The following is a 63,016-nucleotide window of genomic DNA, read 5'->3' on the forward strand; positions in this document are numbered from 1 at the left end:
GAGCCTGCAGAAGAGCAGCCCCAGAGGGCAGCTGAGCAATGCTCAGCAAGAGCTAAAGGAGCTGTGGGGGGCAAGAGGCTGGGGCCAGACTCTGCTCAGTGGTGCCCAGGGCCAGGCCAAGGGGCAGCAAGGGGCACAGAGTGGAGCCCAGGAGGTTGGATGTGAAGAGGAGGAGAAAGTTGTTTGTTGTGAGGGTGCTGGAGGCCTGGAGCAGGCTGCCCAGAGAGGTTGTGGAGTGTCCTTGTGTGGAGAGCTTCCAACCCCCCCTGGGCATTGTGGTGCTGGGCAAGCTGCTGTGGGTGCCCTGCTGGAGCAGGGGCTCGGCCTGGCTGATCCCCAGAGGTCTCTTCCAACCCCAACCACTCTGTGGTTCTGTGTACAAGAGAGGCTGGAGGCAGCCTCAGTCCCCTGGGAGTCAGTCACGCTGCAAACTCCTCCTGTACCCGAGGAGTTCATTTCTCCTTTCAGGGGAAAACATCAACAAATCATCAATAATTAAAGGGTGAAAGAAGATGAAAGGCAAATCAGAACAATATTTCCACCCTGATCTTCTCGAAGTAGAGCTGACTTGGTGTTATTTTTGGGGGAGGAAAGCAGCAAAGAAGTTAAATGTCATTAAACTTTAAAGCTGTAACCTAGATTAAAACAGGGGGGGGGGAAAGGGAATAAACAGGTACAATTCAGAACTGCCACAGGGCTGGAAGGTTCCTGCTTCATCTAGGCACAGAAGGGGCTGAAATCCAGCCCTCAGCACCAGCTGTGTCTGATGGGGACTGCACAGACCCCAGCTCCTCTCTGCCTGTGATGGGAGCGAAGCCTCCCAGGAGGCAGCTCAGCCCTCACCCTTGCCCCCCCTGCCCTCTGCCTGCTGTGGTTTCACTCATCCCTGGTTTGATTTGGAATCTAAGGATAGAATCCCAGAATCGTTGGGGCTGGAACAGACCTTCCAGACTGTTGAGTCCAGCCCTGAGCCCAGCACTGCCAGGGCACCACTGAACCATGGCACTCAGCACCAGGGCTTTGTAAACCCCTCCCAGGGCTGGGGACTCCACCACTGCCCTGGGCAGCCTGGGCCAGGCCTGGACAAGCCCTTCAAGAAAGAAATCGTTCCTCATGTCCAACCTCAACCTCCCCTGGTGCAACTTGAGGCCATTTCCTCTGGTCCTGTCACTTGTTGCATGTCAGAAGAGCCCAACCCCCACCTGGCTCCAGCCTCCTCTCAGGGAGCTGTAGAATAGAATAGAGTAGAACAGAATTAACCAGGTTGGAAGAGACCCTTTGAGATCATCAAGTCCAACCTCTCACCCAACACCATCTGATCAACTAAACCATGGCACCAAGGGCCTCATCCAGGCTCCTCCTAAACACTTCCAGGGATGGGGACTCCACCACCTCCCTGGGCAGCACATCCCAAGGGCCAATCTCTCTCTCTGGGAAGAACTTTCTCCTCACCTCCAGCCTAAACCTCCCCTGGCACAACTTGAGACTGTGTCCTCTTGTTCTGGGGCTGGCTGCCTGACAGAAGAGACCAACCCCCACCTGGCTCCAACCTCCCTTCAGGGAGTTGCAGAGAGCAAGAAGGTCTCCCCTGAGCCTCCTCTTCTGCAGGCTAAGCAACCCCAGCTCCCTCAGCCTCTCCTCCCAGGGCTGTGCTCCAGACCCCTCCCCAGCTTTGTTGCCCTTCTCTGGACACCTTCAAGTCTCTCAATGTCCTTCTTAAAGTGAGGGGCCCAGAACTGGACACAGGACTCAAGGTGTGGCCTGAGCAGTGCTGAGCACAGGGCACAAGGACTTCCCTGCTCCTGCTGGCCACACTCTTCCTGGTGCAGGCCAGGATGCCCTTGGCCTTCTTGGGCACCTGGGCACACTGCTGGCTCCTGTTCAGCTGCTGTCCACCACTACCCCCAGGTCCCTCTCTGCCTGGCTGCTCTCAGCCACTCTGCCCCCAGCCTGTGGCACTGCATGGGGTTGCTGTGGCCAAAGTGCAGCACCTGGCACTTCGATGTGTTCAATCTCCTGCCCTTGGCCTCTGCCCACCTGTCCAGCCTGGCAAGGTCCCTCTGCAGAGCTCTCCTGCCCTCTAACAGATCAACTCCTGCCCCCAGCTTGCTGTCATCTGCCAATTTACTGCTGATGGACTCCATCCCCTCCTCCAGATCACCAGTGAAGATGTTAAAGAGCAGAGAGCAATGAGGTCTCCCTCAGCCTCCTCTGCTCCAGGCTGCACAACCCCAGGTCCCTCAGCTGCTCCTCACCAGCCCTGTGCTCTAGACCCCTGAATGCAGCAGCCTGGCTCAGGGGCCTGATCCCTCCCTCCATAACCTCCCTGCCTCCTCAGACCACAGCTTTGCAATAAAGCCCCAGTGGCACAAAAGCCAAAAGGAGCCAAGGCCAGCAATGGCCTTCCTCAGGCCTGTGCCCAACCCTCAGCTCCATTCATCTGCAACCTCAAGCCCTGCACCAACCCAGCACAGCTGGGGTGGCACTGCCCCAGCCAAAAACCCACCCTGCCCCTGCTGAGGGCCACCCCTGGCACAGCTGCTGGGGTTCTCCACTTTGGCAACACCAGGCTGCAAAGCTGGTTTCATCCAGAGCATCACCTGAGGGCTCTGCTTGATGAGCAGAAGCCACAGGCAACTGCAAAACCCCTTGGCAGGGGTTGCATGGGTGGCCACAGGGGTGGGGTGGGAGGAATGGGATTGGGATGGGATGGGATGGGATGGAAGATATGTGGTGGCAGGGATAGGATAGGGTGGGATGAAATGAGCTGGGCTGGCAGGGATGTGATAGGCTGGCAGGGGTGGGGTGGCAGGGATGGGATGGGGTGGGATGAGGTGGAATGTGGTGATAGGAATGGGATGGGATGGGATAGGATGGGGTGGAATGGGATGAGATGAGATGGGCTGGCAGGGATGTGGTGGGAGGGATGGGGTGGCAGGGATGGGGTGGCAGGGATGGGGTGGCTGGGATGGGGTGGCAGGGATGGGGTGGGCTGGGGTTGGGTGGGCTGGGCTGGCATGTCATGGTGGGGTGATAGGAATGGGATGGGATGGCATAGAGTGGCACAGGATGGCATGTCATGGCATTGCATAGCAGGGACAGGGTGGCACAAGGGTGAGAGGCTGCTGTGGGGCTGGGCAGGGCTGGGCAGGGCTGGGCTGATCACTCCTCCTCTGCAGGTGCTGTACAGGACAGCCTGGAGCGAGAGCGTGGGGCGAGACTGTGCCACGTACTGCGCCAAGAAGTGAGTGTGAGGGCAGCCTGGCCCCGGGCCTGGGGGCAGCCTCTGCCTGGGGGTGGTGGGCAGAGCCTGGTGCTTTGCAGCAGACCTTTCTGAGGCACTGCTGGGTGCTCCTCTGTTCTGCAAACAGGGGCTTTGAACCCTTCATCCAGTGAGGATGAGGGGGAGGAAACGTTCCCAGAGCAAGGCAAGCACCTGCCTCCAGCCAGGCATTCTCCAGGCCCCTTCCCAGGGCTGCTTCACGTCCCACGGGAAGGTCTGGAGCCTGGAGAGCAGGATGGGGCCCAGGCCTTGGCTCCATCACCCCCAGCAGCTCCCAGCCTGGGGCTGGCTCAGGAGCTGTGGCTCAGCTGCAGAGGGCTCTGGGCCTTGCTGGGAGCTGATGTGGCTCTGCCCTGTCCCCAGGTACGCCGACCACCTCCACAGGTTCCACCCAGGGGACCCGGAGGACAAGTGGCAGTGACAGATGGATGTGGCCCTGCTGGCACCAGCTGCCCTTTCCCCCCCAGCAGGGTCTGTGCCTTCCCTTCCCACCCTGCCGCCGCTTCGCTTTAGCTTTGCTTCCTGCTGGGTAGGATGGAGGCAATGCTGCCTCCTGCCCCCTGCCCCCTGCCCCCTGCCCCCACCCCTGCAAGCCACCAGCCTCAGCCCACAGGGACACCTGCTGCAGGCCGTGGGGTCTGCAGCCCTCCCCAGTGAGGAGGCCCCTGGTGTCCTCCTGCTGCCCCAGGGAGCTCAGTCCTGGCCCAGCCCCACCAGCACTGCAAGGTCAGAGGAGCTCCCCTCAGAGCCAGCCTCTCCTTCCATCCTGCCTCAGGTGCAGCACAACGCTGGGTGGGCTAAATTCAGCCCAGAAATGGGGCAGGGGGGGAGAGCAACCTCCCAAAGCTGCCTCTGCAAGTGCTGTGATGTTAGAGCCTCCGTTCTGCCAGGCTGGGGAGAGCCCTCAGCAAGCCAGCAGGGCTGTGGGGCTCTGCCAGAGCAGCTGGGGCAGCAGCAGGCGAAGCCCAGCCAGCTCCAGAGACGGGCTCTGCTCAGCTCCTTGCTGCCTCTCCTGCCAAACAAAGCTGCTGCTCAGCCCTGCTCTCCATCTGAAGGCTCCTCAGGAGCTCCTGCAGCAGCTCACAGCACGCTGCTGAGCGCCAGCAGATCTTGTCCTTGGGGCAGGGCTCCTCAGCTCCAAAGCAGCCTGGCTAGGAGGGAGCCAAGGAGGGTGAGGAGAGGGTCTGGAGACAGACACTCTGTGAACAGACATCCTGTGGTGCTGCTCAGGGCTGAGCTCCCTGGGGGGCTCCGGAGGTGTTTCTGCTGAGTGCTGGTCACCCTCATGAGGCTTTACCTAACCCCAGCAGGACCTTCCCCCTTGGAGCTTGAGTTGCTCTGGAGTTGATCTGCTCAACATTTGACCACAAATCAAACCAATCAATTGCTGGTGGCAGGTGGTGACTGCTGGGCTGCTAATTGGGGTTGATTTAGGGAGACAGAGATGATAGGAGAGGCTCTGGTTAAGATGGGCAGGTCCCAGCACCCCCAGCCCTGCCTTGGCTTGCTGTGACTGCAGCTTGCTAGCATGGCCCCAGCTACCATCCCCCACTGAGGAGAGGGGCGAGGGGAGAGGAGATGAAAGGAGGGGAGAGGGGAAGGGAGAGGGGAGAGGAGAGGGGAGAGGGGAAGGGAGAGGATAGAGGAGAGGAGAGGGGAAGGGGAGAGGAGAGGGGAAGGGGAGAGGAGAGGGGAAGGGGAGGGGAGAGAGGAGAGGGGACGGGGAGGGGAGAGAGGAGAGGGGAAGGGGCGGGCAGAGAGGAGAGGGGAAGGGGAGGGGAGAGAGGAGAGGGGAAGAGAGGGGAGGGCAGGGGAGAGAGGGGAGGGGAGGGGAGGAGTACTGCTCCCAGGGAATATTTCCTTGCAGATTCAGCTCCATTCATGCTCCCACTCCTTGGCAAGCTCAGGCTCTCCTGCAGGCAGTGCTGGGCTCCAGGGTTATTTCTAGGAGCTGCAGCCCAGGGCAAAATGTAAAAGCCTCCTGAATTGGAGGGACAGGAGAAACCCTGAGGGACCTCCCCCCAGCTGCACCTGTCCTGCCTGGCTCAGAGTGCCCACCCAGAAAGGAGGCACCCACCAGATGCCAGTGAGTGGCAAGGAGTGGTGCTGGTGCCTGTCAGGGAGCTCCTCATAAACTGATGGACTTGGGAGGTGGAGGAGATGAGGCTTTTGCTGCCTGAACTGTGAGAGCTGGGGCTGTGGAGCCTGCAGAAGAGAAGGCTCTCCAGGGAGACCTCAGAGCAGCCTTCCAGTGCCTGAAGGGGCTCCAGGAGAGCTGGGGAGGGGCTTTGGAGAAGGGCTGGGAGTGCCAGGGTGAGAGACAATGGCTTGGAGCTGGGAGATTGAGACTGGAGATGAGGAAGAAATTCTTTGCAGTGAGGCTGGGGAGACTCTGGCACAGGCTGCCCAGGGAGGCTGTGGCTGTGCCCTGCCTGGAGGTGTTCAGGGTGAGGCCTTCTGGGGCTGAACATCTCCAGGGAGGAGGACATCCACAACCTCCCCTGGGCAACCTGTTGCCCAGGGGAGGTTGTGGATGTCCTCCTCCCTGGAGGTGTTCAAGGCCAGGCTGGATGAGGCCCTGAGCAAGCTGTGCTGGTGGGAGGTGTCCCTGCCCATGGCAGGGGGGGTTAGATCTTGCTGAGCTTTAAGCTCCCTTCCAACCCCAACCCATTCTGTGTTGTGATTGTATGAATTGAAGAGCTCAGAAAGCTGATCTGGGGAAGGGGGCTGGGGGAGTTGGGAAGGTTAGATTTGCCTCTTGTTTTGTTGCTAGCAGCTGGATGTAGTGGCTTGGAATTGCAAAACCCTCCTGCAGCTGTTCTGCCCTTTCCTGCTCCCCAGAAATGACTTTCAACTGGCTGCTGAGGTCTGCAGGACCAGTGATCAAATAAACTCAGACACTCAGTGGCTGCCTGGCTCTTGTGCTTTGCTTCCTCTCTGGGTTGGTTTGGGAGGGGGGGGGGGGGGGGTCTGGGGTTGGGTTGGGGTTGGGGTTAAGTTTGGTTTGGGGTGGGGTTGGGTTGGGGTTGGGTTTGGGTTAGGGTTGGGTTGGGTTGGGATTGGGGTTGAGTTTGGGTTGGTGTTGGGTTGGGGTTGGGGTTGGGGTTGAGTTTGGGTTGGTGTTGGTTTGGGGTTGGGGTTGAGTTGGGGTTGGGGTTGAGATTGGGTTGGGTTTGGTGTTGGGTTTGGTTTGGGTTGGGATTGGGGTTGGGTTTGGTTTGGGTTTGGGTTTGGTTTGGAGTTGGGGTGGGGTTGGGGTTGGGTTTGGTTTGGGGTTGTTTGGGTTTGGGTTGGCTTGGTTTGGGGTTGGGTTTGGTTGGGTTGGGTTTGGCTTGGTTTGGGGTTGGGTTTGGCTTGGTTTGGGGTTGGGTTTGTTTTGGGGTTGGTTGGGTTGGGTTTGGCTTGGTTTGGGGTTGGGTTTGTTTTGGAGTTGGGTTTGTTTTGGGGTTGGTTGGGTTGGGTTTGGTTTGGTTGGGTTTGGCTTGGTTTGGGGTTGGGTTTGGTTTGGTTGGGTTGGGTTTGGTTGGGTTTGGCTTGGTTTGGGGTTGGGTTTGGTTGGGTTGGGTTTGGCTTGGTTTGGGGTTGGGTTTGTTTTGGGGTTGGTTGGGTTGGGTTTGGCTTGGTTTGGGGTTGGGTTTGGTTGGGTTGGGTTTGGTTTGGGGTTGTTTAGGTTTGGGTTGGCTTGGTTTGGGGTTGGGTTTGGTTTGGGCTTGGCTTGGTTTGGGGTTGGGTTTGGTTGGGCTTGGCTTGGTTTGGGGTTGGGTTTGGTTGGGTTGGGTTGGGTTGGGTTGGGTTTGGCTTGGTTTGGGTTTTTTTTTCTGGGGGGAAAGCTTTTGCTGTTAAACAGCTGAGCCAAGCCCTGCTCCAGCCCAAGGGCAGAGCATGCAGCTAATATTAGAAACCCATTACAGCAGCTACAGGCAGGGCAGGGCAGGGCAGGACCTCTGTCCCCACGTGCCACAGACCTGGTCCCAGGCTGCCACTGAGCACCAGCAGCTCATGGGACAGGCAAGAGGCTCCCAGCCAACAGGGGGACTGTGGGAATAGGGGGGCTTGAGCCCAAACCAACCTCCAAACCAAGAGACACCCAGCATCTCATCACCCAGCATCTCATCACTCATCACACAGCATAGGGCCATGAGGATGAGCAGAGGGCTGGAGCACCTCTGCTGTGAGGACAAAGTGAAGGAGTTGGGGCTGTTCAGTCTGGAGAAGAGAAGGCTCTGAGGTGACCTCATTGTGGCCTTCCAGGATCTGCAGGGGGCTACAAGAAGGCTGGGGAGGGACTGCTCAGGATCTCAGGTAGTGCTAGGACTAGGGGGAATGGAATGAAGGTGGAGGTGGGGAGATTCAGGCTGGAGGTGAGGAGGAAGTTCTTCCCCATGAGAGTGGTGAAGCCCTGGAATGGGTTGTGCAGGGAGGTGGTTGGGGCACCAGCCCTGGAGGTGTTTAAGCCCAGGCTGGATGAGGCTCTGGCCAGGCTGATCTAGTGTGGGGTGTCCCTGCACATGGCAGGGGGGTTGGAACTAGCTGATCCTTGTGGTCCCTTCCCACCCTGACTGATTCTATGATACTATGATCTCCCCATGTGGCTGGTGCCAAAGGCACTCAGGCTGAAGGGGTAGATTTGCCTGGCTACTTTGGGGGGAGTGGGTCAAGGTTCCCCCCTTCCTCATCCACCTTTTTTCTTGCTGTTCCAGCCCCAGACTCATTGGGGCAGGGCTGCTGTGCAGGATCTGAGCTTGGGTTTTAGCCACAGCTCCCTTCAGCTGAGCCCAGCAGGTGCCAGGGGGTTGGGGAGAGGCCAGAGCTGTGCCCAGCCCTGCAGGAGCTGTGCCCAGCCCTGCAGGAGCTGTGCTGGAGGGTTTGCAGCCTCCCAGGACTCCTGGTTTTCATAAGGTCACAGAATCGTTTTGGCTGGCAAAGACCTTCAAGATCATCCAGTCCAGCATCAGCCCAGCACCACCATGGCCACCAAACCCTGGCCCCAAGTGCCATGGCCGCAGGTTCCTTGAACCCCTCCAGGGATGGGGACTCCACCACCTCCCTGGGCAGCCTGTGCCAATCCCTGACCACTCTGGCACCAAAGAAAGTTTTCCTCATCTCCAACCTAACCCTCCCCTGGCACAGCTTGAGGCCATTTCCTCTCCTTCTAGCTTCTGAGATTGAACACAGCCAAGTGCCAGGTGCTGCACTTTGGCCACAGCAACCCCATGCAGTGCTACAGGCTGGGGCAGAGTGGCTGAGAGCTGCCAGGCAGAAAGGGACCTGGGGGTAGTGGTGGACAGCAGCTGAACAGGAGCCAGCAGTGTGCCCAGGTGGCCAAGAAGGCCAAGGGCATCCTGGCCTGCAGCAGGAACAGTGTGGCCAGCAGGAGCAGGGAAGTCGTTGTGCCCTGTGCTCAGCACTGCTTAGGCCACACCTTGAGTCCTGTGTCCAGTTCTGGGCTCCTCAGGTTAGGAAAGAAGTTGAGATGCTGGAAGGTGTCCAGAGAAGGGCAACAAAGCTGGGGAGGGGTCTGGAGCACAGCCCTGGGAGGAGAGGCTGAGGGAGCTGGGGTTGCTTAGCCTGCAGAAGAGGAGGCTCAGGGGAGACCTCCTTGCTCTCTGCAACTCCCTGAAGGGAGGTTGTAGCCAGGTGGGGGTTGGTCTCTTCTCCCAGGCAAGCAGCACCAGAACAAGAGGACACAGTCTCAAGCTGTGCCAGGGGAGGTTTAGGCTGGAGGTGAGGAGAAAGTTCTTCACAGAGAGAGAGATTGGCCCTTGGGATGTGCTGCCCAGGGAGGTGGTGGAGTCCCCATCCCTGGAGGTGTTTAGCAGGAGCCTGGATGAGGCTCTTGGTGCCATGGTTGATCAGATGGTGCTGGGTGAGAGGTTGGATTGAATGATCTTGAAGGTCTCTTCCAACCTGGTTTATTCCATTTCTATTTCTATCCCAGAGGGCACAGCCTGCCTGATATCAGGACACCCAGGACACCTGATCCTAGGGAGCAGAGCCCAGCCCCCACCTGGCTCCAGCCTCCTCTCAGGGAGCTGCAGAGAGCAATGAGGTCTCCCTCAGCCTCCTCTCCTCCAGAACACACTCCCCCATCTCCCTCAGCTGCTCCTCCCCAGCCCTGTCCTCCAGACCCTTCATCAGCTTCATTTTTCCCCTCCTGGTTCCCTGCCCCTGGAGCTGCCAGAGCCAGCCCTCAGGCAGAGCCAGCCTCTCCTTGCACACAAAGTAGTCTGACCCAAGAATCCCTCCTGGGGTGGCAGGGCTCAGGTGCAGGCTGTTGTTTCCTCTTCCAATCACACTGGTTTGCAGCTTCCAGCAATTCCACTGCATGGCACAAGCACCCACACCTCCTGCCCTCCCCAGGGCCACTGGAGAGGGGCTGGCAGCACCCAGGGCACCACAGTGAGCACCAGCAGCACTCAGGGCATCCCATCATGGCTTTCCTCAGCCCTGGTGACCCTATCACAGAATCAGAGAATCAACCAGGTTGGAAAAGACCTCAGAGATCAGCAAGTCCAAGCTGTCACCCAACACCTCCTGGCAACTAAACCATGGCTCCAAGTGCCACATCCAATCCCCTCTTGAACACCTCCAGGGATGGGGACTCCACCACCTCCCTGGGCAGCACATCCCAATGGCCAATCTCTCTTGCTGGGAAGAACTTTCTCCTCCCCTCCAGACTAAACCTCCCCTGGCACAGCCTCTCAATGTCCTTGAACTGAGGGGCCCAGAACTGGACACCGTTGGGCAGCCAAGGGGCATCTGGGTGTCCTGAGAGCCCAGCTCTGGCTGCCAACCCCTCCAAGGGCAGCGCAGAGTGGGGAGGGCTCCCAGTTTGCTGCCTGCCAGCTCCTCTGCCAAGTTCTCAGGCTGATTCCTAGAGTCATGCCAGAGGAGAAGGGCTCAGGCAGAGCCAGGGGTGTGGGGCTCTGGGGGAAGCTTTGTCCCTCTGGGCAGGGCAGGGTGAACTGGATCAGCTGGTCAGGTGCCATGGTGGTGCCCAGGAAGATGCCCTGCATGTGGCAGGGTGTGCTTGGCTGGCCGGGCACCAGGACAAGTCTCCTCCAGCCCCTCAACACCTCCTGGCACCCCACAGCCAAGCATGGCAGGGCCACAGCCTGGCACTGTTGTGCCCAGCTCCCTTCCCCTGCTAACAGCAGAGTCAGAGCCCCAGGCTGGGGTGAGAGCTGCCACACAGCTCTGCAGAGGCACAGCCCTGGAGTGCAGCTGAGTGCCTGGAGTGCAGCTGAGTGCCTCACAAAGCAGGACCCCACAGTCCCAAGCCCCTGCAGATGCACACCCCAGAGCCCCACACCTCCCCAGACCTCACACCCCTGTAGATGATGCACACCCTACAGGCCCCTGCCCTGCACCTCCCCAGGCTCCAGCCCCCACCAAGCCCCATGCAGGCTGGGCACAGGGGACAGCCCCTGCAGGCCCTGAAGACCCACAGCTCCTGCAGCTTCTTCAGCCCTCACAGCCCCCATAGCCCCTGCAGCCCCAACAGCTCCTCCATGACCTGCAGCCCCTGTAGACCCCACAGCCCCTGCAGCCCCTTCATCCCCCACAGCCCCCACAGATCCTGCAGACCCCACAGCCCCTGCAGCCCCTGCAGCCCCAACAGCTCCTCCATGACCTCCAGCCCCTGTAGACCCCACAGTCTCTTCATCCCCCACAGCCCCTGCAGCTCCTGCAGCCCCCACAGCCCCTGCAGCCCCCACAGCTCCTCCATGCCCTGCAGCCCCTTCATCTCTCACAGCCCCTGCATGCCCTGTAGACCCCACAGCCTGGCCCTCACCGGGGGCGGGGGGGGAGGGGGGGGGCAGGTTTCCCTGATGTGATTTGAAAGCCTCTTCCAGCCCTGAGCAGCTGGGAGGGGCAGGGTCTCGGTGCCCCCTGCTCTCCCTGGCTGCTTGCAATGTGATTATGGGCAGCAGTTTTAATTAGCATCGACACACTCCGGGAAATGATCAGGGGGAAGCTGAGCTTGTTCAAGCCACTTAACCCGCTGCCTTCCCCCCCCGGCACACCCCCAGCCTGCCTGCCGGGGGGGCAGGGAGGGTTGGGCTGCTAACAGAAGGCTGCCGGGGGGGTGGCTGGGGAAGGGGCAGACAGCTGCTCGCAGCTGGGGCAGCGAGCGCAGGCTGCGCTGCGGCAGGGACGGGGCACAAGCCGCAGCCAGGAGCAGAGAGCAGGGCACAGCAGCCTGTGCCAGGGGCTCAGCCAGCCCCCAGCCCCCAGCCCTGCCTCCAGGGGGGACACCCAGGTTGGAACAGAGACACTTGGGGATCCCCTTGGCCCCCATTACACCTGCACCCCAAAGGGGACTGTGGGCACCCCAGGGTGTCACTGCTCCCAGTGGGGACCTTAGCCTGTGCCAGGGGCTCAGCCAGCCCCCAGCCCTTCATTTCCCAGCCCTGCCTTCAGTGGAGACACTGAGGTTGGCACAAGAGCGTTTGGGGGTCCTGTTGTCCCCCATCACACCTGCACCCCAAAGGGGACCATGGGCACCCCAGGCTGTCACTGCTCCCTGTGGGGACATCAGCCTGTGCCAGAGGCTCAGCCAGCCCCCAGCCCTGCTGTCACCCCCACTGTCCCTGCAGGGAGACACAGAGCAGGTGGTCACAGATTCATAGATCCATAGCTTCATACAATGGGCTGGGATGGGAAGGGACCTCAAAGCTCAGCCAGTTCCAACCCCATGCCATGGGCAGGGACACCTCCCACCAGCACAGCTTGCTCAAGGCCTCATCCAGCCTGGCCTGGAACACCTCCAGGGAGAGGGCAGCCACAGCCTCCCTGGGCAGCCTGTGCCAGTGTCTGCCCAGCCTCACTGCAAAGAACCTCTCAGACTCATGGAATCATTAAGGTTTGAAAATACCTGTGAGATCTTCAAGCTCAGCCTTCTCCCAACACCTCCATGACCACCTCCACAGCCCCAAGGGCCATGGCCACAGGTTCCTTGAACACCTCCAGGGATGGGGACTCCACCACCTCCCTGGGCAGCCTGTGCCAACCCCTGCCCATTCTTGAAGCAAGAAGGTCTGCAGTCTCCAATCTAATTGCAGCCAATCTGGTTGGACTTGTGTGGTCTCAGCAGAGTGGAGCAGAGGGGCAGAATCCCCTCCCTGGCCCTGCTGGCCACACTTCTCTTGCTGCAGCCCAGGCTCTGCTTGGCTCTCTGGGCTGCAAGTGCTCCCTGCTGGCTCCTGCTGAGCTTCTCCTCCCCCAGCACCCCCAAGGCCTTTGCTTCAGGGATGCTCTCCAGCCTCTGTCAGTGCCTGGGATTGCCCTGCCCCAGCTGCAGGACCTTGCCCTTGCTCTTTTTGCACCTCCTGAGGTTGTCCTGGGCCCAGCTCTGCAGCCTGCCCAGGTCCCTCTGCTGCAGTGTGAGGTGTCCCTGGCCATGGCAGGGGGGTTGGAACTGGCTGAGCCTTGAGGTCCCTTCCAACCCTATGATTCTATGACTGTCAGTTGCAGCTCGCAGCCCACCTGCTCTCACCTGGCAGGGGAAGGGGGGAGGGTCCCAGCCCGGCCCTGGCCGTGCTGCGGGGGCGCTGCGGCAGGAGCAGCCGCGGCAGCAGCGGCTGCGGTGCTATCAAACCTCATCATCTGATTTCAATACAGGTCTCCGGCCGGGCAGCTCTGCCCTGCGCTCAGTTCCTGCCTGGAGCTGGTCTGCCGAGCGGGCAGGCAGCCTGTTTGTGCTCGCTCTGCAAATGGCAAGGGGAGATCGATGGGAGCGGAGCGGAGCGGAGCCAGCGCCGGGCGGCAGGATGCGAGGGAGACGAAGCCGCCGGCGGGAGAGAGCCTCCCGGACCCAAACAGCCAGAGCAGAGCTGCTGCGGCGGCCACACAGCCCCCCCGGGCACCAGACACCCTGCCAGGACAAGTCCAGAGGGCACCCAGGGAGCAGGGCAGAGAAAGACATCAGGGGGCTCACAGGGTCCCCTGTGACGGCTCAGTGCATGGGCACAGCCTGCATGGGAAAGTCAGGGAGGAGATGGAGCTGCTGGAGAGCTGCTGAGGGGCCTGGAGCAGCTCTGGGAGCAGCAAAGGCTGAGAGCCCTGGGGCTGAGAGCCTGCAGAAGAGCAGCCCCAGAGGGGAGCTGAGCAATGCTCAGCAAGAGCTCAAGGAGCTGTGGGGGGCAAGAGGCTGGGGCCAGACTCTGCTGAGTGGTGCCCAGGGACAGCACAAGGGGCAGCAAGGGGCACAGAGTGGAGCCCAGGAGGTTGGATGTGAAGAGGAGGAGAAAGTTGTTTGTTGTGAGGGTGCTGGAGGCCTGGAGCAGGCTGCCCAGAGAGGTTGTGGAGTGTCCTTGTGTGGAGAGCTTCCAACCCCCCCTGGGCATTGTGGTGCTGGGCATTGTGCTGTGGGTGCCCTGCTGGAGCAGGGCTTGGCCTGGGTGATCTCCAGAGGTCCTTTCCATCCCCTCCATGCTGGGATTCTGGGATGCTGTGCCACTGGGGTTTGGCTGTGCGGAGGCAGGAGCCCAGCCCAGCCCTGGGGATCGATCTGTGTCTATCTCTGGAACAGCACTAATGATCCTCTGGAGCAGGCAGTGCAGTGCTGGGGGATCTGCACTGCTTGATGCCTGTGCAGAATCACAGCATGGTTTGGGTTGGAAGGGACATCCAAAGCTCATCCTGCCCAAACCCCTGCACTCAGCAGGGACATCCCCAACTAGATCAGGTTACCCAGGGCTTTGTCAAGCCTCACCTTGAGTATCTCCAGGGAAGGGACCCAAACCTCCTCCCTGGGCAACCTGTTCCAGTGCCCCACTACCATCACTGTGCAATGCTGAACACCTGTCTGGAGGCTGTGCTGTGGTCCAGGCAGGAGTCTGAGCCATGCAACACTGCCTGCTGCTCTCCCAGGCTCCTGTTTTCCAAGCCAAAGAAGCACTGGGCAAGCAAATCTCCTGACAGCAGAGACCTCTGCCTGAAGGAGCAGGGATCTAACCCATGGACATCCCAGAGTGGTTCTGGGAATCCACCTGGAGTCCTGTGTCCAGTTCTGGGCCCTTCAATTTAAGAAGGACACTGAGATGCTGGAAGGTGTCCAGGGAAGGGCAACAAAGCTGGGGAGGGGTCTGGAGCACAGCCCTGGGAGGAGAGGCTGAGGGAGCTGGGGTTGCTTAGCCTGCAGAAGAGGAGGCTCAGGGGAGACCTTCTTGCTCTCTGCAACTCCCTGAAGGGAGGTTGTAGCCAGGTGGGGGTTGGTCTCTTCTCCCAGGCACCCAGCACCAGAACAAGAGGACACAGTCTCAAGCTGTGCCAGGGGAAGTTTAGGCTGGAGGTGAGGAAGAAGTTCTTCCCAGCAAGAGAGACTGGCCACTGGGATGTGCTGCCCAGGGAGGTGGTGGAGTCCCCATCCCTGGAGGTGTTTAGGAAGAGCCTGGATGAGGCCCTTGGTGCCATGGTTAATTGATCAGATGGTGCTGGGTGAGAGGCTGGACTGGATGATCTGTGAGGTCTGTTCCAACCTGCTTAGCTGTGTATGCAGCAGGGGAAGGCAGGACTCACCTTCGGGGGGACGTAGAACTCGAGCAGGAACCTCTCCCCCTCCACCTTGCCGGCCTTGCGCAGCAGCAGGCGGCACTTCTGCCACTGCGAGCTGCCCACACAGTTCGTGTCGTCGGCCACCATGTAGCGCAGGGTCCCCTCCCTCTGGATGTCCACCAGCTCCACCTTGGCCGAGGGCACCTTGGCCAGGCGCAGCTTGTGGGTCCATTTCTCCCGGGGGTCGGCGGGCTCCTTGCCCCCGGCCGGCCAGGGCTCCCTCTCGGCTCTGCGGCCGCCGGGGGCAGCCTCGGCGCCGGGCTCCGCGGACCCCGAAGGGGACCGTGGGCACCCCAGGCACTGCTCCCCATCACACCTGCACCCCAAAGGGACCATGGGCACCCCAGGCACTGCTCCCCATCACACCTGCACCCCAAAGGGACCATGGGCACCCCAGGCACTGCTCTCCATTACACCTGCACCCCAAAGGGACCATGGGCACCCCAGGCACTGCTCCCCATTACACCTGCACCCCAAAGGGACCATGGGCACCCCAGGCACTGCTCCCCATCACACCTGCACCCCAAAGGGACCATGGGCACCCCAGGCACTGCTCCCCATTACACCTGCACCCCAAAGGGACCATGGGCACCCCAGGCACTGCTCCCCATTACACCTGCACCCCAAAGGGACCATGGGCACCCCAGGGTGTCACTGCTCCCTGTGGGGACATCAGCCTGTGCCAGAGGCTCAGCCAGCCCCCAGCCCTGCCTCCAGTGGGGGACACTGAGGTTGGCACAAAGACCTTTAGGGCTGCCCTTGTCCTGCACCCCACAGGAGCTTGCAAAGCCCTTCCCTGCTGGGCTGGGCACAGGAAGGTGGCACCTCCTGCACTGCTGCTCTGTCCCCTGCATGCTGCTCTGTCCCCTGCACTGCTGCTCTGTCCCCTGCATGCTGCTCTGTCCCCACTGCATGGTGCAGATGCTGTCCCTGTGAGCTCAGCACCATAACAGAACCTGAGGGGAGCTCCCTGTTGCACCCCACAGCAGCAAAGCCCAGAGTCCCCCTCCCCCCCGCCCCCCAGAGGAGGCAGCTGAGGCCAGAGGCAGCAGTGCAGCCCTGGCATGACCTCCTCTGACGTCTCCTCTTGCCCAAAATAACTGTCCCCCCCCTGGCAGCAGGAGGGGGGCAGCACATGGCCTGCCAAAAATAGCTGGGGAGGGAGCAGGGGTGGAGGGGAACCCACCCCCCACCACCCCCACTGGGCCTTGGCTGTGCTCTCCCCAGCTCCCCAAGGGAGGCAGGGCTGGGCTGGCAGCATCAGGGTTCTTCTGGGGGCTGAGCACCCCACTGTGACACCCCCCCCCCCCCCCCCCATCCCGCCCATCCCCAGGAGGCCAGGTCCTGCCCAGGCATCCAACAAAAGACACCCAGGGAGCTGATGTGAGGCCTGATGCCATCAGATGTGGAGTTGGCCCAGGGATGGCAGGACCCTGAGCCAGCCAGGGGATGCTCCCCAGCAGCAGACTGGCTGCAGCAGAGGGTTCTGAGGTACACACACTACCCCCCCACCCCCACCCCCCATCACACCTCCCCCAAATCTCTGCCCTGCACATCCAGGCTGTGAGGCCTTCCAGGTGCCTGTCGCTATGGAAACCTCAGCTGAGAGTGCTGGTCCAGGCTGAGCCTCTGCTGCTGCCTCCACAGAGGGCTGCTGCTGCTGCTGCTGCTGCTGCTGCTGCTGCTGCAAGGGGATGCTTGGGGTCCCACATCCCCCAGGCTCAGTGCAGTCCTCACTCTCCTGGGGGGCAAGAAAAGGCTCTCTAGGGAATAGTGGAGGGGTTCATGGCCCCTTGGTGGGTTTGGAGACTTTGGGGAAGAGGTTTAGCACAGAGAAAGGCTCTGGGCTGGACCCTTATCAGTGGTGCCACTGATGCCCACAGAAGCTTCACCCCTCTGCAGGTGTGGGAGCAGGGGAGGCACTGCTGACCCCTCACAGAAAAGGAGCAGCCAATTGCTGTGCAGGCTCCCCGGGGTCCCCCCTGATGGAGGGGACCCTAAACCCCCCCCCCCCCCCCCCCCGTGCAAATGACACAGGATTCAGTCTGCAGGCAGGATGGGACCCAGCTTGCCTCAGCATGGTGTCAGCACCCCCTAGGGGGACAGAGCTTGCCCCGGGGTGGGGAGGGGGCTGCCCTTCCTGAGCACCTTCCAGTGCCCTGCCTCAGAACTGGGATTTTCCAGGGCTTCCTCCCAGCTTCCCAGCACACATCGGTCTGGGCAGGCTCAGGGTGGGGGTTAGGAATTTCCCAGCAGCTGCTGTGACCATGTGGCTTCACTTTGGGCACCCCTTCAGAGGCACTTTGCACACCAGCAGTGCTGCCTGCACACACAATCCCAGCACGGAGGGGCTGGAAGGGACCTCCGGAGATCATCCACGGCTGGGCTGGGCTCCTGCCTCCACACAGCCAAACCCCTGTGGCACAGCATCCCAGATCCCAGCATGGTGGGGATGGAAGGGACCCCTGCAGATCATCTCCCTGCTCCAGCAGGGCACCCACAGCAGCTTGCCCAGCACCACAATGCCCAGGGGGGGTTGGAAGCTCTCCACACCAGGACACTCCACAACCTCTCTGGGCAGCCTGCTCCAGGCCTCCAGCACCCTCACACCAAAAAACTTTCTCCTCCTCTTCACATCCAACCTCCTGGGCTCCACTCTGTGCCCCTTGCTGCCCCTTGGCCTGGCCCTGGGCACCACTCAGCAGAGTCTGGCCCCAGCCTCTTGCCCCCCACAGCTCCTTTAGCTCTTGCTGAGCATTGCTCAGCTCCCCTCTGGGGCTGCTCTTCTGCAGGCTCTCAGCCTTTGCTCCTGCCAGAGCTGCTTCAGGCCCCTCAGCAGCTCTGCAGCCTCCCCTGGACTCTCTCCAGCAGTTCCCTGTCCCTCCTGAACCGGGGAGCCCAGACCTGGCCACACCTCGCTCCGGCTCCCCCCCGGGCTGGCAAAAAGGTGGAAGAAGGTCACAGAGCTAAAGCAGGGTTGGGATTTTTGGAGCTGCTACCTTCTGAAGAGCTGCTCTGCATCCAGCAGGGATGGGTTTGGCTTTAATATTTCATGCTTTGTTCTGCAGCAGAGCAGAGCAGAGCAGAGGTGCAGGCTGCTGCTCAGAGCTGCTGCAGGGAGCTGCGCGCTGCGGAAGCGCCGGGGCCGGCCTGACCCCGCAGCGTGGGACTGCTCCAAAGCCAAGGTTGCCAGAAGGACACTCTGCAGCCTGGAGGAAAGGCAAAGCCCTGGGAAACTGCTACAAAAGAGCCACATGGACCAGCACGCTGGGAAATGTGAGGAGAGGATCCCACACAGCCCTTTGGCTGGCAGCAGAGCCTTCCCCTCTGCAGCCGAGCACAGGGAGCTGCTGCTGCAGGCTCATTCCGAGTGGGAAAGGTGAAAGCCCCTTCCATGTGCCAGAGATCTCCAGGGGTCTGCCTCCCAGCAGCGTGGAAGCTGCAGTGATGGGGCAAAAGGACCACTGGGATGAATGGGAGCCCGGAGCAGCGGTGCTGAGGGAGCCCACGGCTGGGTGGTGCCCAGGGAGAGCAAGGGCAGAAGGATCCAACCTGGGACAGACTTTGAGGAGAGCTGCACCATGGTCCCACGGCTGGGTTGAACATCTCCATCCCCCTGGCTGTGGTTCAGGACCAGCAGAGTGAGGGGATCCCAAGCCCAGCCCAGAGCAGAGGGCACCAAGGAGATGCAGCTGCAGGAGGTGACTGAAGGCTGCTGCAGCAAAGCTTCACTTCTGGAAAGCCCCCTGGCCATGGGGCACAGCCATGGAGGACATGTGGGAGGCTTTTTGAAGCCCTTTCTTCCCCTGGCTGGCTTCTACACAGTGCTCTGCTTGGGCACACAAAGCCTCTGACAACATCCTTCAAGCATGGCCCCAGCAGAGCAGAACTGCATGAAGAGATATTGCAGCTGTAAGAGCAGCTAATGGCCTCAGAGCCTGCTCCAGCAGAAGCAGGGCACAGACAGGGGAAGAAGGTGCAGAAAGTGCCCTCAGGAGCTACCTGGACATCCAGCTGAGGCTGGCAAGGCTGTGGGGAGCGTGGAAGGAGCTGAGCCCCTGGGCAAGAGGATGCAGGAGCAACCCCACAGGGGTTTAGGAGGGCTTTCTGCTGGAGCTTCAGCTGTGCAGCCCCAGGTGTGGGCAGAGTCCTGGCGGCTGCTGCTCCTAGGGCAGGGCTCGGCGTCTGCCGTGCAAAGCCTTGCACGCTTGGTGAGCTCCCCACCTGCCAGCCTGCCAGGGGGCACAGAGGGGAACTTTCAGCACAGAAAAACTTCCCTTAGCATTTGCATTGGTGGAGGAAGAAGAGCAGCAGCAGAACTGGGGCTGGGCTCCTTTGGCTTCCCCCACCCAGGCCTGGCTCCATCCCCAGAGGCATGGCCTGAGAGGAGATGGTTACACTGCAGAACCATAGAATCACAGAGCTGGCAGGGTTGGCAGGGAGCTCAAGGCTCAGCCAGTCCCAACCCCCTGCCATGGCCAGGGACACCTCACACCGCAGCAGGTTGCTCACAGCCACCTCCAGCCTGGCTGCAAACACCTCCAGGCAGGAGGCTTCCACCACCTCCCTGGGCAGCCTGTGCCAGGCTCTCACCACCCTCCTGGGGAACAACTTCTTCCTCACATCCAATCTCAATCATAGAATCAATAAGGCTGGAAAAGACCTCAGAGATCATCAAGTCCAAGCTGTCACCCAACACCTCCTGACAACTAAACCATGGCTCCAAGTGCCACATCCAAGCCCCTCTTGAACACCTCCAGGGACGAGGACTCCCTTGGCAGCACATTCCAGTGGCCAGTCTCTCTGGGAAGAACTTTCTCCTCCCGTCCAGCCTAAACTTCCCCTGGCACAGCTTGAGACTGTGTCCTCTTGTTCTGGTGCTGGCTGCCTGGGAGAAGAGACCAACCCCCACCTGGCTACAACCTCCCTTCAGGGAGCTGTAGAGAGCAAGAAGGTCTCCTCTGAGCCTCCTCTTCTCCAGGCTACCCATTTCTAGTGTTGCTCCATCCCCCCATATCTATCCCCCCCTGACACCCTCAAAAGTCCCTTCCCAGCTTTCTTGGAGCCCCCTGCAGATCCTGGAAGGCCACAATGAGGTCTCCTGGGAGCCTTCTCCTCTCCAGCCTGCACAACCCCAACTCCCTCAGTCTGTCCTCACAGCAGAGCAGCTCCAGCCCTCTGCTCATCCTCCTGGCCCAGAATGCAACCAGCCCTCCTCAAAATGTGCTCCCTGGAGATGCTGTGGGAGCACCAAGCCCATCCTGCTGGTGCAGGGGGCCTGCTGAGCTCCCTTCCAGCAGGTTGCAGTGGAGGCATCAAGGTCAGGCTGAATCAAGCACCTCAGGATGGTAATTCCTGAAGCCATGGATGGTGTCAAGCTGCATCAGGGGAGGCCTCATGGCTCTGCAGCTCCCTGAAAGGAGGCTGGAGCCAGGGGGGGTTGGGCTCTTGTGCCAGGTTACAATTGACAGGACAAGAGGATGTGGCCTCAAGTTGCCCCAGGGGAGGTTCAGGCTGGATATTAGGAAAAAATTCTGCACCTAAAGGGTCCTTGGGCACTGGCCCAGGCTGCCCAGGGAGGTGGTGGAGTCCCCATCCCTGGAGGGGTTTAAAAGCTGTTTGGCTGAGGAGCTCAGGGCCATGGTGTCAGAGTTGTGTACAGGGAGAGGTTAGGTTATGGTTGGACTCAGTGATCTTAAGGTCCTCTGCAGCCAGGAGATTCTGTGCTTCTCTGTCTCCTGACACCAGGTTGGACTCCCTCCTTTTACTCCTGACACCTCTCCCAGCACTGCCAGGGATGCAGAAGGGTCAAGCATCAAACCCAGCTCCACCTGACACTGGTTTGGGGAGCTTGCACTCCTTCCCAGCTGGGTCCAACACTGAGAGGCTGCTGGATGAGATCCTGAAGAGCTGTTTGAAGAGCAGAAGGGCCAGGACAGGCTGTGCACACAGGATGAGATGTTGGTGCTGCCAGCAGCTCTCCACCAATGGCTTCTCCACTTGACCCAATGCTCTCTACCTCCACCCAAACTCCATTGGCCACTGTGGGGGGAGATCAGGATGGAGTTTGGTCCTGTTTGTGTATCCTCCCCAGACTAGTTTGGGTGGGAAGGGACCTCTAGAGCTCATCCAGCTCACCCCCTGCAGCCAGCAGGGACATCCCCAACCCCAGCAGGCTGCTCCCAGCCCCAACAACCTGCCCTGCACTGCTGCCAGCCATGGGGCAGCTCTCTGGGCAGCCTGGGCCAGGCTCTCCCCAGCCTCAGCACCAAACATTTCTTCCTTAAATCCAGGCTGTCAGGTGGTCTGGCTTTGTGCTGCTCTGTGGCTGGGCTTGCACATCTTTGAGGCTCCTCTGAGGGGAGAACATTGCTCAGCCAGGGCTCTGCAGGTAGAAGGAGAAGCTCAGGCTGCAGAGGACATTTTAATCACAGCCTTAAAGCCCAAAGGGCTTTTCTCCCTCTTGCCAGTAATGCTGAGGTGGGGGGTGAGGAGCAGGAGGCAGTCAGCCTGTCAAGGTGTTCACATCAGCAGAGCCCTGGGAGGAGGCTGCTGCAGCCCCAGGGCCAGGCTGTCACTGGCTGTTAGCCTTCTCTAACACTCCAGAGGACACCACAGAGCAATTTCTCCTGCACAGATAAATGCAAACCCAAAGCACTCTTTCTCCTGTCCCTCTTCCATCCCTGTGACATCTTCCTGCAGTCACTCCTGCCCCTTACATCTCATTAGAGGCTGGTCCTGGACAATGTGCAGCTGTGGCATGGCAGGAGGTGCCCAGGGCCTGGCTGCTCTGCCTGCACCACCCAATGGCTTCACAGCTGGGCTGCTCCATGCCGCAGCCACTGAGCTCTCCTCTTGCTTTCCTCCCCAGGGTTTTCCTGGGATGCAGGGCAAAAGGCTTCATTTCCCAGCCCTGCTTTCCTCCCCTTAACATGCTCCTTCCTCCCTACAGAATCATGCTGGACCAATCTGGCAGCCTTGTGTGGCAGTGGACTGCCTGGGCAGATGTGGGGAGAGCAGTGGATGGAGGCTACCTTGACCTCAGCAGGGCTTTGGAGTCCATCTCCCAAAACATCTTCCTAGGGAAGCTCAGGAAGCATGGGTCAGAGAAGTGGACAGTGAGGAGGGTTGAGAGCTGGCTGAAGGACAGAGCTCAGAGGGTTGTGATAAATAGTGCAGGGTCCAGATGGAGGCCTGGAGCTCAAGGAGTTCCCTAGGGGCCAGCACTGGGGATAGTCTTGGTCAACATCTTCATCCCTGGATGAAGGCACTGAGTGGAGCCTCAGGCAGTCTGCTGCTGGCACCAAGCTGGGAGCAGTGGCTGACAGCCCTCAGGCTGTGCTGCCATCCAGCCAGACCTGGCCAGGCTGCAGAGCTGGGCACAGGGAACCTCCTGGAGCTCACCAAGGGCAAGGGCAGGGTCCTGGCCCTGGGGAGGAACAACCTCCTGCAGCAGCACAGCTGAGGGGGGACCTGCTGGGAAGCAGCTCCAAGGAGAAGGAGCTGGGAGTGCTGGGGGACAACAAGGTCCCCATGAGGCAGCAACGTGCCCTGGTGGCCAAGAAGGCCAATGGGGTCCTGGGGGGCAGGGAGAAGAGTGTGGCCAGCAGGGCAAGGGAGGTTCCCAGAGGTTACTAAACCTTATCTGAGAGGGAAACTCACCTGGAGCCCAGGCAAGGGCTGGGATTTATTTTGCTGTGAACACTTTGTGGTTGCAAAGGCTTTGGTACATCCCAGGCTCCCTTCTGCCTGCCCCATGGGGGGGGGTGGCTGTTTCAGGACATGTGAAAGGAGGTTGGAAGGCTTGGCCTTGCTGGGGGTGGAACACCAGGAAATGTGTGGGGCTGAGATGAAAACCCAAAAGCTGGTCCCCAGGCAGGCAGGGGCAGGGTTTGCTGGGCAGCCAAGTGAAAAACCCAAGCTGCAGAAGGAGCTGAGGGCTAATTTTAGGCCTGTGCCTCAACCAAGGAGATTGAGAATAATTCCTGGGGTGAAAGTTTAACTTCTCCCACGACTTTTCTCAGCAGTCCCTGAGGAGCTGCCTTCCTCTCTGCGAGGAGCATCCCGGGGCCAGCTCCCCAGTTTCTCATTTGAAGGCTTTGTTTTTTAAACTGAAGCCACAGGCCACCTTCCCTGGGCTGCAAATTCTGCCTGGAGCCCAACCCACAGCTGGTGGGAGCTCCTCTGGAGCTTCAGGTCAAATGCTTGGCACCAGTCTCTGCCCCTGCTCATCCCTGTACCATCAGCAGGGATGCACAGGCATGCTGGAGCAGGTCCGGGGAAGGGTCTGGAGAGCAGGGCTGGCGAGGAGCAGCTGAGGGAGCTGGGGATGTTGAGCCTGGAGCAGAGGAGGCTGAGGGAGACCTCATTGCTCTCTGCAGCTCCCTGAGAGGAGGCTGCAGCCAGGTGGGGGTTGGGCTCTGCTCCCTAGGATCAGGTGATGGAAGGAGAGGCAATGGCCTGAAATTGTGCCAGGGGAGGCTTAGGTTGGAGATAAGGAATGATTTCTTTAGTGCAAGAGTGGTCAGGGGTTGGCACAGGCTGCCCAGGGAGGTGGTAAAGTCCCCATGCCCAGAGGTGAGCTCCTGGGGCCATGGTGGGGCTGGGCTGAGGTTGGACTGGATGATCTCAGAAGCCTTTTCCAGCCCAAACAATTCTGTGATCCTCTGATACCCTGATCCCCACCCATCACTACCCCGTGGTCCCAGGAGCCGAGCAGAACTCGCTGCTTGCAGAACCGGGGCCCCTCTGCGAGGAGCAACGATTTGCAGCTGGCACCGAGCAGACCCAACGCCTGCTGCCCTCTGCCAGTTCCCGTGACGCTGGGACTCCCCCGGAGCTGTTCGCTGCCTGCAAATCAGCGCTGGAAGGAGCCGAGCGAGCGGCAGGGCCAGCGAGGGGAGGGCTGCTGGCAGGCGCCGGGCTGCAGCGTGCCGTGCCCTTGGAATCGTGTGCCCGGGGGCATCCGGCACGGCAGCTCTGCCAGCTCCGGCAGCCTGCCCTGCGCCACCCGCCGCTGCCGCCGCAGCCCCAAATGGTTAATGTCATCACCTCCAGCCTCACCCCGACCCGCGGCAGGCCGGGGGGGGTCTGGGGAGCAGGGACTGCGATGCTCTTAGAGATTTTTCTTGCAGATCCTCAGTGCTGTGGCTTAGCAAAGCCACAAACCAGAATCCCAGCAGGGTGGCACTGGGAGGGACCTCTGGAGATCAGCCAGGCCAGCCCCATCCTAAAGCAGGGCACCCACAGCAGCTTGCCCACCACCACAATGCCCAGGGGGGGTTGGAAGCTCTCCACACAAGGACACTCCACAACCTCTCTGGGCAGCCTGCTCCAGGCCTCCAGCACCCTCACAACAAACAACTTTCTCCTCCTCTTCACATCCAACCTCCTGGGCTCCACTCTGTGCCCCTTGCTGCCCCTTGGCCTGGCCTTGGGCACCACTCAGCAGAGTCTGGCCCCAGCCTCTTGCCCCCCACAGCTCCTTGAGCTCTTGCTGAGCATTGCTCAGCTGCCCTCTGGGGCTGCTCTTCTGCAGGCTCTCAGCCCCAGGGCTCTCAGCCTTTGCTCCTCCCAGAGCTGCTCCAGGCCCCTTAGCACCTTCAGAGCCACCAGGGCACATTGCTGCCTCATGGGGACCTTGTTGTCCCCCAGCACTCCCAGCTCTTTCTCCTTGGAGCTGCTTTCCAGCAGGTTCCCCCTCAGCTGTGCTGCTGCAGGAGGTTGTTCCTCCCCAGGGCCAGGACCCTGCCCTTGCCCTTGCTGAGCTCCATGAGGTTCCCTCTGCTCAGCTCTGCAGCCTTTGCAGGGTGATGCTTGGGATGGTCTTGCTGGTGCCATGGCACAGGCAGGGCATCAGCCTTGTCTGCCAACCCCATGGCATGCAGCTCCCAGCCCTGCTGGCGATCGATAGCGAAAGCAATGAAACCCTTAATGAAATCCAGCCCAGAGCACATTGATTGCTGTGTCTGCTTTAGAGCTGGCTATGAATGGGAGAGAGCTGCTGCAGGAGAGGCTGGGGAAGGGGCTGGGCTGCCTGGGAACACCACCAGTCCCTGCAGGGGGATGGCTGAACCTGATCTGTCTGGGCTCACCTGCACGGAGCAATGGGCTCCAGGCTCCTGCTGACCATTGATTCATCCCCAAAAGACCTTGGGAAGGGAAAACATCAGCAGGCAGAGGCAAGAAGGTGGGCACTGACCCAAATCAGTGATGGTGATACCAAGGAGAGAAGTCAGGGGCTTGTACCCTGAGCTCCCTTGCCCCTTGTTCCATGCTGCTGCCTAGAATGAAAAAAACCCAACTCAGCCCATCCCAAACCCAGCAAGGTTTAGGAAGCTGCTGTGGTCTTCTGCTGCAGGGGAAGGAAAGGAAAGGGAGCATCAGCATGTGGCAGCCCTACAGCCTGCCTCCACTCTCCTTCCTGCACCCTCTGAGTGCCCCACAGCAGCCTCTCACAGCCTCTCACACCTCACAGAATCCCAGAATGAAGGTTGGAAGAGACCTCTGGGGCTCACCCAGCCCAGCCCCTGCTCCACAGCACAATGCCCAGCACCACAATGCCCAGGGGGGGTTGGAAGCTCTCCACACCAGGACACTCCACAACCTCTCTGGCCAGCCTGCTCCAGGCCTCCAGCACCCTCACACCAAACAACTTTCTCCTCCTTTTCACATCCAACCTCCTGGGCTCCACTCTGTGCCCCTTGCTGCCCCTTGGCCTGGCCCTGGGCACCACTGAGCAGGGTCTGGCCCCAGCCTCTTGCCCCCCACAGCTCCTTTAGCCCTTGCTGAGCATTGCTCAGCTCCCCTCTGGGGCTGCTCTTCTGCAGGCTCTCAGCCCCAGGGCTCTCAGCCTTTGCTGCTCCCAGAGCTGCTCCAGGCCCCTCAGCAGCTCTGCAGCCTCCCCTGGACTCTCTCCAGCAGCTCTCTGTCCCTCTTGACCTGGGGAGCCCAGCACTGGACTCCAGTTGTGGCCTGTTCCCTGATCACACCTCCCAGGGTGGGATCATGGCCAGGAAACAGGAGAAATAAATAACCCCAGCAGCAAGTGCCCCCAACCCCACCCCCAGCCCTGCTGCTCTGCCCAGGCCAGGGCTCCTTCCTCCTGCCAACCTTTCTGCTTTTCTCTTTCGGTGGCTCACCCTTGCCCACTCCATGGGCACCCCACGTGGGGTCCCAGGTGGGGGTCCCTATGGATGTCCAGGTCTCAGCCCACCATAATGTGACCCCCATTAAATCAGTACTCTCCAGGCTTTGGCTCCCTGCTGTGGGGTGAGGCTTGGAAACCCCTCCTGACCCCCTTGGCAGAGGAAGGTGGGCACCATAAATGTGTCAGCAGGACACAAATGGTGACCCCCAACCCCCTGCCCACAGCCTGGGGCTGTGGAACATAAGGGGGGCACCCTGCCTGCCCCATCCTGTGCAGCAGCAATTGGGCTTTGGGGCTGGGAAATGGGGTGAGAAAAAGCTGCTCCCCCTTTTAGGGGGCATCTGGGGGAGGCTTGGGGTGCCCTCTGTGGGTTCAGGGTGCTCCTCGAGGGTTTGGGGTTCATCTGGGGCTCCCTCTGCAGATTTGGGGTGCCCCTGAGAATATGGGATGCCTTCTGCCGACTTAAGAGTGCCCTAGAGAGTTTTGGGGTGACCTTCAAGGATTTGGGGTGCTATCTAGGGATTTAGGGGTGCCCCCTGGGGGCTTCAAGGTGCTCCTTGCGGGGTTAGGTAACCCTCTGAGGATTTAGGGTGCCCTTAAAGCATTTAGGGAGCTCTCCAAGGATTTGGGGTGCTCCTCCACCGTTTGCAGGGTGCTCTGAGGACTTGGGGTGCCCACAGGGGTTCATAGTGCTCATTGAAGATCTGGGGTGCCCTCCGGGGCTTTGAAGTGCTCCCCGGGAATTTAGGACACCCTCCAAAGATTCGAGGTGCCCCCAGGGATTTGGGGTGCCCTCGGGTGCTGACGGTGCCTATTGAGGATGCAGGGCGCCCTCCGAGGAGGGGCGGGGAGGGGGCTGTGTCTCCCTCCAAGAATCCGGGGCGGCCTCGGGGTGCTTTCCGTGGCCATCGAGGCTTTGGGGTGCGCTCGGGGTGCCGCAGACGCCCCCAGCCGCGCCGGCGGTGGGGTGGGTGGGGAGGGATGAGCCTCCACCCTCGGCCCGCCGCTCCCCGCGGGGGGAGCCCGGCCCGGTGCGTGTCGCCCCGGCTGGGTCGGGCTGCAGGCAGGGGCGGGTGGGGGCGAGGGGGGCGCAGGGCTCCCCCGGCGGCCCCGGGCGGGGCCCTTTAAAGCGGCGGGCGGAGGGAGGGGCGGGAGGCGGTGTCGCCGGGCGGCGGGGGGCGGCCGGGCACTGCCGGCCCGGGGAGCCGCGCCGCGCCGAGCCGAACGGAGCTGAGCCGAGCCAAGCCGGGATCCGCGCCGAGCCGAGCCGAGCCGGGGTCCGAGCCCAGCTGAGTCGGGGTCCGAGCCGGGTTGCTCCGAACGGAGCCGAGCCGGGCTCCGCGCTGAGCCCAGCGGAGCCGAGCGGCGGGCCGGGTGAGCGCATCCCCCCGGTACCGGGTGGCGGCTGCCTTAGGCAACGGGGGAGGGGGGAGGTCCCTTGTTTTCCCGGTTATTCCCCCCCCTAACATCCCCCCCCTCTCCCCCCCCCACTTTAGGAGCGGACCCCCCCAGCCCGGGGGAGGGTCGCCGCTTGCAGCGGGATCGCAGAGCTCCCCTCACCACCCCCCGCCGCCGCCCCGGGGACGCTGGCCCCTGCAGCGGGGCGGAGCCGGGGGGGCTGCACCGGGCCGCCCCCTCCCTCCCCGAGATACCGGCCTGGAGCTTCGCACGGGCGGTCCGGGGGCTGCCGCCGCCCTCCAAGCCCCCCCACCGCACACACACACACACACACACACACACGCACGCCCCTCCATCCACCCCCGGCTGGCTCCTTCCCCCTCCCGGTGAGCATCGCCCCTCCGCCGGCCGGCCCCCAGCCGGGGTTGGGGGGTGCTGGGGCCGTCCCCGGGGGGTGCTGGGGTCGCTCCGGGCAGGCAGCGCTCCGGGGGCTGATGTCGCGCTGGGTCCCGGCTGGGTCCGGAGCGCCCCGGGCCGGCACGGCGGGGGGATGCTCCGGTTATTTAACCATCATTGTCTGCTCGGGCTTCGCGGGGGCTGCCCGCGGGGTTCTGAGGGCTCTCACCGCCCACCCTGCCAGCCGGCTCCTGCCAAAGGCAGGGCAGCACTGGTGCCGCCTGGGCACCCAGTGCCTGCGGTCCCCAAGGGGCTCTGGGGACAGCAGTGGGGCAGCTGCAGCTCCTGAGCTTCCTCCAGCCCTGCTGAGGCTGGGTTGCATCACACGAAGGCCTGTGGCAAGCAGAGGGACTTTCTCTGGGGTCCTTCTGCTTACTTCTGGTTTCTGCCGAGGTGGCTGCTTGGGCTCAAGCACAGCAGCCCCACCATGGCTGTGCTTGCCCCAGGGCTTGACCACGTCCAACTTTGCCTTCCAGGCCCCTCCAAGTCAGGCTGGTCCCTCAGCCCGGTGTGGAAATCCATCAGCTGAAGTCATGCACTTGACCTGGGAGAACCACCCTGCTGGCATCTCAGGGACCCTGTGAGCTGGAACGGGAGAGGAGGTAAACCACTCTGTCCACCCAGCCCCCTGCCTAGACCCCGTGGCCAGCCCTGCCACTGCTTCCTCGAGTGCTTCCCTCAGACCTCTCCTCCCTGGGGACGTTTGGTTGGCTGGCTGAGGGGTGGAGGAGGACCATGGGCTGCGTTTCTAAACAGGGATTGTGCTCTTACAGCACCCAGGCTCCTGGGGAACCCTTGGTCCTCCCAGCCTGGGGCTTCAGCCATTGTGGCTGCAGGGACAGGTGGCTGTGCCCTGCCAGGAGATGTGCTTAGATGGGATCAGGAGTGCTCTTGGACCTCCCCTCTTGCATATGGTGTTGCTTTTCCTGTCCATCACTGGAGCACTGCAGTGCAGCCCAGACTGGCCTCTGAATAGCTCACTTGTGAAAGAGCTGCATAGGCACAGAAGCACTGAATGGTTTGGGTTGGAAATGCCCTCCAGGATCAGCCCCACTGCCAGCCCAGCACCACCATGGCCCCAGGTGCCATGGCTACACCTTTCTGGAACACCTGCAGGCTCCACCACCTCCCTGGGCAGCCTGTGCCAACCCCTCACCACTCTTGCAGCAGGGAAAGTTTTCCTCATGTCCAACCTAAGCCTCCCCTGGCACAGTTTCAGGCCATTTCCTCTCCTTCTATCACCTGATCCTAGGGAGCAGAGCCCAGCCCCCACCTGGCTCCAGCCTCCTCTCAGGGAGCTGCAGAGAGCAATGAGGTCTCCCTCAGCCTCCTCTGCTCCAGACCAAACACCCCCAGCTCCCTCAGCTGCTCCTCCCCACCCCTGTTCTCCAGACCCTTCCCCAGCTTCCTTGCCCTTCTCTGGGCCAGCTCCTCAATGTCTGTCTTGGAATGAGAGGCCCAAAACTGAACCCAGAACTCAAGCTGTGGCATGCCCAGTGCCCATTCCAGGGGCACAATCCCTGCCCTGTCCTGCTGGCCACACCACTGCTGCTCCAGGCCAGGCTGCTGGTGACCTTCTTGGCCACCTGGGCACCCCTTGGCTCATCTTCAGCTGCTGTCAACCAACACCATCAGATCCTTTCCAGTCACTCTGCCCCCATCCTGGGGCATTCCTGGGGTTGCTGTGACCCAGATGCAGAGAGATTTGTGCTGAGCTAGTGCAGCCTGTTGCTGTTCCTGAGGAGGGTTTGCCTGCCCACGTCTCCTGTCTCACTCCAAAGGGACCATTTCCCCCTGTGCCACTGAGTGACACAAGTCAGTCCCACAGGGGGCTGCAGAGTGGAGCTTCCCCTGTCCTGGCCTGGGCAAGGCTCTGGGGTGACAGCTGCCTCCTTCCTTCAGTGTGAGCCCCTGGGGTGGCTCAGGCTCGCTGTGGTTGCTTGGCTGCAGGGTTACCTCTTAGAGCTGCTCCTCCTGACCATCAGGTTGCCTCCTTTCCTGGGCTGCTCTGAGCATCTCTCACACACCCTCATGGCAGGGGGGGCATTGTCCAACCTCCTCTTGTCCTTCCTCCTTGGAGGTAAATCACCCATCTCTTCAAGATGAGGATGTTGCTGGTTAATGCTCTTCCTCTTCCTCCTCCTCCTCCTCCTCCTCTTGCTTTCCCCCTGGCAGGCAGAGAAACCTGATGATGGTTGCACATCTGCTGCTGCTGAATCAGGCTGCCTGGGATGCCCTGGGGCAATGCTGCCTTCCCTGCTCTGCAGCCCAAGGCCCAGCAGGGCTGCTCCTGGCAGCCTCCTCTCGGTGCCCTCGCTTGCCCTTGGCCCACTTCCCTGACCCTGGATGCCAGTGAGGTGGTGGGATAAGGGTTGGAGACTTGTGCCTGGCTCAGTGCTCTGCTTCCTTGTGTGGAGGGAAACTGGGAACGCTGTGGGGAGTGCCTGGTGTGCTTCCAGGCTTCAATCCCAGCTGGCTCCATGGCAGCAGAGGGGAGGAAAGGTTGTCCCTAAATGGAAACCTGCTTCCCAGACCTGATTTCCTGTTCAAGGGAAAGCCAGAAGGGCTTGGAGAATCTGCCTGCTGCTGGATGCAGCATCCAGGCTTGGGGTGAGACTCAGTGCTGCAGCCATCAGTGCCTGCAGGCCAAGCTGTGGAGGGGGGGTCAGGAGAGGGACCTGGTGTGCATCTGTACCAGGGTCCCTTCAGGAAGATGAGAGCAGGTTTGTGCCCTGCTGCACTGGGTCCTGGCAGCATTTGGCATGCAAGCAGCATCCTGGCCTGGATCAGCAATGGTGTGGCCAGCAGGAGCAGGGCAGGGATTGTCCCCCTGAACTGGGCACTGGTGAGACCACATCTCAAATCCTAGGTTCAGTTTTGGGCCTCTCATTCCAAGCAAGACATTGAGGAGCTGGTCCAGAGAAGGGCAAGGAAGCTGGAGAAGGGTCTGGAGAACAGGGCTGGGGAGGAGCAGCTGAGGGAGCTGGGGGTGTTTGGTCTGGAGAAGAGGAGGCTGAGGGAGACCTCATTGCTCTCTGCAGCTCCCTGAGAGGAGGCTGGAGCCAGGTGGGGGTTGGGCTCTTCTTCCAAAGAACACCTGATGGGATGAGAGGAAATGGCTCCCAAGTTGCCCCAGGGGAGGTTTAGGTTGGCCTGAGGAACAATTTCTTCCCCTTGAGGGTTGTCAGGGCCTGGCCCAGGCTGCCCAGGGCAGTGGTGGTGCCCCTGTGCTTGCAGGGGTTTCAAGGCCTTGTAGATGTGGTTCTGAAGGACATGGGCTGGTGGTGACCTGGCAGTGCAGGGCTGGACTCAGGGATCTCAGAGGTCTTTTCCAACCAAAACAGTTCTGTGGCTCTAATGAGAGAGGCAGAAGCAGGGCAGAGCCCTGGCCAGGAGCCCTGGGGAAGGAGAGCTGGCTGAGAAGTTGGGCACAGCCTGTCCATCCCTCCTCTGTGCCTGTGGCCAGCACAAAGCTCTGCCTGCCTGGGAGCTCCGCTGCACCGGAGAGGGCAAAGAGCTGTTGGAGGTTGGCTCCTGCAGCCAGGAGCGGCTGCCGGGGCTGGCTGGGGCTGGAGGGGGGGCTTTCAAAGCCCACTGGAATTTTTATGAGTTGTTTTGCTTAATGCACCACTTAAGCAATTAGCAGTGATTGTAGCAGCCCTGGTAGCAGTTGGTAGAGTTGGGTTTCCCGGGCTGGGCTAGCGTGAGGCAGCAGTGGAACAGCAGCGCCGGAGCTGCAGAGGAAACAGAAACACCGTCGGGGAATCTCACCCGGACCTGGGTAACCTTATCCCCTCCTCAGGATCTGCTGTAATTGAAAAACCACCCTGGGGGCTTCTCTGCCCTAACAAAAGGGATCCCCAGGCTGGAGGCAGAGCCGTGGCTGCGCTGTGCCCCCAGCAGGATGCACCGCCCCGGGCATCCTGTGCCGCCGACCCTCGCACCTTGCCCTCCAGAACCACCCCAGGAGCCCCTGGGGGTGTGCAGGGCAGGAGTGATCTCTCTGCACTTGCTTTGGGAGCTGCAGTTGGGTTTATGTCAAGGAGGCTTTTCCCTTGAGTCCCCTGAGGGCTGAGGTGGGAGCCCTCTGGAGCGTGTCCAGAACAGGACAGTAATGCTGGTGAGGGGTCCTGGGCACAGGTCCTGTGAGGAGCAGCTGAGGATCTGGGGTTGTTCAGCCTGGAGCAAAGGAGGCTGAGACCTCATTGTTCTCTACAACTCCCTGAGAGGAGGCTGGAGCCAGATGGGGACTGGGCTCTTCTCCCAGGTAACAAGTGACAGGATGAGAGGAAATGGCCTTAAGTTGCCCCAGGGGAGGTTCAGGTTGCATGGAGGAAAAATCCCTTCACAGGAAGGGCCATCAGGCTGCCCAGGGAGGTGGTGGAGTCCCCATCCCTGGAGGTGTTTAAAAGCTGTTTGGATGAGGAGCTTAGGGCCATGGTCTAAGAGATGTGCCCAGGGAGCTGTTGGGTTATGGTTGGACTCGATGGTCTTGGGGTCTTTTCCAGCCAGGCAGTGGTGTGGTGCTGTGAGCTCCAGGGGCAGCCAGGGGCAGCTGGTGAGCAGCTCCATCTCCTGACATTTGGCATGGCCAGGAAGGGTCTGCCCAAGGTTCCAGGTCAGCAGTTAATGAGTAACCTGTGTGTGTGTGACATGTGGCACCAGCTGTGGTCCGTGGGGGTGGATATCAAAGAGCTTTACAAGGGTGGGAAGCCAGCAGGAGGAGGAGGATTTTGTTGTGGGCTGAGGGGGGAAGGAGATGTAGGCTTAGTGAGGGAAATGTGAGATTGCTTGGATAGGGTCAGGGCTTCAGCCACTGCTCTTGGGAGGCTCTGCTATTGTGGGGGTTAAGAATAGCCTTTGGATGGGAAGCTCCAGCTGGAGATGGGCAGGTGAGGTGGCACTGGAGGGAGAGAGAAGAGACAACAGCCTCTAAGCTCCTTACCAAGCCCTCTGTAATTCATTTCTCTGATCTTTACTTCTAGTAATTCAAGCAGCAGCCAACTGTTGGCCATTGGGGGGTGGCCTCTGGTTCATTTGCATCAGACTGCCTCTGAGCCCCAGGCTGCAGTCATGATGCCCACCCACAGTGATGCCTTGCAGAGCACCTCATTGCTGCAGCCTTAGGCCCCCTCCTTGTGGCTCAGGTTAGAATCCCAGAATCCCAGCATGGAGAGGTTGGAAGGGAGCTCTGGAGATCATCCAGGCCAGGCCCTGCTCCAGCAGGGCACCCACAGCAGCTTGTCCAGCACCACAATGCCCAGGGGGGGTTGGAAGCTCTCCACACCAGGACACTCCACAACCTCTCTGGGCAGCCTGCTCCAGGCCTCCAGCACCCTCACAACAAACAACTTTCTCCTCCTCTTCACATCCAACCTCCTGGGCTCCACTCTGTGCCCCTTGCTGCCCCTTGTGCTGTCCCTGGGCACCACTCAGCAGAGTCTGGCCCCAGCCTCTTGCCCCCCACAGCTCCTTTAGCTCTTGCTGAGCATTGCTCAGCTCCCCTCTGGGGCTGCTCTTCTGCAGGCTTTCAGCCCCAGGGCTCTCAGCCTTTGCTCCTGCCAGAGCTGCTCCAGGCCCCTCAGCAGCTCTGCAGCCTCCCCTGGACTCTCTCCAGCACTTCTCTGTCCCTCTTAAAGTGGGGAACCCAGAACTAGATGCAGGACTCCAGATGTGGCTTCCTTAGGGCAGAGTTCAGGGGGAGAAAAGGACTCCTCAGATCCCATGCTGGTGTGCCCAGATCAGCAGCATGCTGAGAAGCTTGAGTGATGCTCCAGCCCCACTCACAGGCTGGCACCTTGGCTCCTGGCAAGCTGGATGGAGTTCCTCAGGGAAGAGGTTAGCTCTTATCTGTTAGCTTGTCCTTGGTTTCTAGCAGCTGTCAGCACAGGAGGTAAGAGATGTGCTTTGGAGGGGGTTTGGAGGAGAAGGAGGAAAACAACCCTGTGACATGAGGTTGCTCAGAGCAGTGGGAAATGGAGAAAGACTTCGTTGTTGCTGGGGAATTGCCATGGAGCTGAGCTCTGCCTGGCTGATCACAGCAGACTGGCTGCAGGTGAGAGTGTCTGTGGCCCACATCCCAGCCAGGTGCCCAGCACAGGGTGAGCAGTGCTGAGCTGGAGGCTCACTCTCTCAGTCAGCAGCAGGGCTGGAGCTGCATTCAATCCACATCCATTTGGATGTGGCCCCTGGGTCCTGGTCTGTTTGCAGCTGCTGTGGTTCCTGTGGGGTTGGCACTGAGATGTAGGGTGGGGGTGTCACACACAGAGCTGTGTGCCACACGTGCCAGAGGAGGGAAAAGGGGCATTTGGTGCCCATTTCATCTTCTGAAGGCATCTCCCTGTAGCAGCTGTGCCTCAAAACCCTGACCTGGAGAAGGGCCATGCACCACTGCTGGGGGCTTTGGGGGCATCTGCTTGAAGAGCTGCTCCAGCCAAGGCTGGGCTGCAGGAATCCCTCATCTGGCACCAGAAACAGACCTGAGAGGCCTTTTCACTTGGCATGAGTGGTTCCTAGGCTGCAGGTGACAGAAGGACCCTGTAGGGCATCTGGGCAGGGAGTCAAAGCATGCATTTAACAGGGCATTGGTTCAAGGGAGGTGGTTTGACCATGAGATCTGAGGCCAAGCTGCTGCTGAATTCATGTTTCAGTGGGATGGACAAGGAGTGAGAGGAGCAAGGATTGCTGATTGCTTCTCTTGGAATTTCTGCCTGAGCCAGGCAGCTGCTCTGCTTTAAGGCCTGCAGGGCATCAACAGTACTTGGAACAAGCAGCTTCTCCCACCCCAGGGCTGCGGTGGGGCTGGAGGGATGTGTCTCACACTGGGGCAGAGAGCTTCTGCCTTTTTTGCCCTACCTCTTTCACTTCCTCACCTCAGCCTCTGTGTCTGGCTAAAGTTCTGATGGGTCTTGAGGGTTTGGATCCTTTTCAGCCCCTGGAGATGCCAAGGGAGGCTCCAGGAGGAGGACACTTGGCCTTTGCACGCTTCGGGTGTCTGCTGCGGAGCATCAGCTCCGTGGCTGCCGCATCCCCCTCCCCTTTGGGCCTGCTCAGATGATGTGATCAGCTCTGAGCCCCCTGTGCTGCTCTCCCTGCCCTGCCATTCCCAGGGACCCTCCCCAGCCTGGCTTTCATTTTGCTTTCCCCATCTGCCCAGGGCAGGCAGAGCCTCGGGACGGCGCTGCCAGGGGCCAGGCTGCGCCGGGCGCTGCCAGAGGGCTGCCAGCCCGCCGGGAGCGGCAGCTGGCTGCTGCCAGGGGGTGGGGAGGTGTCACCTTGCCCCGGGGATCTCCCCTGGCCTGGCAGGCTGAGGTCAGGCTCTGTTCTGGGGGAGCAGGTGCCTGGATTTCCTCAGGCCATTCCCAGGGGATTGCCAGCTGGGGCTCTGAGTGGCATCGATCTTGCTGGAAACTGAGCAGCCTGCTGGGCTGGGACAGCCAGGAACGGGCTGGGCACCTCCTCCCCTGTCAGCAAGGGCTTCACACACACCTTTCTCCCTCCCCTGCCTTCCCTCCATCCTGGCCAGGCCCACAGCTGGCCCCAGGGGCATTCCTCATGGGCTCACCTCTCACAGCCTGCCTCAGACAGGATCCTTCTCTGAATCTCACAGATTCACAGAATGCATCAGGTTGGAAGGGAGCCTTGGAGTTCATCTTCTTCAAGCCCCCTGCAGTCAGCAGGGACATCTCCAACCAGAGCAGGCTGCACAGGGACACAGCAAGTTTGGTCCTGAATGTCTCCACAGCCTCCCTGAGCAACCTGTGCCAGAGTCTCCCCAGCCTCAATGCAAAGAATCTCTTCCTCATCTCCAGTCTCAGTCTCCCCCCTCCCAGCTCAAAGCCATTGTTCCTCATCCTGGCACTCTCAGCCCTTGTCCAAAGTCCCTCCCCAGCTCTCCTGGAGCCCCTTTAGGTACTGGAAGGTTGCTCTGAGGTCTCCCTGGAGCCATCTCTTCTCCAGGCTGAACAGCCCCAGCTCTCCCAGCCTGTCCTCACAGAGGAGGTTCTCCAGCCTCTGACCATGGCCATGACCTCCTCTGGATGCTCTCCAGCAGGTGCATGTCCTTCATTTTGGCTTGCTTCAGCCCAGCCTGGCTGTGCTGGGCCCAGCAGAAGGAGCAGATCTCTTTGTTAGGGTTGCTTCCTAGCCCTGGGGGCTAGCACTGGGCTGGCCCTTCTGGCTACCCCATGCCCATGTGGCTGGTCCAGGTTCTTGACACCTGTTGGTTCCTCCCCACATCTCTGGTTCAGCAAATCCTGGTGGCTTGGTCCCAGACTCCTGCTTCATCAGACTTGGGTCTGGGTGGGTTTTTTTAGTGGTCTCTTGCACTTCTGCTGACAGCTGAAACCTCATTTCTCTTTGAGGTCAGTGGCTGCCTTCAGCTCTCAGCTCTCCCTCCTCAGCACACAGCAGCATGGCTCTTGGAAGGTGGCTGCCAGCAGCTGCCTCTCGCCTGCCAGCCCACCCTGGCTTTCCACTTGGCTGATCCCCAGCAGTCCTTCCTCCTTCCTTCCTTCCTTCCTTCCTTTTTAAACCTTGACTTGCTTGGCTTGCAGTGGCAGCAGAGCACAGCTCTGCCCCAGGGGGTGTGTGGGGGCTGGTGGGGGTGGGTTAGGAGCCCATCATCACCAGCCTGGGCTCGTGGCTGCAGCTTCCCTTTGGCCACAAAGCTTCTCCCTTTCCCCATCCTGCTGTCTGTCCTCTCATGTAAGCCAGGCCAGGGACTCAAGGCTGTGTCCTGGAGCCAGATCCTTCTGCTGGCCCCTTTGGGGACAGTCTCATCTCAGCTGGTGCCCAGGGACAGGACAAGGGGCAATGGACACAAACTGGAATGCAGCAAGTTCTGTCTGAACATGAGGAGAAGCTTCTGTAGTGTGAGGCTGCTGGGGCCCTGGAGCAGGCTGCCCAGAGAGGTTGTGGAGTCTCCTGCTCTGGAGAGATTCCAACTGGATGCCATCCTGTGCAGCTTGCTCCAAGTGCCCCTGCTTTAGCAGGGGGTTGGTCAGGATGATCTCCAGAGGTCTCTTCAAAGCCCTAACATGATTCTGTTTTTCCAAGGGGATCATAGAATCATGGAATGGGTTGGATGGGACCTTAAAGTTCAGCCAGCTCCAGCCCCCTGCCATGGGCAGGGACACCTCCCACCAGCACAGCTTGCTCAGGGCCTCATCCAGCCTGGCCTTGAATACCTCCAGGCAGGAGGCAGCCACAGCCTCCCTGGGCAGCCTGTGCTAGTGTCTCACCTCCCTCATGGGGAAGAACTTCCTCCTGATGTTCAACCTAAATCTGCCCTGCTCTGACTTCAACCCCCTGCCCCTCACCCCATCACCACAGGCCCTTCTAACAAGTCCTTCTCCAGCTTTCCTGTAGCCCCTTCAGGATCTGGCTCCTTCAGGAGGTGCCAGGAGCTCAACACAGCCCTGGCTGAGCTGGGCTGACAGCAGCTGGCCCTTGCTGTCCCCAGAGCAGTGGCAGATTTGCTGCTGGTTTTCACCTGGAATTGATTTTGCTGCTGGCTGTGAGCTGAGCAAGTAGGGCAGTGCTGCTGATGGGGGGAGCAGAGGCACCCTGGATAAAAGCAAATCCACATGGATCAGTGGAGCCTGCTCCCTGCAGGAGTCAGGTGAATACCTGCCAGGGTGGGTGTCAGGGCCCTGATGGCTCTGCAGTCTTGGGGGGCTGCCCCCAGCCACCCCACCTGCTCCCAGCATTGGCTGTGGGGTCCCAGCCAGGGGTTCCCAGAGCTGCTGTGGGACTGGGGGTACAGCAGAGGGTTAATCATCCCCTCCCACACCACCTCCTCCTCCTCAGACCTGCCAGATGTGCCTGCTTGAGGCTTCCCTTTCATGAATTGGCCTTTTAAAGTCTGTCATCCCCCTGCAGATGAAAGGAAGGTGCTGTGATGCCTCTGCCTGAGCCTGGCTGCCATGCCTGGGTGGAGAGGCTCTTGTCTGGGGGCTTCAGCTTGGGGTTTGAAGTGCCTTTTATTGGATTTTCCTTCTTATTTTCCCATGAGTGTCTCAGAGTCTGTTGCACCTTGCCTTGATAGCCTTCAGTTTCAGGTGCCAGGCTCCACTCCCTAGCGCCTGCTGTTGCTGGTGCATGAGATGGGGATGGAGCAGCACAGCAACTCCTTCCCACGGCGTTTGCCTTCGCTCTGGGGCTGCAAAGCTGCTCCTGCTCCGTGGGGGAGGGGGGTGATAAAATCATAGCATGGGTTGGGTTAGGAGGGACCTCCAGAGCTCATCCAGTCCAACCCCCTGCAGTCAGCAGGGACATCCTCCACTAGATCAGGCTGCCCAGAGCCCCGAGCTGCGGGTTGGTGAGGGGCCAGAGGCGGGCGGGGTGGGTGGCCCAGGTGCTCGCCCGGGCTGACGCTGCGCCCTTGCCCCCGCAGCCGGCCGGCAGGTGGAATGGGGCAGCCATGAACGGCGAGGCCCTGTGCCAGGAGCCCTCCTCCCCGCTCCCCGACTGGAGGGAGTTCTGCGAGCTGCACGCCCAGGCGGCCGCCGTCGACTTCGCCCAGAAGTTCTGCCAGTTCCTGAAGGAGAATCCTCACTACGACACCCCCGGGGCGGAGACCTCCTTCTCCCACCACTTCGCCGCCAACTTCCTGGACATCTTCAGCCTGGAGGTCAGCCGAGTCTTCGTCTCCGACTCCCCCACCAAGTACAACATCGTGCCCTTCGTGGGGCTGCAGAACTGCCACGTCCCCTACGGGCGGGAGCTCGCCCCGAGGAAGGAGGAGACCTCCAGCGAGTCCCTGGACAGCATGGAGGCGCCGCTGGGCGCCGGCCGCTACCTGAGCCCCGCGCAGCAGGCGCAGGCTCGCAAGGTCTCCTCCTACGGCCAGTCCCGCAGCTCCGAGGACGTCTCCATCCACGCCGCCGCCAAGCCCAAGTTCAAGAAGGGCTTCTCCCTGCGGAACATGAGCCTCTGCGTGGTGGACGGCATGAAGGAGATGTGGCACCGCAAGTCCTCCCCGGAGCCCGGCGCCGAGGCTGCCCCCGGCGGCCGCAGAGCCGAGAGGGAGCCCTGGCCGGCCGGGGGCAAGGAGCCCGCCGACCCCCGGGAGAAATGGACCCACAAGCTGCGCCTGGCCAAGGTGCCCTCGGCCAAGGTGGAGCTGGTGGACATCCAGAGGGAGGGGACCCTGCGCTACATGGTGGCCGACGACACGAACTGTGTGGGCAGCTCGCAGTGGCAGAAGTGCCGCCTGCTGCTGCGCAAGGCCGGCAAGGTGGAGGGGGAGAGGTTCCTGCTCGAGTTCTACGTCCCCCCGAAGGTGAGTCCTGCCTTCCCCTGCTGCATACACAGCTAAGCAGGTTGGAACAGACCTCACAGATCATCCAGTCCAGCCTCTCACCCAGCACCATCTGATCAATTAACCATGGCACCAAGAGCCTCATCCAGGCTCTTCCTAAACACCTCCAGGGATGGGGACTCCACCACCTCCCTGGGCAGCACATCCCAAGGGCCAATCTCTCTTGCTGGGAAGAATTTCTTCCTCACCTCCAGCCTAAACTTCCCCTGGCATACCTTGAGACTGTGTCCTCTTGTTCTGGTGCTGCTTGCCTGGGAGAAGAGACCAACCCCCACCTGGCTACAGCCTCCCTGCAGGGAGTTGCAGAGAGCAAGAAGGTCTCCCCTGAGCCTCCTCTTCTGCAGGCTAAGCAACCCCAGCTCCCTCAGCCTCTCCTCCCAGGGCTGTGCTCCAGACCCCTCCCCAGCTTTCTTGCCCTTCTCTGGACACCTTCCAGCATCTCAACATCTTTCCTGAACTGAGGAGCCCAGAACTGGACACAGGACTCCAGCTGTGGCCTAACCAGTGCTGAGCACAGGGCACAAGGACTTCCCTGCTCCTGCTGGCCACACTGTTCCTGATGCAGGCCAGGATGCCCTTGGCCTTCTTGGCCCCCTGGGCACACTGCTGGCTCCTGTTCAGCTGCTGTCCATCACTACCCCCAGGTCCCTCTCTGTTTGGCTGCTCTCAGCCACTCTGCCCTCAGCCTGTAGCACTGCCTGGGGTTGCTGTGGCCAATGTGCTGCTGCTTCCCCTCAGCAGTTCAAGCAGCAGCTGGCCTTTACTTGAGGTATTTCTCACTCCCACTGCTGAGTGTGGGGGGTTGGAATTCCACCCCCCCCCCAACATAAAATTGCCAGCCCAGCCCATTTGGAAGCAAAGGAAGCTGTATTTGCAAACTCCAATCTGCAGTGGAATGCAATGGAGATGTACAAACCAGACAATATTTGCATCTATGTACAAGCAGTTGCAATTTATAAACAGCACAAGAAACCCCCCTGGACAAACCAGGAGGGGATGGAGGGGGATGCTACTAATAGCTTCCTACTCCCTGCCCCCTTCCCTACCCCTCTGTACACAAGACAGGGCCCAGGAGAACCTCAGGAGGTGCAACAACAGCAAGTGCAAAGTCCTGCAGCTGGGGCAGGGCAATCCCAGGGACTGGCTGGAGAGCAGCCCTGGAGAAAAGGCCTTGGGGGTGCTGGGGGAGGAGAAGCTCAGCAGGAGCCAGCAGGGAGCACTTGCAGCCCAGAGAGCCAAGCAGAGCCTGGGCTGCAGCAAGAGAAGTGTGGCCAGCAGGTGAGGGAGGGGATTCTGCCCCTTGGCCTGTCCCTGGGCACCACTGAGCAGAGTCTGGGCCCAGCCTCTTGCCCCCCACAGCTCCTTTAGCTCTTGCTGAGCATTGCTCAGCTCCCCTCTGGGGCTGCTCTTCTCCAGGCTCAGCAGTTGAAAGGGACCTCTGGAGATGATGCAGTCCACCCCTGCTGCTGCAGCAGGGTCACCCAGAGCAGGCTGCTCACAGGGCCTCTGGGCTTTATGTGCTGGGAAGGACATCTCCAGTTTGTAAATAGTGAGGGAAGAAAAATCTCTGAGCTCCTCCAGGACTTTCTCACTTTGTATTTCAGTTCATGGTAGCACAGCTGGGCCAAGGTGAGCCCTTGTGGGGCAGCTGCTCCATGGGGCTTGGTGTGCTCTGGACCCCAGAGAAGCCTTGGTTTGGTGGCTGGATAGCTGGATGGATCCAGACAGGAGAGTTGAGAGTTTAAAATACCATTTTCTACTTTTCTGAGGCCAGGATGGAGCTGGGCACTGCCTGCTGCTGCCTCTGCTTCTGGAGAACAGATCTTGTGAGGAGCAGCTGAGGGAGCTGGGGGTGCTCAGCCTGCAGAGAAGGCTGAAGGAGACCTCATTGCTCTCTGCAGCTCCCTGAGAGGAGGCTGCAGCCAGGTGGGGTTTGGGCTCTGCTCCCTAGGATCAGGTGATGGAAGGAGAGGAAATGGCCTGAAACTGTGCCAGGGGAGGCTGAGGTTGGACATGAGGAAAATTTTCTCTGCTGCAAGAATGGTCAGGGATTGGCACAGGCTGCCCAGGGAGGTGGTGGAGTCCCCATCCCTGGAGGTGCTCAAGAACCTGTGGCCATGGCACTTGGGGCCATGGCTTAGTGGCCATGGTGGTGCTGGGCTGATGTTGGACTGGATGAGCTTGGAGGCATTTTCCAACCCAAACCATTCTGGGATTGTCTGATCTTCCCTGACAAAACCTCAACCATGAGTTCAGACTCAAGTGGATCTCTGCAGAGAGCAGCTCAGTGCTGTTTGGTGGCACAGTGCTGGTGGCTGCCTGGGGGAGGCTTCCTCAGCCCAGAGACCACACAGGACCTGGCTGGAAAGTGACCACAGAGCAGCTGGTGGGGGTGAGCTACTGGAACAGCACCAAAGGGAGAATAAACTCAGGTGAAAAGCAGCAACTGCTGCTCCTGGCACCTTGGAGAGAGCTCAGGCAGGGATTTCTTTAGAGCATCTTCCTTTGCCTCCCAGCGTCACTTCTGACATCATTTTATGGGAACCTCTACACTCACTGCCTGCTCTTCTGCTGGGGTCACTCCCTGCCTTGGCTTACACCTTCCTCCCCTCATCCCATCTTAGAATCACAGAGCTGTCAGGGTTGGAAGGGAGCTCAAGGCTCAGCCAGTTCCAACCCCCCTGCCATGGCCAGGGACACCTCACACCACAGCAGGTTGCTCACAGCCACCTCCAGCCTGGCTGCAAACACCTCCAGGCAGGAGGCTTCCACCACCTCCCTGGGCAACCTGTGCCAGGCTCTCACCACCCTCCTGGGGAACAACCTCTTCCTCACAGCCAATCTCAATCTCCCCACTTCTAGTTCTGCTCCATCCCCCCCAGTCCTATCCCTCCCTGACACCCTCAAAAGTCCCTCCCCAGCTTTCCTGTAACCCCCTGCAGACACTGAAAGGCCACAATTAAGTCTCCTGGGAGCCTTCTCCTCTCCAGACTGATCTTGCATCCACCTGATCCAGCTGTGGCAGTGGCAGCAGTCTGGCACAGCTGGAGGAAACCAGAGGTTTCTCACAGCCCATAGCTTTTCATGTAGGCCCTACAAAAACTATGGTCCTGTCTTTAAAGATTTGAAGGGAAGAGGCCTCCTGGAGAGGGAGGTTCAGGTTGGCTATCAGGAAAAATGCCTTCCCATAAAGGGTTGCCAGGTACTGGCCCAGGGAGGTGGTGAGGTCCCCATCCCTGGAGGGGTTTAAAATCCACATGGGATGTGGTGCTGAGGGCTGGGGTGCAGAGGCTGAGCAGCAGTGGTGTGGCTGTGAGCTCTGGGGGGGTGCTTGGACTGGATGAGCTCAGAGGTCTCTGCCAGCCTCAGCAGTTCCAGGGCTCTGTGGCCCTTCCCTGGCTCACCAATGACTTCACAGCTGATTTCCTTTCCTTTGGAAGCAGCTGGCTCCTCCTTTCTGGCCTCTTCCTTGCCAACATCCCCCAGGGCAGGGCTGAGCCCCAGGGCTGGTGGAAACAGAACATCCCAGAGGGGAAAAATCAGTTCCTCTTCTGCCTTGGATTTATCCTTTTCTGTCCCCTCAAAAATGGGAACTGATCCTCTTGTTGGTAACCTGCACCCAGTGCTCATCACTGGCCCCATCCTCCCCAAGCACCCACACCAGCTGATGGATAGGACCAGGGAATGGGTTGGGTGGGAAGGGACCTCCAGAGCTCATCCAGTCCAGCCCCCTGCACTCAGCAGGGACATCCTCCACCAGAGCAGGCTGCTCAGAGCCCTCTCCAGCCTCAACCTTCAATATCTCCAGGGATGAGGTCTCGGCTACCTCCCTGGGCAACCTGTGGCAGGGTTCCAGCAGCCTCCTGGGGCAGAACTTGTTCCTCACATCCAATCTCAATCTGCTCTGCTCTCATTTCAAACCATTGTCCCTGGGGCTGTCCCTGCAGGCCTTTGGGAGCAGTCCCTCTGCAGCCTTCTTGTAGCCCCTGCAGGGACTGGCAGGCTGCTCTGAGGTCTGCCCAGAGCCTTCCCTTCTCCAGGCTGAACACCCCCAGCTCCCTCAGCCTGTCCCCACAGCAGAGGTTCTCCAGCCTCTGATCATCTCCATGGCCTCCTCTGGACCTGCTCCATCAGGTCTGTGCCTCACTTGTATTTGGGGTTCCATGCACTGCAGGTGAGGTCTCCCCAGAGCAGAGCAGAGGGGCAGGATCCCTCTCTCCAGCTCTGGCCAATCTGCTTTGGATGCAGCCCGGGCTGCCCTTGGCCTTCTGTGCTGCCACTGCCCATTGCTGGCCCCTGTGCAGCTTCTCCCCCCCCAGCACCCCCAGGTCCTTGTCCCCAGGGCTGCTTTCTCTCTCTCCTCACCCCCAGCCTGGGTTGATAGTGAGGATTGTTCTGAGCAGGAGCAGAGCCCTGCACTTGCTGCTGTGGCACCTCCTGAGCTTCACCTGGGCAGCACCTCTGCAGCTTGCCCAGGACCTTCTGGATGGCTTCCCATCCCTCCAGCCTGTGGGCAGCACCACTCAGCTCAGAGTCCCCAGCACCACTCAGCTCATTTCACTTCCATTCTCTGCTCCAAGATGCTCCAAATCTCAGAGCCCTGGGGAGGACCAGCCCCAGGGAGCAGCTCCCCAGGCTGCTTTGTGGGGATTTGTCATAATTAAAAGCAAACATCTGGGGGTTCAGTGGCAGGCACCATGTCCTGCCTCCCCTTCCAGGCTCTGCTGGGTGCGGGGGGGCCTCAGGGGAAATTGGGTTTTCTCTGTTTCCATGTAATTAAAATTCCCTGCATGGCTCAGGGCTGCTGCCTCACAGCTTCTCAGCTGAGATGCTGGATAAATGGAGCTGCTTTCCACATGGGAAACAACCCCCAGCAGCCAGCACATCTGCAGCAGGAGGAGGCTCGTAAAGGAGAGGGAATGAGTGGTCTGGGCAGAGCTGGGCTCTCAGCCTGGGCTGGAGCAAGGAGGAGGATCAGCAGTTAAAGGCTTTGACCTCTCCACCTTTCACCAAGCCTCCTCCTGGGTTAATTAAAGGAGCTTGGAATTGTCAGGCACATAGCCAGCAGGGCCAGGGAGGGGATTCTGCCCCTCTGCTCCACTCTGCTGAGACCACAGCTGGAGCTCTGGGGCCAGTGCTGGAGCCTCTGTGCCAAGAAGGCTCTGGAGGTGCTGGAAGGTGTCCAGGGAAGGGCCATGAGGAGGAGCAGAGGGCTGGAGCTGCTCTGCTCTGAGGACAGACTGAGGGAGTTGGGGCTGTGCAGGCTGGAGAGGAGAAGGTTCCCAGGACACCTAATTGTGGCCTTCCAGGATCTGCAGGGGGCTCCAAGAAAGCTGGGGAGGAACTTTTGAGGGTGTCAGGGAGGGATAGGACTGGGGGGGATGGAGCAAAACTGGAAGTGGGGAGATTGAGATTGGCTGTGAGGAAGAAGTTGTTCCCCAGGAGGGTGGTGAGAGCCTGGCACAGGCTGCCCAGGGAGGTGGTGGAAGCCTCCTGCCTGGAGGTGTTTGCAGCCAGGCTGGAGGTGGCTGTGAGCAACCTGCTGCAGTGTGAGGTGTCCCTGGCCATGGCAGGGGGGTTGGAGCTGGCTGAGCCTTGAGGTCCCTTCCAGCCCTGCCAGTTCTGTGATTCTGTGAAGGAAATCAATGCTCCCCCCAAGGCCCCTGGAGGAGCCATGCAGGCTGAGCCAGGACCTTGCCTCCAAGAGCCTCCCTGCAGCATCCCCTGGGAGAGGTTCATTCATCTGAGTGACTTCTGGTGGATTGATTGATGGATGGATGGATGGATGGATGGATGGATGGATGGATGGATTGCCTTTAACCCTCTTTGTGCTTGCTTCCCCTTGCCCAGGCCTCCAAGCCCAAGGTGAGCATCCCGCTGTCGGCCATCATCGAGGTGCGCACCACCATGCCCCTGGAGATGCCCGACAAGGACAACACCTTTGTGCTGAAGGTGAGAGAGACAGAGCCCCACAGGCTGCTGCAGGCTGGGGGAGCAGTGGCTGGAGAGCTCCTGGCCTGGAGCCACCTGGCAGTGCTGGCTGACTCTGCTGGCTGCAGAGAGGCTGAGGGAGCTGGGGTTGCTTAGCCTGGAGCAGAGGAGGCTCAGGGGAGACCTTCTTGCTCTCTCCAACTCCCTGAAGGGAGGTTGGAGCCAGGTGGGGGTTGGTCTCTTCTCCCAGGCACCCAGCACCAGAACAAGAGGACACAGTCTCAAGCTGTGTCAGGGGAAGTTTAGGCTGGAGGTGAGGAGAAAGTTCTTCCCAGAGGGAGTTATTAGCCCTTGGGATGTGCTGCCCAGGGAGGTGGTGGAGTCCCCATCCCTGGAGGTGTTCAAGAGGGGCTTGGATGTGGCACTTGGAGCCATGGTTGAGTTGTCAGGAGGTGTTGGGTGACAGCTTGGACTTGCTGATCTCTGAGCTCTTTGCCAACCTTATTGATTCTGTGATTCTATGAGGGAGAGGGAGAGGGAGAGGGAGAGGAGAGGAGAGGAGAGGAGAGGAGAGGGAATTGTTTTGGTACAAGCAAATAGTTTGGAAAGATCTTTGTTTTCCTTTTCACCCCCAGGAGTGCTTTGTTTCCATTTTGCTACTTTTCTGCTGGAAGTCTGTACCAAAATGTTACAGGCATAGCCTAAAACTGCCCCAGACGTGGAGCTGCTGCCTCCTGTGCCCCCTCTGCAGACTGAGCTGCCCAAGCTCCTCTCTGCTTTCCTTGCAGGCTCTGGAGAGAGGCAATGTCCCCACACGTGCCTGGTGCCCCGGGAAGGATTGCTTCCCCTTTGTTCACTTCTCCTTTCCTCTTCCTCTTTACCCAGACAAGCTGATCCAGTTGCTTGCTTCAGCCCCTGCTGCTGACTCAGCCTCAGCCTGGGGGCTGGGGCAGCCCCTCCAGGCCTTTTGCAGAAGCACTCCAGAGGCACAGTTCCCCAGCCCAGACACCATCAGGGTGAGCCCAGAGCTCAGCCCTGCCCCTCAGCAGCAGCCTGCTTGCAGTTCTTCTTCCCCCTCCACTGAGCATTTCTCAGCTTCACCAAATTCATTGGCATTCTCTCCTCATCCTCCAGCAGGCTCAGGATGCTGTGGTGTCATCTGTGAACTGATGAAGCAGCCTGGCTCTGCTGTAGCCCTCATCATTGCTGAGGAGCAGCAGGCATGGAGAGAGTCCTTGATGTGGAGGAGCTTCTGAGCATATCTCTCAGCTTTCATGCTAGCCACTGGTGACTTCTTAACCACCTGCACAAGATATGGCTCAGCAGCTCCTTCTGGTTGTGATCTCTAGGTGCCCTTACAAGCCTCAGCTCAGCCCCAGGTGCTGCCTCAGGTCCTGCAGTGTCTGACATGTGCCCAGTGCCAAAGGTGTGACAGCAGGAGGCTGCTTCTCCCTGTCCCTGGGGCTAGCATCTCCTGGAGAGTAGGGAGGCTCTGCAGAGGGACCTGGCCAGGCTGGATCCATGGGCTGAGGGCAATGGGATGAGGCTCAACAAGGCCAAGGGCTGGGTCCTGACATGGGGGCACAACAACCCCAGGAAGGCTCCAGGCTGGGGCAGAGTGGCTGCAAACTGCCTGGTGGGGGAGGACCTGAGGGTCCTGGTTGGCAGCAGCTGAGGATGAGCCAGGGGGTGCCCAGGTGGCCAAGAAGGTCACCAGCAGCCTGGCCTGGAGCAGCAGTGGTGTGGGCAGCAGGAGCAGGGCAGGGATTGTCCTCCTGTGCTGGGCACTGGGGAGGCCACACCTTGGGTTCTGGGTTCAGATTTGGGCTCCTCACCCCAAGAAGGACATTGAGGAGCTGGAGCAGGGCCAGAGAAGGGCAACAAAGCCTGGGAAGGGTCTGGAGAAGAGGGCTGGGGAGGAGCAGCTGAGGGAGCTCGGGGTGTTTGGTCTGGAGAAGAGGAGGCTGAGGGAGACCTCCTTGCTCTCTGCAGCTCCCTGAGAGGAGGCTGCAGCCAGGTGGAGGCTGGGCTCTGCTCCCAAGGAACAAGTGACAGGAGGAGAGCAAATGGCCTCACATGGTGCCAGGGGAGGGTTAGGTTGGACATGAGGAACAATTTCTTCCCCTTAAGCGTTATCCAGGCCTGGCCCAGGCTGCCCAGGGAGGTGGTGGAGTCCCCATCCCTGGAGGGGTTTCAGAGAGGCAGAGCTGTGGTGCTGAGGGCCATGGCTCAGCCCCAGCCTGGGCAGAGGTAGAGAATGGTTGGAATGGATCTTGCACCTCTGTTCCAGCCCTGATGATCCTGTGAGCATCAGCACAGGGCTTGGCAGGGGTGGGTTTGGCAGGTCCCTGCTGGGGGTGGTGCAGCTCCAGGGCAGTTCAGCTCTGGAGAGCTTCCTGCACCTCTGTGGAGGGTTGGCAGCTGCAGGGCAGCTCTGGGCTTAGCCTCCTCCCACCCTCTGCAGCAAGCTCTCTGCAGCTGCCTCAGCCATTTCTCTGCCTACCCCAGGACTGCTCCAGCCCCCCCAGGTCTGAACCCCCCTGATTTCCCAGGTGTCCTCCCCCCTGCTCCTGCCCGCTTCTGCCCCTGGTGCTCGCCCTGCCCTTGGGTTAATTGATTGCAATCGATCCTTTGAGTGACCCCAGGCAGGCAATGCCCCCTGCAGCCCATCTGCTCCCTTCTGGCCTGCTGCTGCTCCAGCCAGCACCCCCTCCCAGCTGCCACTGCATGCTGACATCCTCTACTGTCTGCAGCTCATCTTCTGCCCCAGCCCTTCTTGTTGGGACATCTGGAGATTCTCTTCCCTTACCCCTGTGCTGGCTGGACTCACAGAGGTGGAGAAGGACCCCTGGATGCTGGGGTATGGGTTAGAGGCATAGGAAAGGGGTCTGCCTCAACCTTCACACCAGATCTGCAGGTTGTGATGGGTGGAGAGGTCCCTGCCTCGCTGGGGGAGGCCACAAGAGGATAGCTTCTGCCAAAGTGCCCAGAGAAGCAGCAGGCAGCAGGTCCCCACCACACACCTGCATTACTGCACAAGCCCCTGCACAACACCAGAGAGCTGTGTGTGGTTTCTTTACTGTCATGATGGCACCAAGCTGGGGAGCAGTGGCTGACAGCCCTCAGGCTGTGCTGCCATCCAGCCAGACCTGGCCAGGCTGCAGAGCTGGGCACAGGGAACCTCATGGAGCTCAGCAAGGGCAAGGGCAGGGTCCTGGCCCTGGGGAGGAACAACCTCCTGCAGCAGCACAGCTGAGGGGGGACCTGCTGGGAAGCAGCTCCAAGGAGAAAGAGCTGGGAGTGCTGGGGGACAACAAGGTCCCCATGAGGCAGCAATGTGCCCTGGGGGCTCTGAAGGTGCTGAGGGGCCTGGAGCAGCTCTGGGAGCAGCAAAGGCTGAGAGCCCTGGGGCTGAGAGCCTGCAGAAGAGCAGCCCCAGAGGGCAGCTGAGCAATGCTCAGCAAGAGCTCAAGGAGCTGTGGGGGGCAAGAGGCTGGGGCCAGACTCTGCTGAGTGGTGCCCAAGGCCAGGCCAAGGGGTAGCAAGGGGCACAAGGTGGAGCCCAGGAGGTTGGATGTGAAGAGGAGGAGAAAGTTGTTTGGTGTGAGGGTGCTGGAGGCCTGGAGCAGGCTGCCCAGAGAGGTTGTGGAGTGTCCTGGTGTGGAGAGCTTCCAACCCACCCTGGGCATTGTGGTGCTGGGCAAGCTGCTGTGGGTGCCCTGCTGGAGCAGGGCTTGGACTGGGTGAGCTCCAGAGGTCCCTTCCAGCCCCTCCCTGCTGGGGTTCTTTGCATGAGAGCAGCCCTGGCTCCCATGCTAGCCTCATGCTTTGCTCTCCAAAGCTCAGAAGCTCTTTTGCTCTGGTTGAACAGCACAGGGGCAGGAGGGATCTCTGCTGGGACAGGGGGACCCTTGCACAGCCCAGGGTTGCAGAGGGAAGCAGGGAGCTGCTGGGCCCCAGCCCAGGCTCTGCTGATTTCCAGGGCAGTGATTCAGTTGTTGGTGATGAATTGAATTTGCTGGAGGTTGGCTCAGCTGGCACCACGATGCCCTTTTGGAGTCAGGGCTGCTTCCCCAGCTTGGGAACACAATGTCTGAGAGCTCTGGGTGGCAGGGAGGTGGCCAAAGCTGCCAGGGGCACACAGCCTCACAGCTTCTGCAACAGAACTGCAAATGGGGAGATTGAGATTGGATGTGAGGAAGAGGTTGTTCCCCAGGAGGGTGGTGAGAGCCTGGCACAGGTTGCCCAGGGAGGTGGTGGAAGCCTCCTGCCTGGAGGTGTTTGCAGCCAGGCTGGAGGTGGCTGTGAGCAACCTGCTGTGGTTTGAGGTGTCCCTGGCCATGGCAGGGGGGTTGGAGCTGGCTGAGCCTTGAGCTCCCTTCCAACCCTGAGAGTTCTGTGATGCTGTGACTCTGACACCCTCTGGTTGGCTGTTCTGTGTCCTCACTGAATCCCAGCAGGGTAGGGGCTGGAAGGGACCTCTGGAGATGGTTGAGTCCAACCCCCCTGCCGAGGCAGGGTCACCTAGAGGAGGTGACACAGGAACACATCCAGGCAGCTCTGGAATTGCCTCCAGAGATGGAGCCTCCAGCACCCCTTTGGGCCTCCCTGGCCCCAGCAAGTCTCAGCTCCCTGGGCTTGCACTTTCAGAGGCACTTTTGCATCCTGATTTTTACTTTCTCAGTTTTCTCTTAACTCTGTTTCTCTTCCTGCCCTGCTGCAAGCAAAAACCAGAAGCCTCATGGGCCAGAGGGTAGCAAAGAAAAGTGGGGAGACTCTGGCACAGGTTGCCCAGGGAGGCTGTGGCTGCCTCCTGCCAGGAGGTGTTCCAGGCCAGGCTGGATGAGGCCTTGAGCAGCCTGTGCTGGTGGGAGGTGTCCCTGCCCATGGCAGGGGGTTGGAGCTGGATGAGCCTTGAGGTCCCTTCCAACCCAACCCATGCTGTGAATCTGCACCAGCTCTGCTCAGAGCTCACCTGTGGACACACCAGAGCAGTTGGGTCCCCCTCTGGCTGGGATGAGCTGGGGCCTTTCTCCCCCCACCCTGAACCAAGGTGATGTTTAACAGCAGACTGCGGGGGGCTGGCTGGGCCCTGGGGTCTGCTTCACCCCACAGCAGGTGGCAGGGCCCTGGCACAAGCTGATGCTGTCCCATGTTGCCCACAGGTGGAGAATGGAGCTGAGTACATCCTGGAGACCATCGACTCCCTGCAGAAGCACTCGTGGGTGGCAGACATCCAGGACTGCATCGACCCCGGGTGAGGCTGGCTCAGGAGGGTGCTGTGCAGGGGTGCTGAGCTGGTGCCCACACTGCCTGGCACAGGGCACTGCCCCTGCTGCCACTTGTGCTCCTTGGGTGCTTAGGTGAAGACAGTGAAGCAGGGCCAGGAGAGGTCTGGAGCAGAGGCAGCAGCCTGTGTGTGGCAGAGCCCCTGGAGCGCTGGTGGCTGTGTGCCCCTGGCTGCTCCCTGGCACCTCGGCCAGGCAGGGGCAAGTGGCCTGGGAACGCTGCCCTCAGCCTGGGGAGCTGCCAGCACCCACACTCTGCAGCTTTCATTCTACATCCCTGTGTTAAACTCCATAGAATCACAGAGCTGTGTGGGCTGGAAAAGGCCTCTGAGCTCATCCAGCCCAACCTCAGCCCAGCCCCACCATGGCCACTAAACCCTGGCCCCAAGTGCCATGGCCACAGGTTCCTTGAGCACCTCCAGGGATGGGGACTCCACCACCTCCCTGGGCAGCCTGTGCCAGTCCCTGACCACTCTGGCACCAAAGAAAGTTTTCCTCCTCTCCAACCTCAGCCTTCCCTGGCACAGCTTGAGGCCATTTCCTCTCCTGTCACTTGTTCCTAGGGAGCAGAGCCCAACCCCCACCTGGCTCCAGCCTCCTCTCAGGGAGCTGCAGAGAGCAATGAGGTCTCCCTCAGCCTCCTCTTCTCCAGACCAAACCCCCCCAGCTCCCTCAGCTGCTCCTCCCCAACCCTCTTCTCCAGACCCTTCCCCAGCTGCCTTGCTCTTCTCTGGACCTGCTCCAGCCCTCAATGTCCTTCTTGGGGTGAGGAGCCCAAAACTGACCCCAGGGCTCAAGCTGTGGCCTCCCCAGTGCCCAGCACAGGAGGACAATCCCTGCCCTGCTCCTGCTGGCCACACCACTGCTGCTCCAGGCCAGGCTGCTGGTGACCTTCTTGGCCACCTGGGCACCCCCTGGCTCATCCTCACCTGCTGCCAGCCAGCACCCCCAGGGCCTTTTCCCCCATGCAGTTTGCAGCCACTCTGCCCCCAGCCTGGAGCCCTCCTGGGGTTGTTGTGACCCAGGGTCAGGACCCAGCCCTTGGCCTTGTTGAGCCTCATCCCACTGATTGTCTTCCATATCAGTGCATTACTCTGCTGGATGATCTTTACTCCATCAGGGAGTGGAGAGGCAGGATGAGGGAGAGGGAAATCCCTGAAAGAGGGAGATTTAGATCAGATACTGGGGAGAAACTTTTGCCTGTGAGGCTGGTGAGACCCTGCCCTAGGCTGTCCAGAGAGGTGGGAGATGCCCCATCAGAGGTGGCATTTCCCCAGCATCAGTGCCAGCCCCAGAGAGGCAGGATCAGTGCCAGCCCCTGGGTGTCAGGATTAGTCCACTCACTCCCCAGGCTCTGGGGAAACCCTGGGGCTGCTCTTTTTGGCACAGCTTTGGAATAACAAGGCACCCAAGCTGCAACCTCGAGCAAACCTTGGAACAGGGGCTTGGAGAGGCTCCAGCTGCCTCCAGGCTCTTATTTTGGGCGCTGTGGGGTCAGGCACCGTGGAGGCTGCATTTAGCTGAAGGAGCACTGCAGAGCTGTGCTGCCTCAGCACCTTTTGAGGCTTTCCCGACATCTAACTGAAGAAGTGGCAGGGAGGTGAGGCTGGGGAACGGCCCTTTCTGTCCTCCCCGCTGGCTGTGGTGCTGCTTTCCCGTGGCCAGGCTCTCCTGAAGGCGCTGCAGGAGCCCCAGCAGCCTCCCAGCCCTCTCGTGTTTGCTTAGCAGGCAGCGGCGGCGGCGGCACTGGGGACGTGACTGCAAAGCAAACACTAATGAACTCCAGCGCAAACCATAACGAGCTGGTTAATGGAGCTGGCTGCCAAGGAGGGATGTTCAATCGGCTCCCCAACGCCTCTGCCAAAGGCTGGAGCCGCTGCCCCAGCGCCCGGCGACGGCTCCTCCGCCGCGGGTTTTGGTTTCCTTCCTCCCTTCCTTGTTTTCAAGCAGCTCGCAGCTGAATGACTCCCAGCGGCTGATTCACTTTACTGGCTGCTAAATAATTCAGCAGCAGCTCCCTGGTGAGCTGTTCCCAGCGCCAGGGCTGCCGCCGGCACACAGCGCGGCGGCCCCGCAGCAGGAGCGGCGCAGGGCTGTCAGCGGCGCAGGGCTGTCAGCGGCACAGGGCTGCCAGCGGTGCAGGGACGCCAGCAGTGCAGACCGCCAGCGGCACAGGGCTGCCAGCGGTGCAGAGATGCCAGGGATGCCAGTGGCGCAGGGCTGCCAGCGGTGCAGAGATGCCAGGGATGCCAGTGGCGCAGGGCTGCCAGCGGTGCAGACCGCCAGCGGCACAGGGATGCCAGCGGCGCAGGGCTGCCAGTGGCGCAGGGACACCAGCAGCACAGGGCTGCCAGCGGTGCAGGGCTGCCAGCAGTGCAGACCGCCAGCGGCGCAGGGCTGCCAGTGGCACAGGGATGCCAGCAGCACAGGGCTGCCAGCAGTGCAGACCGCCAGCGGCACAGGGCTGCCAGCGGTGCAGGGACGCCAGCAGTGCAGACCGCCAGCAGCACAGGGCTGCCAGCGGTGCAGAGATGCCAGGGATGCCAGTGGCGCAGGGCTGTCAGCGGCGCAGGGATGCCAGCGGTGCAGAGATGCCAGCGAGGCAGGGCTGCCAGCAGCGCAGGGATGCCAGCGAGGCAGGGATGCCAGCGGCACAGGGCTGCCAGTGGCACAGGGATGCCAGCGGCGCAGGGACGCCAGCAGCACAGGGCTGCCAGTGGTGCAGAGATGCCAGCGGCGCAGGGACGCCAGCGGCACAGGGCTGCCAGTGGCGCAGGGCTGTCAGTGGTGCTGGGCTGCCAGCGGTGCAGGGCTGCCAGCGGCGCAGGGCTGCCAGCAGCTCCAGGCGCTTGCCGGGGGCCAGGAGCAAAATAGGGCTGGGGAGGGTTGTGCAAGCATGGGGCTGAAAGAGTTGGGGTTGTTCAGCCTCGAGAAGGCTCCAGGGAGACCTTAGAGCTGCATTTCAGTATCTGAAGGGGACAGGGACTGCTCAGAAGGGGCTGTGGGGATAAGTGATTCTGCCCTGTGCTCAGCACTGGTTAGGCCACACCTTGAGTCCTGTGTCCAGTTCTGGGCTCCTCAGGTTAGGAAAGATGTTGAGATGCTGGAAGGTGTCCAGAGAAGGGCAAGAAAGCTGGGGAGGGGTCTGGAGCACAGCCCTGGGAGGAGAGGCTGAGGGAGCTGGGGTTGCTTAGCCTGCAGAAGAGGAGGCTCAGGGGAGACCTCCTTGCTCACTCCAGCTCCCTGAAGGGAGGTTGTAGCCAGGTGGGGGTTGGTCTCTTCTCGCAGGCACCCAGCACCAGAACAAGAGGACACAGTCTCAAGCTGTGCCAGGGGAAGTTTAGGCTGGTGGTGAGGAAGAAATTCTTCCCAGCAAGAGAGATTGTCCCTTGGGATGTGCTTCCCAGGGAGGTGGTGGAGTCCCCATCCCTGGAGGTGTTTAGGAAGAGCCTGGATGAGGCACTTGGTGCCATGGTTAATTGATCAGATGGGGCTGGGTTGGACTTGGTGATCTCTGAGGTCTTTTCCAACCTGGTTGATTCTGGATTCTGTATTCTGATAGGGCAAAGGGCAATGGTTTGAGACTGGAGCAGGGCAGAGTTAGTTTGGACATCAGGAGGAAGCTCTGCACAGTGAGGGTGGTGAGACATTGATACAGGCTGCCCAGTAATGTGGTTGAGGCCTCATCTCTGGAGACATCAAGATGAAGCTTGATCTGGCCCCGAGCAGCCTGCTCTAGTCAGAGGTGTCCCAGCTGGCTGCAGGGGCTTGGACAAGATTACCCTTGGAGGGTCCCTCCCAGCCCAGTGCAGTCTGTGGAGATACCACTGTGGACCTTCCCCTCTCCTTGCTCCCTCCCTGTTTGCTCTGGGCCTCCCAGTTTGCTCTTTTGGTGTCTCGTAGGGATGTAATTCCTGTGGGTTGGTAACTCCTGGCCTCGTGGGTGAAAGTGAAAGCAGCCTTGGGGGGAAGTGGATGGTGGGAGGGGGCCTGGCTGTGAGACCTGTGGCAGAGCACAGCACTGCAAGCCAGGGTAACACAACTTCAACTGCAAAATGCTGCAGCTGAGACCAGCTGGCATGAGCCATGCACCTTGAATCCTGGGCACACTTTTGGGTCCCTCACTCCAAGAAGGACATTGAGAGGCTGGAGCAGGTCCAGAGAAGGGCAACAGAGCTGGGGAAGGGTCTGGAGAACAGGGCTGGGGAGGAGCAGCTGGGGGTGTTCAGCCTGGAGGGGAGGAGGCTGAGGGGAGACCTCATTGCTCTCTGCAGCTCCCTGAGAAGAGGCTGGAGCCAGGTGGGGGTTGGGCTCTGCTCCCTAGGCTCAGGTGACAGAAGGAGAGGAAATGACCTGAAACTGTGCCAGGGGAGGGTTAGGTTGGAGATGAGGAAAGCTTTCTTGGGTGCAAGAGTGGTCAGGGACTGGCACAGGCTGCCCAGGGAGGTGGTGGAGTCCCCATGCCTGGAGGTGTTGCAGAAACCTGTGGCCATGGCACTTGGGGCCAGGGTTTGGTGCTGGGCTGATGTTGCACTGGAGGATCTCAAAGGGATTTTCCAACTGACACAATTCTATGAATCTATGAAGGGGTTGGGTTGGAAGGGGCCTTAAAGCTCAGCCAGTTCCAACCTCCTGCCATGGGCAGGGACGCCTCCCACCGGCACAGCTTGTCAAGGCCTCATGCAGCCTGGCCTTGAGCACCTCTAGGGATGGAGCATTTGAAGGGTTTCATCCCTCCCACATTGGTTTCTCACCCCCACAGAGCCAGGTTGTGTGGCCTGCCCCTGCTGTGGCTGCTTCTGTGCATGCAGCTCCTGCAGGAGGAAAGCAGGAGCATCAGGATGTGCTCCTGGGCCACAGCTGCAGTTCTGTTTGGTCAAGTCCCCATGGCAGGTCTGTGAGCAGAGGTGCCATGTGCAGGGGTGCCTGTGGCATAGCAGCTGGCATGCACCTGAAAGAGGCCTGCAAGAAAGCCAGGAAGGGGCTTTTTACAAGGGGTTGTAGTGATAGGAGGAGAGGGAATGGATTGAAACTTGAAGAGGGCAGATTGAGACTGGAGATGAGGAAAAAATTCTTGAGAGTGAGGCTGGGCAGACACTGGCACAGGCTGCCCAGGGAGGCTGTGGCTGCCTCCTGCCTGGAGGTGTTCAAGGCCAGGCTGGATGAGGCCTTGAGCAAGCTGTGCTGGTGGGAGGTGTCCCTGCCCATGCCAGGGGGTTGGAACTGGCTGAGCTTTGAGGTCCCTTCCCATCCCAGCCCATTGTATGAAGCTATGGATCTATGAATCTGTGACCACCTGCTCTGTGTCTCCCTGCAGGGACAGTGGGGATGACATCGAGCTGGCGTCCTGCGTGCAGGGAGCCTGCCTGCAGGGCAGAGTCTCCTCCTGCAGCTGTGAGTTCCTGGCTGATGGTAAGGACCCACACCTAGGAGAAGCACCAACCAGCAAGGGTGGGCACCTCTGGGGGCCAGCTCTTCTTTAGACAGGGCCAGTTCCTGCCAGTTATAAAGTGAAGGATCCTGCAGCAGGTGCTGTGGGGATGGATCTCTCCGCTCTCCATCTGTCCATCTTCCTCTGCCCATCATCCTCCTTGCACTGGCAGCTGCCTTGGGGAGGTGGCCAACCCCTGTTGAAGACATCAGTGCTGCTCCTGTACAGTCAGAAAATCAGAGTCCTCACCTGGGGTCTCTGGGTGCCAGCAAGCAGCCTGCCCCTGCACTGCTCTGCTGCCCAACCACAACACCTCTGTGCCTCCCATCCTGGTCACACCAGGGGGAGGAAACCCAGCACAGGCTGAAAGGGAGCGCCCCAGGCTGCAGTTAGAGCCATACCCGAGCCCTGCGCTGCCCAGGGCTGCCTTCAGAGCAGGGCACCCCCAGCCTCCTCCAGCCGTGCTGGGTGATGCTGAGCCAGCAGCCCATCCCCCTGCGAATTCCCTTCCAGAGGCGCCCCGGCCGCCGGACAGATGTGCCCTGCCCAGCGCTCACTCCGCTGCCGCGCCCAGCGCCGCGCCCGCGGCCCCCGGCCGGGCCAGGGACTCCCTGGGCGAGCTCCTGGCCCACGTCCCGCTGGAGAGCTTCCTGCAGACGCTGGAGCCCTCCCCCGCCGCCAGCGGCGGGCAGCCGGCAGGTACCGGGATGCAGGATGCGGCCCCAGCGCCGCGCTCCGGGAGGCGGCAGGAGGGAAGGGGGTGGGGGAGGGCTGGCTCCGGGTGCTCCCTGACATCCTGCGTCCCTGCGGGCAGGGGAGGAGAGCGAGGCGGAGGCGGAGCTGCGGCTGTGCGACTTCCCCTGGTTCCACGGGACGCTGTCGCGGGTGAAGGCGGCGCAGCTGGTGCTGCTGGGGGGTGCCCGCAGCCACGGCCTCTTCGTCATCCGCCAGAGCGAGACGCGGCCCGGCGAGTACGTCCTGACCTTCAACTTCCAGGGCAAAGCCAAGGTGGGTGGCCTCTCGCTGCTGCTCCTCGAAGGCCAATGCCAGCCCCTGCCCGGCGCCTCAGGCTCTGCCGGGGCAAGCGGGAGCCAGGCGGCGATGCCAGGCGGCTCTGCGGCGAGCTGCACTGCCCTGGCAGGGCATCCCTCGGCACCTCCAGCAGGGCAGCCTGGAGAAGAGGAGGAGCTAGAGGTTCCTCAGGTCTCCCCTGGAGGCTCCGGGGAGACCTGATAGCAGCCTTCTAGTACCTGAAAGGGGCCTGCAGGAAGGATGGGGAGAGGCTGTTTGCAAGGGCCTGCAGGGACAGGACGAGGGACGATGGCTTCAAAGCAGAGAAGGGCAGGTTTAGGTTGGATGTTAGGAACAAGTGCTTCACTCTGAGGGTGGTAGAACACTGCAACAGGTTGCCCAGGGAGGTGGTTGAGCCCCATCCCTGGAGACATTCAAAGTGAGGCTGGACTGGGCTCTGGGCAACCTGATCTAGTTGGGGATGTCCCTGCTGACTGCAGGGGGGGTTGGACTGGATAAGCTTTGGAGGTCCTTTCTGGCCTGGACCATTCTGTGATTCATTCTAGGATTCTCCTTCCCCTTTACCCAGCCCTAGATAGAGAACATCTGGAGCCCTGTGTCCAGTTCTGGGCTCAGTTCAAGAGGGACAAGGATCTACTGAGGAGAGTTCAATGGAGACTATGAGGATGATGAAGGGTGTGGAGCATCTCTCTTGTGAGGAGAGGCTGAGAGACCTGGGGCTGTTTAGTCTGGAGAAGAAAAGGCTAAGAGAGGACCTTATCAGTATCTGAAGGGTGGCTGTCAGGAGCATGGAGCCAGACTCTTTCCAGTGGTACCCAGTTAGAGGATGTGGGGTAATGGACATAAACTCAGTCACAGGAAGCTCCACCTGAGCAGGAGGAAAAACTTTTACTGTGAGGGTGCTGGAGGCCTGGAGCAGGCTGCCCAGAGAGGTTGTGGAATGTCCTTGTGTGGAGAGCTTCCAGCCCCACCATGCCATTGTGATCTGGGGTCAAGGTGATGTGGGTGCCCTGCTTTGGCAGGGAGGGTTGGACTGGATGATCTCCAGAGGTTCCTTCCCACCCCACCATGTGAACTGCTTTACTGAGGAGCTTCCAGCCTCCCCTGTCCATTGTGATCCTGGGCAAGCTGCTGTGGGTGCCCTGCTTTGGCAGGGAGGGTTGGGCTGGATGATCTCCAGAGGTTCCTTCCCACCCCACCATGCTGGGATCCTGTGAACTGCTTTACTGAGGAGCTTCCAGCCCCCCCTGTCCATTGTGATCCTGGACAAGCTGCTGTGGGTGCCCTGCTTTGGCAGGGAGGGTTGGGCTGGATGGTCTCCAGAGGTCCCCTCCAGCCCCTCCCCACTCGCTGTTTCCGTGGTGCTCCATCGCTGCCTGGCTGAGCCTGCCCTCACAAGCCCCAGCTGAGCCCTGCCCCCCTGCGCTTGCAGCACCTGCGGCTGTCGCTGAACGAGAGCGGGCAGTGCCACGTGCAGCACCTCTGGTTCCAGACCATCTTCGACATGCTGCGGCACTTCCACACCCACCCCATCCCCCTCGAGTCCGGCGGCGCCGCCGACATCACCCTGCGCAGCTACGTGCTGGCCCAGAGCCCCCTGCCCGGTAGGTGCCGGGCACAGCCGGGGGCGGGGCTGCGTGGGGGAGCCTGGGGTCTGGTGCCCGGGCTGGCATCTCGCCTGGGCACTCGCCCGCGGGATCGCCATCCCCTCCAGCCGTGCCAGCCTGCGTGGCCGCAGAGCCGGGCGCCGGCGCCTTGAAGGTGGGCGGGGAGGAGCATGCGGCAGCAGGGGCTGGTGCCGGGGGCGCCCCTGGGGCCCTGGCTCTGGGTGTCAGGGCCCCCAGCTCGGGCAGGAGAGGAGCAGTCCTGCCGTGCTGGGAGAGGGTGGGCAAGGAGGGCTGGGGAAAGATAGGGTAGAGAGGGCAAGCGAGAGGGAAGGTGGGCGTTGGAAGGTGCCAGCGATGGAGAGGGGTGGAGAGGGATGGAGAAGGAGGGAGAGGGGTGGAGAGGGAGGGACAGGAAGGGGGAGGGGTGGAGAGACGTGGAGAACGATGGCGAGGGCTGGAGAAGGAGAGAGGGGTGAGACGGGTGGAGAGCGGTGGAGAGGGATGGAGAGCGGTGGAGAGGGATGGAGAGGGATGAAGACTGGTGGAGAGGTTTGGAGAGTGGCGGAGAGGGGCTGGAAGGGTCAGGCTCCTGTCTCCCTTGCAGATGCCAGCCCCCCAGCAGCGCTGGTGCCACAGCCGGGCTGCCGGGGCGATGTGCCACCCCCACACTACTTCTGCAGCACGGCCCCCGCCGGCCCCCCGGCCCCGCTGCCCGCCGAGGGGGCGGCCGTGACCCCTGCCGCCCCCGCCCCGTACCACCGCCTGGAGGGTGCCCTGGGCCCGCGGAGCCGCAGCGACAGCGCCGAGCGCCGGCCGGAGCCCCCTGCCAGCAGTGCCGAAGACTACCACGAGGCTGACGGCGCCCGCAGCCGTACCCGGGCCGTGGAGAACCAATACTCCTTCTACTGAGCCCCCCGGGCCTGGGGGGATGCGGGGCACCGGTGCCCCTCACTGCTGTGCCAGCCTCACCGCCTGCCCGTGCCGCCAGCAGTAGCCCCGCCGGGATGTCCTTCCCCTCTCTGCTGCCTCTGGGAGCTGTGGCAGCAGCAGGTGATGCCCCAGGCTGGGGCAGGGCTGGGGTTTGGGGAGGTGTCAGTGCCGGCCTCTTCTCGCTCCCTCTGGACCAAGAGCCCCCTGCACCTCCTCCCTGGGGATGCCCACCCTGGGCTGGCAGCCTCTTACTGTGATGGGCTCCATCCTCCAGCCAGAGCATCCTGCCACGGCCTCTCTGTTGCCCAGCGTGGCCAACATGCCCTCTGGCACCATCACCCCACAAAGCAGGGGCTTGGCCTTTTGGGCTGAAGATGGAAGTGGCAGATCCCAGGGCAGAAGCTTTTCTCACACAGGAGCAGGACGTGGCTGCAGGAGCCTGCAGGCTGACCTGGGCTGGATTTCAGGCTCCCCCTGGGGCACGTTTCCCATCCTCTGCCAGGAGAAGGCTTTTGCCAGCACTTGATGAATCTCGTTCAAGGAAGGCTTTTCCTCCTGTCCTGCCATTTCTGCTCCTTCCTCCTGTCCTTGCTGTACCTACAGAGAGTCTCTGCATAACTCCTTTCCTCCTCCCTCCCTCCTTTGCTTTTTCAAAGCCTAAGCTCTCCTCCAGGACGTCAGCTCAGCCTCCTGCCTGCCCTGCACCACGCTGGGCAATGCTTCCCACTGCTCAAGGGGAAATCAAGACAAGCCTGACCACCACCTCCCCCCCACACTTTGCTCACTTGTCACCCACCCAGGAGGTCTTGGGGGGATCAGACAGAGGCCAGGGGCTGAGCTGGGCAATGAGACAGAGGTGGGCAGAGGGCTGCAGGAGGGGATTTTGGTTTTTCTCTTGGAGAAACAGAAATGCCCAGGGAGAGCACAAAAGGAATGGGGCTGCTGCCAGGTGGGTGACACACAAGGGCCAGGCCAGGCTGGATTGCCCTCACTGATGGCTGCAGACCCTCCCCAGCAGAGGTAAAACCTTGCCAGGGACAGCTGCAGCAGCCCTGCTGCTGGGAAGGATCAGACACTGATCACCACTTCTGGGTGGCTTTACTGATAGAGCAGTGCAGCCCCACAGGCATCGGTAAGGTGGAACAGGAGGTTCCCAGCTAGAGGTGAGCTCTGGAAGAGAGCAGAGAGGTGCTGTCCCCAGGGGTGCACCACGTTGCTGATGCTTTTCCTGCAGGGCCCTGGAGCCCTCAGGGTGGCTTTTCAGGCCAGGCAAGGGTGCTTACTGGGATTGCCTGCTGGTGCCCTGGGAGACCCTCTGCAGGGGCAGTCTTGCTCACCAAGGGCTGTCCCTCCTGCTTTGCCTCACACTGCATCCCCAGGATGCCCTCTCCATCCCCAGGATCCCCCAGGTCCTTGTGTGGCTGCCAGGCCTGGCTGACACTGCCAGCAGGACCTGGGTGAGGTGGCTTTGAGTGTCAGGGTAGAGCAGACCCCACCATGCCCAGCTGGAGGTTCCTCCTTAGTGCAAAGGGTGGTATGAGCCAAGCCACAACCCAGCTCAAACCCCCTCAGGACTTACCTGGAGCTCTGGCTTGGGTCAAATCTCTTGGGGGTTTTTTTTTAGGTGCCTTCTTTCCTGAGCTAGCAAAACCTGTCCCCAGTGCTGGTGGCATTTGTCTCTCCCACTTCAGGAGGGCAGGGAAGGTGTCTCCAGAGCTCCTTGCCCCCCTCCTGCAATGCCAAACCTGCCTTCCTGGCCCATGGGTGTGTGAGAGGAGGGCTGGTGGCTCTCATTCTTGCAGCCCCCAGAGGCACCACCTTTGAGAGGGCAGTGGCAGCAGTGTGCTCTGCTGGGGGAGGTTTGCCCTTCCTCAGCACAGCCTGGAGGAGCCCAGGCAGCAGGGAGAGGCCAGGGGCCCTTGGCTGGTGGGTTCAACGTGGAGCTTCTTGCTTCACACACGTGGGGAATGAATGGGGGGTGGGGGGGGGAAGGAAACCTCTGGATGGTGGTGACTGAGGGGGTGTAGATGGGAGCACTGCCTTACAGCCCTCCAGATGCTGGCTGAGGCTTCATGGCACAGGGGAAGGAGGTGGGGAGGGGAGGGGGGGAGGAACACCAGTGGAAAATGTTGATTTGTAAATAGGGAAGAGTCTGGAAGAGTTTTAACTGTTGTGTAGAATAAATTAATTTTATTTAAGAAAAAAAACCAACCCAAAGCAGCCAAGGAAAGCAAGCAGCCAGGAAAGGGACTCCTGAGAGAGCCCTGGAGAGAGCCAGCTGCAAAATAAAATCACTTGCAAAGAAAAAAACCAAAAGGGGCAGAGCATGTGCCTGAGGCTTGGCTGGGGAGAGGAACACAGAATGAAGCAGGTTGGAAAAGAGCTCAGAGATCATCCAGTCCAACCTCTCACCCAACACCATCTGATCAGCTAAGCCATGGCACCAAGGGCCTCATCCAGGCTCTTCCTAAACACCTCCAGGGATGGGGACTCCACCACCTCCCTGGGCAGCACATCCCCAGGGCCAATCTCTCTCTCTGGGAAGAATTTCTTCCTCACCTCCAGCCTAAACCTCCCCTGGCACAGCTTGAGACTGTGTCCTCTTGTTCTGGTGCTGGGTGCCTGGGAGAAGAGACCAACCCCCACCTGGCTCCAACCTCCCTGCAGGGAGTTGGAGAGAGCAAGAAGGTCTCCCCTGAGCCTCCTCTTCTGCAGGCTAAGCAACCCCAGCTCCCTCAGCCTCTCCTCCCAGGGCTGTGCTCCAGACCCCTCCCCAGCTTTGTTGCCCTTCTCTGGACACCTTCCAGCATCTCAACATCTTTCCTAAGCTAAGGGGCTGGACACAGTAGAAACCAGAGTGGGAGGCTGCTGGCATCTCCCATGTCACAGTCCCTGTTGCTATATCCAGGAAGCTGCCCTAGCCTGATGGAGGACACAGAGGGTGCAGCAGGAGGGGCTTTGTCCTGCTGTTAAGCACATGGAGACAGAGAATGGGCCCAGGCTGCACAGGGCAGGGATTCCTCTCCTCCCACTCTGCTATTTCTTCACTTGGTGTGGCACTGCTGCAAGCTGGAGCAGCTCCATCCCTGAAGAAGTGGCCCTTGGGGCCAGTCTTGTTCAACATCATCATCAGTGACCTGGATGAAGGAATGGGGAAGCCCCTCAGGCAGTTTACTACTGGCACCAAGGTGGGAGCAGTGGCTGACAGCCCTCAGGCTGTGCTGCCATCCAGCCAGACCTGGCCAGGCTGCAGAGCTGGGCACAGGGAACCTCATGGAGCTCAGCAAGGGCAAGGGCAGGGTCCTGGCCCTGGGGAGGAACAACCTCCTGCAGCAGCACAGCTGAGGGGGGACCTGCTGGGAAGCAGCTCCAAGGAGAAGGAGCTGGGAGTGCTGGGGGACAACAAGGTCCCCATGAGGCAGCAACGTGCCCTGGTGGCCAAGAAGGCCAATGGGGTCCTGGGGGGCAGGGAGAAGAGTGTGGCCAGCAGGGCAAGGGAGGTTCTCAACCCCCTCTGCTCTGCCCTAGGGAGTGCTGGGTCCAGTTCTGGGCTCCCCAGTTCAGAGAGACAGAGAAGTGCTGGAGAGAGCCCAGGGGAGGCTGCAGAGCTGCTGAGGGGCCTGGAGCAG

General features: G+C 60.6%; 2 protein-coding genes across 3 annotated transcripts in view; both read left to right on the top strand.

Moving 5' to 3' along the window:
• The window catches only part of CUX1 (cut like homeobox 1), a 380,313-nt gene extending 376,498 nt beyond the window's left edge, over positions 1 to 3,815 (top strand). The window contains exons 21-22 of one of the 2 annotated variants that reach the window (XM_054167076.1): positions 3,180 to 3,244; positions 3,647 to 3,815. In XM_054167076.1, coding sequence (XP_054023051.1) covers positions 3,180 to 3,244; positions 3,647 to 3,704 — 123 coding nt within the window. In that variant the 3' untranslated portion in view covers positions 3,705 to 3,815. The remainder of the gene's footprint in view (positions 1 to 3,179; positions 3,245 to 3,646) is intronic. The other variant, XM_054167074.1, reaches the window with a different exon arrangement.
• A 24,512-nt stretch (positions 3,816 to 28,327) lies between these two features.
• On the top strand, positions 28,328 to 59,513 carry SH2B2 (SH2B adaptor protein 2). Its single transcript, XM_054166447.1, has 9 exons — positions 28,328 to 28,447; positions 38,242 to 39,129; positions 45,019 to 45,120; positions 50,265 to 50,356; positions 55,705 to 55,799; positions 56,332 to 56,517; positions 56,633 to 56,826; positions 58,283 to 58,454; positions 59,062 to 59,513. The coding sequence occupies exons 2-9, from the start codon at positions 38,269 to 38,271 to the stop codon at positions 59,364 to 59,366; spliced, it is 2,007 nt and encodes a 668-aa protein (XP_054022422.1). The 5' UTR covers positions 28,328 to 28,447; positions 38,242 to 38,268; the 3' UTR covers positions 59,367 to 59,513.
• Positions 59,514 to 63,016: the final 3,503 nt, after the last annotated feature.

This window comes from Dryobates pubescens, chromosome 13 (assembly GCF_014839835.1).
Source record: "Dryobates pubescens isolate bDryPub1 chromosome 13, bDryPub1.pri, whole genome shotgun sequence".
NCBI classification, from domain to species: domain Eukaryota; kingdom Metazoa; phylum Chordata; class Aves; order Piciformes; family Picidae; genus Dryobates; species Dryobates pubescens.

Bases quoted from the DNA above. Each gene is read 5' to 3' on its own strand.
- SH2B2 (XM_054166447.1), top strand. From the start codon at position 38,269: ATGAACGGCGAGGCCCTGTGCCAGGAGCCCTCCTCCCCGCTCCCCGAC. The intron at 50,357-55,704 runs GTGAGGCTGGCT...GTCTCCCTGCAG, and splicing joins CAGGACTGCATCGACCCCGG to GGACAGTGGGGATGACATCG. The intron at 56,518-56,632 runs GTACCGGGATGC...CCCTGCGGGCAG, and splicing joins CAGCGGCGGGCAGCCGGCAG to GGGAGGAGAGCGAGGCGGAG.